The following is a 63,868-nucleotide window of genomic DNA, read 5'->3' on the forward strand; positions in this document are numbered from 1 at the left end:
TTGAAATTTGTGAGCCTCTCCATCCACACATAAGATCACCTCATAGATTACCACTTTAGAGACAGGCAGATAAAAACAAAATTTCACATTCTCTATATCTAATGTATTGCATAGCACGCACAAATAAATACATAGTTTTTAGCAGAAAAATGCATACAGATTGGGTGAAATTTATCAATCAAACACCCACAAGATATAATTATTTAACATGAGACAATGATGCTCAAAAGTTTTTAAACAAAAAGAACAATGGACCCTACGAGAATATACTTTTTCTAAAACTTTGTTTAATCCATTAAAATGATATTCAAATTTTCTCTCAAGTCCTTAAGCAATGCAAAGAAGCATAAGAAAGAGGTTTGAATCAAACTGATAATTGCTAATTGAGATCAGAAAAAATTTTGTTATTTAATTTTTTAAAAAGTCACTTTAAACTAGTTAAGTTTTCATTTGATAGGCACTCCAGATGGAAAATATTTATGATGCTAAGAATTTCTATTCACTATCCAGGAAAGGGGAGAAAGTAAAGATCAAGAGTCTTTGAAAAAGACCACAGAAAACTAATCCCAATATATCTACAAGTAGCTAGGATAGCATGATGTCAGAGAACTTATCTACGAATAAGAAGAAAGGATCTACGGCTTGAACTTGCAGGGAAAATTATCTTCCATTCTCAAACTTGCATTTTCTCTTATGGCTTCAAAAAGAAATAGATTAAGCTCAAAGCTTGGAACTTAGAGAACCGAAATATCCATGGTAGTGCTTTTCTCTCTCCTAGGGAACTAGAGGTGGAAAAAACCTTACCCGACCTAATTCACCTGCACAACCCAGCTGAAGCCCAAACCAGCCCAACCGAAATTACTAAAAAAGTCAACAAGCCAACCTTGGCCCAAGCTTGTAAAGACCTAAACCTTAAATAACCAGAACCCAAATCCAACCCTGATTCCAATGCACTTACTATTTGCTTGCAGAGCAAAATAGTACAATGTGGCAAGAATTGACCTGAACTTCCAGACTAGCCCAACCCACCAAAACACAACCCAAAGTAACTCCAAAGCTTGATGATCCAAAGCTGAAATGATCAGGAAAAATCACAAGTCAAAACCTAAAATTGACCCAATCCATAACAACCTAACCGATCCTACGCAATCTTCCCAATAGACACCTCTACGGGCAATTATATAGATCGAAGGTACCAGATTAAAGCTTATGTGTTATTGATGTTTTGCTTCACCTACCCATCAAAGTTCTTACATCTCACAATACCTTCCGATCGAAATGTCTTAAAGTATATTTAAAAATATCAGGTGCCCTATAGATATGTATGCGTCTTTTAGTTCAAGGTGAACTCAACCACACCATCAAAAGTATGTTGATGGAAAGAGATAATAGCTCAATACAAGTTCTCTGGACAACATTCTTTAATCTTTAACCTGGAACATGACTCCATACTTAACAAGATAATGAACAATATAGTTGTCAGGTATGTGCCTGCTAGTCCGGTGAGATTCAAAAAGAACATCAAAAAATATGAAGACTAATTCAGCACAATTTCCCTAGATGTACTCTTAATCTGTAACAAGGAGCATGAAAAAATTGAGTTTTAAAGAATCCTTACCTAACAAAAGAAATAACAAAGAAATATATTTTATTCTACACTAAAGTTAATGGGAGACTTTGCTTAACAAACACATGTGCATGTATTGCAGAAAAGATCTTTCGCAGCCAGGAAATTTGAATATAGCAGCCAAATACAAATACAAAAAAAAAAAAAATGCCTCTTCTCTATCTCATTTATATTAGCGTCTTAACAATAATTGATAATGAAGAAAAACCCAGTCAAAAGAAAATAACAAGAATGTGCAAATATTATTTCATATGACTTGGTGTTATATGCCTTATGTCATTTCCTTAATTTACATTAGCTCACCCAAGAATCAAAAAGAAAATGTGCAACTAATATGTCTTCCGGCCAATTTCTTAAAAAATAAATAAATAAGAGTCATCAAAACAAAACTGATACTTAATCACAAAACAAAAAAAGGCATTATTTATATTAAGGGATTGTCTATGTTTGTGGCAAAAAGAGGAGGGGGTGGGAAGATGGGGAGAGAGAGAGAGAGAGGATGTTGTCAAGTCCAACAACTTTAATCAGTTTTAAGAAACCAGATACTTGCATCGTCCTACACATGCTTCTTTTTAGGTTCAATCTCCAATTCATGAATTGAAACAAAAATTTTCAACCATTCCATTTTCAGCAGGCTATATTCTCAGGTGAATAATTTTAGGAGCACAAGTCTATACTCAAAGAAGTACCATTTTTTAAACATCACTCAGTAAATTCAAACACAACAAGACATTTCAGTTTCCCCTTTCACGCACCTGTGAATCAAGGAATGTACAGGCAGCTTCCAAAGCAACTTCAAGAGCCCTAAACTCAAAGGGCAAATAATCGGGGGATGTGCTCCCAAATGAATTGTCAAAACTCCTACTGCTTCTTCTTCGGTTCAACTCAGGACCCTCTGATTGCCAAACCTCACCTACTCCACTTGTTAGTCGCCTTTGTAGCTCCACAACATACTGCAAAACATAGCTATCAAGGGAATTCAAGAGTAGAACCTCATCAGCAGTGATAATACACCGTATCTGCTCTAAATTTACAACAATAGCCTTCTCTCTACCAAGGATTGTTGAGGGGTAAACAAACAAAGGATCAAGAAGCCGTAGATCCCGGGCTGGTAGATCACAACGACGCATCATAGTGAACTTGTCAACCTCAATAATCTGGGAATTCCCAGATGTGTCAACACGGATCCAAGATCGAAGTCCTTGACCCCGCTTCTTTAACCCCAATAAATCCATTCCTTGGAAAGGTTGACGTCCAGAAGCAGATGCCCGATAAGAAGCATCTCTAAGGTTTACAGCTGATTGAGGTTTTGGAGGAAGCAGACGCTCTTTGAGTTCCGCCATTAACATATAATTCTGAAAAACATTACAAAACCATTAAATGACAACACTACACAAACAAGTTCTCAAAAAAGACCCCATATAAAAATTGGTTTCAACAAGCCCACTTTTCCAACTAAAATCTAAAAGCAACTAATTTATATCTGTATAAAAAAAAATTCAATAACCAAGGACCATTTTACTTTACAGCTTGAATACACAATTATACAGTTAGATTAATCATGTTTGTTTATGCATTTACACGAAGTCACAAGTACAGTTAGAAATTACAATCATAATCACGCATTGCATCTGACAGAAGAAATCAATTAAATAAACCAAATAGACAAACCAGCATATAACTGGACAAATCTAATTTAAAGCTGGACTAAACCCACATGTAGAGGGACTTGACCCAGGGACCTCTTCCTCTCCACTGGGACAAGGCCTCATTGGCTTTTGTTTATGCATTTAGAAGCCTTAATAACAAAACAATGTTATTTTTACACAGCCTGAGATTAAACATCAATTAAACCATGAATAACTCAGCATAAGAATGACAAAATTACAAATCAAGAATTCAGGATATCAACCAAAATGCTACCTCGAAATAGCCTATTAACCCTCCATAAGCTTATGATTGAACTAAAAAGGAACAATTAAAACAAAAAGAAATTGAAAATAAAGAGCAAAATCCATTAAATTCCAACACAGGACTCAAGCATAACTAACTAATGAAACAGCAATGAATAATCAAATAATTTCAAGGAGAAAAAAGAAACAAACTTACCTCGAACAAGTAAACTAAGATTAGCTAGCTACCAGATGAAGGCGAAGAAGATATAATCACAGCCGTTAAATAATTAAGCTGCGAATAAACGATTAGATTAGTAAATCAAATTATAACAACACCAAAGATTACAGAAAAGAGAAAGGAAACCCTAGATTTGGAAAAGCACCTTGGCAGCAGCGGATTATCGAGGAGAGAAAGATGTGAAGAGGAAGATTGCGCAAGAAAGAGAGAATCTCCCCTTCCAATGCGAAATTTTCATTTAATACTTTTTTTTATAAATAAAATTAAAATAAAATATAAGAGGGCGGTGTAATTATTACTCAATTAGCTAAGCCGCGAATCTTACTGGAGAATCTATGATTGAAGATTTTGGTTTTAATAAATTAGAAAAAAAAAAAAAAGGGTACGATGCGAAGAGCGTTTTTGTTGGTTTGTTACTTCCGTTAGTCTGTGACTCTCTCTGTCTGTCTCTCTGTGTATGCGTCTGGGTTTTTCAGGAACAGGAAAAACGATTAAATTACGTCTCTTTCCTCTTGGCAAGTGGCAGACTGTAAATGGGTTCCCCGGATGGGTTGGGTGGGGTTGGGCGGGCTACCCGTCGATTTTTCCTTTCTTTCTTTTAAACTCAAAATATGGAAAATAATAATAATAATTAAAGTAATTTTAGTAGGAAGGTAAACAAGTAAGTTACTCACTCCCTTTATTTTTAACAAACAAGTAAATTTGAATAAAATAATAAAATATTATTTAAAAGTAAACTTTAATAATATAGCATTATTTATTAATTACTCGAATCTATTAAATATATAATTAATAACTTAAAAAATAACTTAAATAATTCAAAATTATATAAAAGATTAATTTTATATTTGTTAATTTATAAAAAAAAGTTATGATAAAAGTAAAGATATTTGAATATCACATATTATAAATTTTTGAACAAGTTCAAGTTTAGGTTATGTTAAAGATAATATCTGAAACTTACTTGAATCCAAATTGGGTATTAAAAGTCTTATCCAAACTCACCTCATCATTAAATCTAAAATACTTAAATCTTATATTTTCAAGACAAATATTCTCAAATACCCATATAATAAAAATCTATTTACATCTCAATTTTATACCCAAATATCTTTGTACAATACAATTACACTGTACTCTTATTCTTTTGTTTTATTCTTCCCTTTATTCCTTAATTTAGGAGGCTTTAAATTGAGAATACCTTTTTGAAGTAGACCTTAATATTATAATTACAATTAAATAGATACTTCAAACACACGTAAAGACAAAAATTCATCTAATACTATGTATTATTATTATATTAAATTTGTTGCTTTAATATTTGTCCAACTTCTAGGAAAAAAAATGAAATGAATCAACAACAAGACATTGGGATGTCTTATCATTTTACAATTTTGATGAAAGTTAATTGTTGGGTATTAAATTATATAAAAGATAACAATATAACATTTGGTATATATATAAAAATGTTAATTAAAATTTTAAAAAAAATAACAAAGTAAATTTAATCTACAAATATTTTGTCAGAAATGATATGTTAATTTTTATAATTACTTTTATGTATCAAAATAAATATCTAAACACTTATATACTTTTTATAATGTAACCATTTCGTCGAGCTGCAACAAGCTAATTAGATAATATTTCTTTGTCTAGATTTACAAACAAATTAAGTTTATATTAACAAATACAAGGCCAATCAAGGAGGAAAGCTAGTTTCTAGAATATACAACATAATCAACTTAGAATTTTCAAAATAGAAAAGGAAAGAAAGAAATATTGTTGTTGCATCTAATTCCATAATAACAAAGTTGAGGTCGATTGATAAATCTTTGCAGGTTTTGCTCCCTCCAAGCAGAGTCGATAGATGAGTCCTCATGCTTAATTGGCAAAGGCTGCCTCCTCCCTCCTTGAGACTTGAAAGCATTGGCCCAATAGAAAACAATTCGGCTTGTGGCCCTCTAATCAAATTAGAAGTGAAACAAAGCAGAAGGATTGCTCGTGAGGCAAGGATGGGGAGATCAGTCTTGCGCATACAAAAGCAAAATGCCAAATGCCCTATCCTAGCTAATTATAGGAGGACATGAAAATACTCCTACAAAACAAAGACTATGTGTCACGATTCATATTAACTTATGAAATATTGTTAACTTTAGTCTATTAACTTTACAGTTTTACCTCACAAAAGATATCTCATAAATTAAAACTAGTATAAACTTTAAATCGTAGTGTCACTCTAATACCACAACTGATGTAAAATTCATGGCTCTTGCTGGGATCTCAACAATACTGCCTCAACTCCACAAGCTTCTACGGTGATTGAATTAGCTCCCACGATTGATTTGAAGTCTAGTGGTACTAAGAACGGTGTTGAACCAGTTGAACCAGATGATCTGATGGTAGAGACAGATGAATGTGCGGAAGACCATACAGCATGGTGTAGAAAGGCAGTAACTTGTTTAACAGTCAGATCCCTAGACCTATTTTACAACATGGATCGAATAATCTGCAAGCAGAAGTTTGTGTACCTAACCAAACATTCAGCAATATCACCCATGGATAAAGCTGGTTCAAGCAATGTGATAATATATACAATGGATAATCACAGCACAAAGGTTACTAACGTATAAATGAATGGAGGCATCCTTTTATCGAAAGGTGAAGTCAAACAATCAAGTAAGACTGGGAATATTCGCCTACAACGATCTTCCTTGAAGAAAAAAGCCAGAGCTAAACACAATGGTTCTCAAAGCTTCTCACCCTCTCTTTCCTTATTGAAGGAGAAAACAGTTCAACCGGGTATTAAATGGATGGAAGGGAAGGGTGATTTTGCCCATGGTGTGGTAGCCATTGATGAATGTCAAATGAGTACGGCGCATGAGGTTAATAAGGAGGTTGCCTTAACCTCACTTTCTTGTTATACTATTATTTATGAATCTAAAAATATTTGTTTGGAATTGTCAGGGGGCTAGTGATAGAGGATTTCCTCATTTTGTTAATGATCTACAGAGGATGCACCACTTCTCAATCATGGTCTTGTTAGAGCCAAAGGTTAGTGACACCATCACAGATAAAATTATTCATTCCATAAAATTTGACAGATCACATAGGGTTGAAGCATCTAAATTCTCAAGAAGCATATGGATTTTATGGAAGGAACACTTGCAGATCTCAGTAATTCGTAACCACGATCAATGTATCCACCTAAACATCCGAGATGGTTGTGGCAGCTCATGGATATTAACAGCAGTGTATGGACACCCAGATTATAGGAATAGAAGAACATTGTGGACAAAATTATCTTCCTTTGCAGAACACGTCTCTTCTCTGTGGCTATTATCTGGGGACTTTAATGCTTTTCTCTATGCTTATGAAAAGGTCGGTGGTTCATTACAGGTAGTAGGCCTTGTCCATACTTTTAGCGGTTTGTTAATGCATATGGCCTAGTTGATCTCGGCTTTAATGGGCCAAAGTACACATGGAAGAGAGGGTTAGTTTCTGAAAGAATTGACAGGACACTCTGCAACATGCTGGAGACTAAAGTATCATGAAAACGACTATTCAACATCTTCCCCGAATCCAATCTGACCATAGACCATGTTTAATTTCATTAGAGGCGAGGGGAGTTATAGATCGAAGTTGAGATTCCAATTCCAAGCCTGCCATGGCTTTTCCCATGTAAAGCTACATAAGGAATATGAGTTAACTATTCAACAGGAAGAGGTATACTGGATGCAAAAATCCAAGGCGGACTGGCTGAAACTAGGTGAAAAGAATACTAAATATTTCCATCTTCGGGCAGTAAAGAGAAGAAACAAGGGAAAGATTTTACAATTAAGAAACACATATGGTACGTGGTTAGAAGGACAAGAAGAAATGAGACTACACACTGTTGATTTCTTTCAAAAGCTGTACTCTAAGGATACAAAAACCTTACCAGCCTATCCTATTAGTGGTAAATTTCTTTTTATGAATAAGTCTGATTATGATAAATTGACTGCACTGGTTTGTGACAAAGAAGTACATGATGCCTTATTTGACATGAAGCCTGTGAAAGCTCTTGGTATTGATGGGATACACGCCTTGTTTTTCCAAAGTCAATGGGATGTAGTGGGTTCGAGTGTTGTCAGGTATGTTCAGACAGTATTCACAAGTGGTAAGATTGGGAATGAGCTATGTGAATCTCTCATTGTCCTAGTTCCAAAAGCTAGGTATCTAGAATATGTCTCATAATACAGACCTATTAGTTTATCACTTGTCATTTTCAAGGTATAAATGAAGGTAATAACTAATAGATTAAAACCATATATGTCTACATTAATAGCAGAAACCCAGTCTAGCTTCATCCCGGAGCGAGCAATCATTGATAATGTAATAGTGACTCAAGAAGTTATGCACTCCTTTAGAAGGAAAAAAGGTAAGGTGGGGTGGATGATGTTGAAAATTGATTTAGAAAAGGCTTATGACAGACTCTATTAGGAATTCATACATGATACGTTACTTGACGCACGCATTCCTGGCCAACTTATTGATGTGTTGATCCAAAGGTAGAAATATTCCAGTTGTCAGATCCTTTGGAATGGTGTGCCTTCTGAATCCTTTACACCATCTAGAGGTGTGAGACAAGGTGATCCACTCTCCCCATATCTATTTGTTTTATGTATTGAAAGGTTATCACATGCTATTAATAAAGCAATGGAACAGGGGTTGTGGAAACCAATTAAATTGGGTCGACACTATCCTCCTATTTCTCATCTCTTCTTTGCCAATGATGATCTCATCTTATTTGCAGAAGCTTTAGTTGATCAAATGAGGATTATTAATGGGGTCTTAGGCGATTTTTGTGTTTGCTCAGGGGAAAAGGTAAGTGTTCAGAAATCTTCCTTTTGCTGCTCGGCAAATGTTTCTAGGGAATGTATTGAGAACCTTAGGAACTGTTCAGGTTTCTCTTATTCTAGGAACTCAGGCACCTACCTAGGTGTACCACTATTTCAAGGAAGGAAAGGTATTACATCTTTTAAGTTTCTAAAGGATAAAATGAAAAGTAAATTGAGCAGTTGGAAAGCTTCTTCATTGTCCTTTATTGGTAGACTTACACTAGTAAAATCAGTACTATCTACTATTCCATATTATGTGATGCAAACAGTTTTTGTTCCTCTAGAATGCTGTAAACGAATTGAGCGGTACTGTCGTAATTTTCTTTGGGGTGGAGAAGTTGACCACCAATGTATCCATTTAATTAGGTGGAATCAAATATGTAGACCCAAGGAGGAAGGTGGGATGGGAGTGAAAAGGTTACATTTGATGAACAATGCCTTCTTAATGAAATTGGTATGGCAACTAGTGACTCGACCCAAGGCCTTATGGGTTAGCATTCTCAGTGGGAAGTATGATTTTAATATTGATCAACGGCCCAACTCAATCTTCCGTTATGGAGCATCGCAGACTTGAAATTCACTAAGTAAGCTGTGGAGTAGTTTCAATAATAATATACATTGGGTCTTAGGCGATGGTCTCTCGACCCGTTTCTGGAAGGATGTTTGGTTTGAGGATACCACTCTTGCCGAACAGGGCCACCTTCCTAGTATTGTTTCAAGTGAGAATTGCTATGTTCGAGAGTTCTTATTAGATACTAGAGAGTGGGATCAAGAGAAGCTAACTACCTGCCTACCTGGTGAATTAGTGAGTAAAATCCTGATGGTACTTCCTCCATCGTTATCTTTGAAGCCGGATACTCCATACTGGGCTCCATCAGCTTCAGGGGTTTACACTGTAGCGTCAACATATGAGTTGTTGAGAAAGGATTATCCAGACTATCTAGGACAACCAAGTAAAAAATGAGATATTGCGTGGAAATGGGATAGCCCTCAACGGATACGTACCTTCCTAGTGCAATGTCTTCATGGTAAATTATTGACAAATTTGGAACGAAGGAAAAGAAACATGTCATCCTCGCCTTCTTGTGTTTTATGCTCATTATCGGATGAATCAGTCCTGCATCTCTTAAGAGATTGCCCACATGCAAAAGAGGTATGGTTGAAATTGGGAACACGAATGGATCACGGGAACTTCTTTGTATTATCATTATCAGATTGGCTGATAGCTAATCTAAAAGATTATAATATTTTGTGTTGACAGTATTCCCTAGGCTATTCTATTTGGATTCACATGCTGGTATATTTGGAAGTGGAGGAATGTTAAAGTTTTTGAAGGCAAATTGGTCCCTTTGGCTGGTAAGTTATCAATGCTAAAAGGTCTTGCTGTTGCATCGCATAATGTTGTCACAATTCCTTGCACACGTAGTAGTCCAAACGGCTATAAAAGAGAAATGCTAGTAGGATGGCAAAATCCTCCGCAAGGTTGGGTGGCAATAAACTCAAATGGCGCATTACGTCGCAGTACTAACTTAGCTGCTACAGGTGGTGTTCTATGTGATTATAACGGATATTGGTTAGGCAGCTTTGCTGCAAAGTTGGGAAGGTGTTCTTCTTATATAGCTGAATTATAAGGAGTCTTACACAGTCTTCATATAGTAAGGGATAAAGGATTTCGTAGGATATGGCTACAGGTGGACAATAAAATCGTGGTTCAGGCAATTACCGCCAATGCATCACATCCATGTGCGAATTATGACTTATTGGACTCTATTCGCAGATTGCTGCAACTCGACTGGGAGGTGAAGATTTCTCATATTTATCGAGAACGGAATATGGTAGCAGATGGCATGGCCAACATTGGATTTAATTGAGATAATAGTTTTAGTTTTTATGATGTACCTCATCTAGAAGTCAATTCTATGCTGTTCAATGACTTGTTAGAAGTGTGTTTTTCAAGAATGATTAGAAATTAATAAAAATTCTATTAAAAAAAAGACCCTCTTTTCTCAAGGACATATCTCTAATATTTTAAATTATGCTTCAATACCAATTGACATTATTTATTTTAATTTATGAAATATTGTTCATTTTAACTTGCTAGTCTCATGATTGTCTCAAATTGAAAATGGTGTATGTGAAATTCAGAGCTTTCAATTGGGACCATGACATTATGACAAACGAGAATAACGACCACTAGATTAAGGTTTTGATATGAGTTATGATTGCGTAGATATTAGGCAAACACAGTGTTAATGTCACACGACATCTCTGTGACGGCAATTGGCACCAGAAAATTAAGGTGCATTGTACCATGCTGCAGTAGGAAGATGCTTTTCCAGGTGCCAATGCCCAATGCTTTTGTCGCTTTGGCATATTCCTTGCCCAATCCCATCAATGGGTTTGATTTCAAACCATTTCATGCTTGGGTAATTTCGGTGTCAATCTGTGCCTATGGGCCATATCCTGCCCCCTTTTTTTCCCCTTTTTTTCAGTTAGTCCATTGCTTTTGTACACACTCAAATTCTACCAAAACTTAATAGCAAAAGATGGAAGCGAAGATAACTCAATTTTATTTATATTTCTGATGGTTTTGCTGAGCATAACAAATTGAAGCATCAAGCGTTTGTTCTCCCAGCTTTTAGGGCACTTATATATACATACACATATACAAAGACAAATGATTCATCCCACAATCATTATGTACAAAGGGACAACCACCATTTTTGGGGTGTTGCAAGGCTGTGGGGTCATTACTCCATGCATAAGATTAATTTACAATTTTTGTTCAAATGTAAGGATTTATATGGGATGAGTAGTCACGGATTCCGGCTCCTTCCCATCCCATCCATTCTTCCCACATATCCCAATCCGGATCGTCCATGCCTCTCATTGGCTCATCGATCCCTTCATCAAACGCCTCGTACATCCGTGACTCGATCGATTCCCCTCTGAAATTGCTCATCACAATCTGCAGAGCGCCACCAATATCAGATAACACTTGTATACTAGTCTGCACTACATGAACAGAGGATTGTCCCCTGACAGGTGTGGACAAAACAATACTTATCTCTACTAAATGTCAATTATTGACTCCTCAGGTAAATGGTTTGGGTCATAATGAGGGGCGGTGGCCCCATCTACATCATTAGGGTTGGCTGCATGTTACAAACCACCCGAATATACCGTGTGTTTCTTTAACAAGTTAAAAAGGGTGGAAATCATCCAAACTGAAACAGCATTTTCCAAACTAAAGGAAATTAGTCATGAACTTGACCAATAATTTAGTGCCACGTCGTTTGCTCTCAATCATTAATTCTTTCTTTTCTTTCCTTTTCTTTTTGGCTCATATTAGATACTCCTAATTTCTGATTCATAACATAAAGGGCAAGAAAATAAAACTAAATCTTAATAATACCCAAAACTGTTTATAAGAAGTATCTGATATGAGGAAAGAACACATACATCGTAAGCTTCGTTAATCGTTTGAAACTGAACCCCACAATTGCTTCCTCTGCAAACGTCCGGATGATACTGAAACGAATCAAAAACACAAACCCCATCAATCGACCAATAAATTCCCACAATCAAATCAATACAGGAAATGAAACTTTCATTAGAAATAGAAAGAAGAAAGAAGGGATTCAAAGTACCTGAAGGGCAAGTTGCCTGAAGGCCTTTTTGACCTCAGATTCAGAGGCACCACGATGGATCCTAAGGGTTTTGTACGGATCCATCACAGAAGAGGCCGAGCAACGAACTCTTACTCTGATCACAGTCTTCTTCTTTCCCTTTTCCTTAACTTGCATCCATGAAGAAGAACCGTTCCTACCAATCATCCGGACAGCACTCGCCATTGTCAGAAACAAAATGAACCCAAACTCAAATATTAAAAGCCAAAACAACCCAAAGCTCAAAAATGAAAAGAAAAAACAATAAAAAGCTGCTTTTGGAAAATGGACGGGGTTGATTGATAATCCAAAAGGAATAGTGTAATAATAGATATGGAGGGACTGTTCAAACGAGGAGAGGGTTACATTTATAGAGGGAAAAGTTGATGGGAGAGAAGGGAGGGTCCTTATCCAAAGGGACCGGCTTGGGGGGTGACGTGTAGGAAAGTCATGGCTTGTGGGGTTGGGGGAGAGAGAGAGAGTGGGGAACCAAAGACTTATCTACTCAGAAGGGGTGACTTCTGTTTTGGCTGTTGTTTACGTTGTCAAGGTTTACCAAATTTCGTAACGGGAAAGGTTTATTTTAAGTATATTCTTTATCTTTTGTTATTTCAATCATTCCCTCTATCTTTTATTTTTTTCTATTGTAATCCCTTTTAAGGAAGTTTCCATTTTATTTTTTATTTTGAAATTATAAAATATTAAATGAAATATTGATTTTGTTTTATTTTAAAAATAATATGCATTAAACAAATCATAAGCAAATGATATGTACATTGTTAGGTAAGGCCTTCATTCTTGAATCCTTCCCCAACAATTAATAAAACCATCAAATGTATGCTTGTAATTTAAGGTATTAGGTAACTACATTTGACCTTAATTTTTTATCATTGAACACCTAACTTTAAAAACATTATTTTTTGGAAGCTAAGATTAAAGAACCCATTGTATTCCATGATTTTTATATGAAAGAAAATAATGTCACACTTTGATTTTCTTCATTCATTATTAATATAGTATTTGTAATATATAGCCATGCATGATAAAATCTACCTTTTTTTTTCTTCCTTTTCCTTTTTGAGGGAGCAAAAATTAAATAATATTCCTTTAAGTTCAATTCATGGTCAAAATTTTTAAAAATAAAAATAAAAATTCATCATTAACATTTAAAATTGAAAGTCAAAATTAATTAATTCAAGTCATAATGACTTATTTTTTTTTATTTTTGGAAAAAGTGGGTAGATTATCATTATTTAATTGAACTAATATAAAAAGATTAATTAGCAAAATGGTCACAAATTAATTATCTAAAAAAAGAAAAATAAAAGAACAAATCACAAATCAACCTAGTACTGGGAGTTTTAGGTAGATTTGGTGTGTGTGACTTTTTGACACGTTGGTATTGTCGGTGGTTGGCACGTGGGTGTCCCTGGTGCAAGTAACAAGACAAGATTTGATAGGTCTATTAGATGGGTTAGATGACTTTCTGTACAGTCAAAATATTAACTAAATTTCGGTATTCGTATATTTTATTTAATTTAATTTTTTTTAAAATTAAAATAATTTAAGTTTTTAATTTTAAAAATATTTTAATTTAATTTTTTTTCTTAATTATATTTAATTTTATCATTAAAAGAGGTTATATCAACACTGATATAATATATTTTAATGATATGACATCCACACGATGACATGAGGTTTCATGTGACATTAAGGTATGAATATTACTATATATGTTTTTCAATTTAATCCTTATGATGTGATACAAAAAAAAAATTTTAAAATTTTTTTTTCATCTGTCACGTAACACTGACACGTTAGTATGTTAGTACTACATCAATATTACTACGTTATCATGTTAGTACCATGTTATCATATTAATCATGTGACACTGTTACGTCATCACATAAATACCATATTATCAAAATATGCCATGCAACGTTGATGTCATTCGTTTTAATAATAAAATTGAATGCTTTTGGAGAGAGAAACTAAATTAAAATAATTTTTAAAATTAAAAAATTAAATTATTTTAATTTTGAATATATAAATTAAATAAAATAAAATAAATAAATACAAAAACTTAGTGGATATTTTGACCCATTCTATATTATGTGCAACATCTTCATTACACTAATTCTTTTATTCATAGAGAAGAGAAAAGGGAATTTATGTCTATTTTAATTTTGATATCTCTATAATACATCATTCAAAATTTTAAATCTATTTTAATATTATTTATCATAAATAGACACTTTTAATGTAAAAAAATATAATAATAAAATATTTTTATTTATAAATACAAAACTTATCTTATATCTTCTTGCAATAAGATCCGTGACAACCGTGGTGACCCGCAAGTTTAGAAAAGGGTTTCCGGTTTTTTTTTTTAAAAGTTTTGTACATAAAACCGTAAACAGATTGCGTAATGTCTCTGCCCAAAATAAAAAAAATAAATAAATAACGCAAATAAGTGATAAAGTTTGTTGGACCACATATTTGTCGAACGAGTGGATAAGTAGATTTACGTGTTTACACGTGGTTCACATGCATATTCAGAATTTAAATATGAGTTTTCCTTCCTTTCAGCAACTTTCCTAGAATCCGACGCCCTTGACTATGCCACATCAGATTTCTGCCACATCGTGCACGTTTAATTTCTGCTATACTTGAATGTCGGCAAATTTGTTTTAGGATAAGGTACGGCTTCCATGCACGTCGCATGGCATCATTTGATTTATTTAACTATATTTTGACACACGTGATTAACAGAAAAAAAATAAAAAGTTTTTCTTTAATTCTATGTGCAAAAAATGGAATTTAAAAACAAAATCAATTTAAATCCTCTTTTATACAAGACTAAAATTAATGAGATTTATTTTTTTCATTTTATACATTTTTATGTGGCTTAATTATGTGTCAAGTAAATTCTCCAATTAATATCACTTCACCAATGCTATCAAATACAATAAGATGACAATAATATATTAGAATAAATAATAGAAGAGGAATAAATGTTTGTATTTATTATTTAAAAGGTTGAATTCAAATAATTTTTTTAAATAAAAAAGATGTAAAATTAAAATTTCTCATAGACTTATAAAAAAAATTTACTCAATAGTAGGTATACGTAACTACAAAAATATAATTTTTCACCTATGAAATGCATTTTGACCGGATCTCAATGATTCTATCCATAATATACTATGAGGACAAACAAGATGAGATGTCTAACCAAAGCACGATTGAAAAGGGTGGAACGGTACGTTGAAGGCAAGGGATATTTAAATAACATTCTAGATGAGATTGTTTTTTTTTTTTAAATGGCTTACTAATTACTATTAATTAAAACGTTATTTGTCATTTTATATTTATGTGATGTTAACATAAAAATTAAAAATACTATATGATCATTTTATCATAACACTTTAACATATCACGTTATCATTTATTATAATAAATCATATTAGCATAGCATAGAATGACAAATAGTATTTTAACTAATAGAAATTAGTTAATCTGTAAGTTGTAAAGTCTTATTTAGTTAAAAATAAAAATATAAAAATTTAATTGAATGTAATAAAAAAATAAAATTTATTTGATTTTTCTCAAATAATTCAACAATTTTTTTTAAATATTATATCTTTGTTCTTTCAAATTTGTACAATATTTATTTAAGTGGACCACCAATTGCAATATGGACAAGATGAAAACGTTGATTTGTCTTCTTCCAAGGGAAGAAAATTTTGAAGAAGCTTCAATCAATAAGAAAGAGAGGCATCACTAGTGCTTGAAGCGAGTTGCCTACTCCCTTGTGCTTATCTCTGTGGGTATTCCAAAATATCCTATTGAGTGTTTGGTAATGCCGTGCTCACTATTTTTATATATAGCCATCAACATCATAAATAGAAGAAAATAAACGTTAAATTTATTATATTAAAATTAAATTATTCTATACAAGCACAATTTTTTTTTCTTTTTAGTTCTTTCTGTTTCAGTAATGTCTTGAATTGCTTTCAAACAAACTTCACCTTTGCACTGTATTTTACTCTTCCTTACTAGATATCTTCTTCGGTTATATTATTTAAATAGGTATAATGTTTAAAAAGGTTCCTAAATTATTTAAAAAAATTTAAATAAATATTTATTCTTTTATTACTTTTAATCAATCTTTTATATTTTTATTTAAATAAAATAAACTCTTATAACTAATGATTGACTAATTACCATTAAATGAAATTTAAATAAAATTTCCCAACCCACAGTATTTCTCTTTTCTCCCATAAGTAAACAAGGTTGGGTAAGTAGTGTTTCTTCTTTGCCACGTTCAAGAGAAAAATGTTTCCTTGACTTAGTGTCACTAATTTCATCAAAAGAGACTTCAAAACTGATTGATTTTCCTGAACATGTTGCTGCCTTCAAGAATTTCTTTTTAAAAAAAAAAAAACAAAATTGCCACTTCGATTAAAGCTGATAGCAAGGTAAGTTCTTTCTTTATTTTTCTTTTTTATTATTCCTTTAATTAGAGACCCTATTTCTTTTGAAAAACGAAGCCACGATGCTGCTGCCATTCATGAAATTGTGCAAAGTACAAATAAATACAAAAAAAATCACGAAAAAGTTACATAGAATAATAGTTTTGTCAGCATTGTGAAGGAGGATTCGAGCTTCCTGTAGTAAAAAGAATGGAGAACATCCGATTAGGAAGAATGCATATAAATATATATTTCTTTTCTCCTGTTTGTTTCTGTTGATTTTTTTAGCAATTACTAATACTATGTAATAGTAATTACAGTAAGTCAAGAAAACCCTTTTATCTTGTGCGTGTTGGACAGTTGATAAGATTTTGAGGCAGGGAGAAGAAAGAGGACATGGGATCGATGGAGATATATAGGGGATTTGCATTCCTCTTTAACTTTATAAATTCCACATTAGCCATCCAAGATTTCCAGCCAAAAATCTCTGGGATGAAATTTGAAATTTTCATTGCTGAGCTGTCTTGAGAAAATTATTATTTATCTTTCATTATCATTTTCATTTAATATTAAAATTTACAAAAAGGAAAAAGGGATTTGTAGATACATTAAATCTTAATTCTATTAAACTCCCAAATATGTAAGCATAAATCAAGAGTGGGGTAGAAGTCTACGAACAGTTGAACTCCTTTGCTTTTTAACAGATAAACCGAAACCCTAACTTAGTGCCTTTTTCGATAATCGAAAAGTCCTCACTTTCAGAAGGCCTGTTCAATCAAAATTAGTGTGAAAGTTGGAAACTTAATTTGGGTTTTTACTGCTTTGGTTTTTGGTGATTGCGTGTTTGTTGAATTGCCTGTTGGAACGTTAAACTCTGCTGATCATGGCTAAGTTGGTGAAACATGAAGGCAACAGCATTGATAGACTAAGTAATTTACCAGATTCAATTATACATCACATCCTATCATTACTTCCCACAAAATTTGCAGTCCGTACTTCCGTTTTATCAACTAGATGGAGGTTTCTTTCTACTTCAGTTTCTACTCTTGATTTTTATGATTATGAGAATCCTTCCGAAAGGTTTATGAATTTTGTGGACAGAGTGTTGTTGTTCCATAATGCGGCATGTATTAAGAGATTTCGTCTCATTTGTGGTGGATTCCATGGAGATGTTGACGCTTATAGAATTTGTGGTTGGATATCTTTTGTATTGCGGCAATGTCTTCAAGAACTTTATTTAGAGATACAGATTGGAGACCCAAGGGGTATGCTACCTCTGAGTCTCTTTAGGAATAAGACACTCACGAAATTGGAGCTAGATGTTTCAAAGTTTGTTATGACCATTCCTACTAAGGTCTGCCTTCCAAGTCTTAAGAGTCTCCATCTTGACTGTTTAGAATTTGTCGATGATGATTCAGTTCGAAGGCTTTTCTCTAGTTGCCCTGTGCTTGAAGACTTGTTTATATGCTCTTGTCTTTGGCGCAATGTTAAAGAGTTAAATATTTCTAATCCTTCACTCAAGAGATTGACTTTGAACTTTTTCGGTGATTGTGGCCAACTTTTTCATGTTGTCATTGATGCCCCAAATCTTGTCTACTTCAAATTCTATGGGACTTTAGTAGAGAGATATTCATTTGTAAACCTACATTCTCTTGCAAAGGTTGATATGAGAAATCTAGTTAATCTTGAAGAAACATTGGTCAACCAAGATGCTGCAACTAATTTTTTTAATGGAATTAGTAATATTCGATCACTTTATTGCAATGATGATTTATTGTGGGTAAGTTCATTTACTTTTTTTGTTGACACTACATTTTGAAATATAGTTGGTACAAGCATTCCGTAATTGATAGTTGCAAATGAAACCCAGAAAGATACTTGTAAATTCTTAACTGATGTGTTTATGCTTTTAAGTAGTGTAATATCTTGAATTTACAATTTCATTGTAATTTAAAATCTAACACAACCTTTTTATTATTATTATTGTAATTTTAGCCTCTAAGTTTGTGCAACAAGCTCGTGCCCGTGTTTCGTAACCTGGTTCATGTAGAGATTAGAAGAAAATGTTTGAGGCAAAGATCTGGATTGGATGAGTTACTTGAAAGTTCAATTAGCTTGAAGACTCTTGTTATTCATAATGTATGAATTAAAATATATCTAATAGTTATTTGACAGTTGTAAAATTGCAAACACTTATTATCTTCTTTTTTTTTTGGGTGTTTAGGGAGCTTTTGGAGATCTATTTTGGTATCGACCTGAAAAGGTACCTTCTTGTCTCTTGTCTCACTTTAAGGTGATTGAAATCTATTCATTTAGTGGTCATATGGAAATGGTTGAGTATTTTCTAAAAAATGCAAGAGTTTTGGAGAAGCTCAAAATACAAATGGCCCTGAAAGTTAGAAAACAATTTGAGATTACCAAGAAACTGTTGATGTTACCAAGGGAATCAAAGATATGCCAAGTGGAAGTGGTCTAATATCCTTCATCTTCATCATTTTGAAAGTTGCAGCTTCTTTTGTGCACAGATTTACTTTTGGTGACAGAAGAATTTATTCTTCTGGTTTGGGATTCTCTGTTTCAGCTTGGATTCTGTTTTATGAGGCATGAGCTGTATGTATTATGGCTCATGTTAGTGACATATAGCAGTTGAATTCATTTAGTGGTATACATATATATATATATATGTAGCTTGTTTTGACTGTAAATAATCCTTATCATAGGTACATCCTACAAAACACTACCTATATTCACATTGAGTTGGTGATTTGTTCATTATCTTGATTAGTTTAAGTCATGGATGCAATTGGGTTCGATGAATGTTGCCTAAAACAAACGCAATGAAAATGCAATTTCTTGTTTTGGTGAGAGTTGAACACATTATCTTGACAATTTTTTAATGCTGTGGGGGCATTAAGTATGGAATTTATATCTTTCCACCTTAAGCTTTTATACCCTATCTTGGTGTGGGTCAAGGGAGTGAATGGAGGCCATGCAAGGCCCATGCCGTTAGAAAAATTACAGAAAACAAAGGAACAAAATAGAATAATAAAGAGGCACGTATCCCCCCTGACTGTTGAAACAGATCATGACGAAGGCTGAAACGGTCCCCCAAGTAAATGTCCATAGAAAAGAGAGAAATGGGTAGAAAATTTGGCATTCCCATCCCATTTCGCCTCTATAAAAGCTAATGCAGATGGCAGAACATTTCCACACTGTTTGGGACTTGGGGAGGTAAAGCAGATGGCGGCAACATTTACTAGAGGAGCTCATACAATTAATTCCATATTTTCCAAGTAAGCTTTTCCAATTTTTCCTAAAAACAAAGCTTTCATCTTTACATTATATTTTGGTATTATTTATGACTTAAAACATTACATACCCTATTAATTATAGTATCAATTACACATACTACAAAGTATTCGTTATAGTATCAAAACATGAGAAGTTGACTCCATTGATAATTTACTCTATCAACGATATTAAGCACTAGGTCTTGAATTTAAAACTTATCAATGGTTTGTCTTAGTGCTATCCTAATATGGAAGTAATTACATCCAAATAAGGAACCCTAAAAAAAGATTTGGTAATTATATACATTGACTATATTAGATAAGTTAATTTGTTCATTTAAGCATGTTTCTTTGTCTTACTGCATTAGTGCTTGTGTTTACATTTGTGAAAGCAGGCCAACAATAAGAAAGAACTGCAGCAAGGGCAGCAGTTGCGGTGATACACGACGTGAGCCCATGAAACTGGAAGCTGAGGAAGTGAAGAAGAATAGCATGGGAGGTCAACATGATGGGAGTTGGTGGGTTCCCCATGACCGGACTGGAATATATTATCCCAAGGGCCAAGAGAAAGTGATGGCTGATGTCCCTGCTGCAGCTGGGAAGGATGCTCAGATCAATTGGTTCTCACACCACTAGAGCTATGCCAGAAGCCGGCGTCTCTTATGTATTTTTATTTAAAATATAATTTATAATAACTATTGGATCAACTCATGTAATTGGTCTTTGCACTCTATCAAAGGGTTAGATTTAACTTCTATATAATAATTTGTAATAATTGAATCTTATACTTTTCAAAATTGATAATGATAATTTAATCATTAACTGTGTTAAAATTTTTCATGATATTTGCCTACGTTGATGTGGCATTTTGTTGTTGATTGAATTTTATGACATGGCTTCCAAGAATAATGCAATGATTGTGCTGAGATTGTGTTGATCAAATACAAATATGAATTTAAAGTGATGATGTGATGTTGATGAAGTGTTACTATGTTGCTAATGTGGAATTTTGGTAATTTACACATAATAAATGCTAGTTTTTGGAAATGAATGTTATTATGTTTTGTGCAAGATTTTTGCGATTTACTTACGTATCAATGTCTATATTTATCAACCCTACATCAATATAATCATTACATCATTTTTAAATGTCATATCATCAGATGCAATGTTATATCAACAAGAATATAACATGTTGTTATATTCGAATACCATGTCAATATAGACAAGGAGAAAGTTTTAACGTTGTCGATGATTGGGTTCACATTATCAATTTCGAAATATATAGGGACTTAAGTTTTATAAATTGTTATATATATGAATTAAATATACTATTTTGACAGAGTATAATAATTAATTACATAATTTAATTTAAATGTTAAGTTATAATATTGTTGAATTATATAATTTGTTAATTTAATATTTAAAATTTGATCTTATATACTAATCCAAGTGAACTTATTAAGATTAAGGCCTAACAAATCAACTTTGAGTGTCTCAAACTCAAAAGTTCGACTCAGTCAGCTTCCAACGTGACTGATAAATTAAGGCAGATAAAAGTGACCCACCACTTATTGTGATTAAGCCTCACCCTCACATGTCACCTATAAACCCATTCAACAATAATTTGCTACGTCTAATTAAACAAAAGAAAAATATTTTGGTTTTTTTAAAAAAGAAATATTAATATTTTTGAGATAACATAAACTTAAATTGCTTTTTTTTTTGGAAAAAAAATGGTCATAGATAAAAATGCCTTTCATTAATTTTAAAAATTATAATTCTATACAAGATCCATTTTATTCAATGTTTATAATTTCTTTCTCTCTGTAACCATCTTCCTCACTCATTCTCACACTAAATTTCCTCCACCACTGATTGCTAACAGGAGTGTTAGATCGATGCTGATAGATGAGAAGAAAGAAAAGAAAAAGAAAAACCTTAAATGAATTTAAAATAAAAAAGTTTAAATTTTAATTATAAATTATAAAAATTAAAATAAAATTTTAATACAAATTATAAAAACTAATATTTTAAATTTAAAAATTAAATTAAAATTATAAATTATAAAAATTAAAATTTTAATTATAAATTATAAAAGTTTAATATTTTAAAATTAAAGAATAAACTAAAATAATGATATTAATGTATTAATTATTAATATTTTAAATGATATTTAAATTATTAATGTTCTAATTTAAAATAAATAATCATAAAAATATATATTAATATAATAATATTTAAATTAAAATAAATTATTATTTATTCAAATAACAGTATCCCAAGTCAAAAGCCTAAAAATATATCCAAGGCTCGACTTATATCACGCTAAACTCGATTTTGTTAAATCCAATTGTTCGGGTTGTATTAAGTGACACTGAAACAAATCAAAAACTAGTTCAGTTGGTTTCCTCTTAAAACCAAAATTTTAACTTCATTTTATCAGTTGTAAAATTGAAAGATTTAAATTAGATATAAATAATATCTAACGTCTAAATAAAAATATTCTAAAAAAGAGAGTAATATGTGTGATTGATTAGGAAGTTTAAATAATTATTATTAAAATAATATATATAAATTTAAAAAATATAATATTTAAATTCAATTGATTCGATTATTTCAATTAAAAAATTTAGACATCTAAATTAACCAAACACGATTAATTAATTAATTGAATCGAATGGACTAAACTCGAATCCGTTCAGTCAATTTATTTCGGCCCAACGTCAATATTTTGAAGAAGTTGGGCCAGAAGATGCACAAGTTGGGCTTGGTTGGCATTTTTGCCCTAAAACCATTTAACCCATGTGGCAAAATCCTATAGGTCCGCTAGTATAAGAAACACCTACACCAGCAGCACAGAAGATAAAAAAGAAACGAAGACTGGCCGGTAGTTTCTCTCGTGCAAACGTTTTTTTCCACTCAACCAACTTTCTTTTTTTCTTTTTATTTCTTTTAATTATTTCTTTTGAAGCTAACAAAATACTTCAAAACAAACAAGTATCTAATTAAAACCCTCCCAGAAAAAGAAAAAATAAAAAACCGAAAAGAAGGTTTGTAATGTTGTGTTGCTGTAGGAATTTTGAGGAAGAAGAGATCTGAGAAGAAAAAGAAATCAATATATATATTTATATATTTATATCTATATCTGCGGAGGAGGAGGGTAGTGTGATAGTGGGTCATGGAGATGAATAACAACGGAGCCGCCACGAGCTCCGCTGCTGCTGGTGGAGGTGGCGTTTCAACTTCAACCTCTGATTCATCTTCAGCGGCCAAAAGGAATTCCAAAAAACCAAAATGTCTGTTCCCTTCGTGCCCCCCTTCTTGTTAATCTTTTCCCACTAATATCTGCATTGCTGAATTGGGTTTTTATATATTATTCTTTTTCCTTTGATGAATCTGTTACAACGGGTGCAATGTGGCTATAATACCCAACAACAAGTAACAAGGAAAAATGAATTCTGGGTTTTGCTTACAGTTATTGATTGTAATTTTATGTTTAATGAGACTTGTTAGGATACGTATAATTTTCCTGGTAAATGGTTGCTGATTTTATATTATCTGTTTTTCTTTCTTTTTCATATACAGTTTTGCAAATTAAAAATGGGCTTATGGTTATTTTCGTCCCTTTGTTGGGTTGCAGATTCTAGGTTCACACAGCAAGAGCTTCCTGCTTGCAAGCCCATTCTCACACCAGGATTGGTATGTTTAAAACTCTCTTTGTCGAATTTTTCTTTCTGGGTACATGTGACAAACTCCAAGGGAGAGCCTAGACCTTAACCTTCTTAAGGAGCGATAACAACTGCTAGAAATCTTGTGTTCAATTACTAGGATTGTGGAAGTTGTGGTTTCTGTTTCACATTTGTATTAATGCAAGCTTACATTTTCCCTTGTTGTTATATATATATATATATTTGTGGTGGATTGCAGGTCATTACAACATTTACCATCATTGGAATCATCTTTATCCCAATTGGACTTGTTTCATTGTCTGCATCAGAGCATGTAGTGTATTCTTCCTCTTTTAACATCTCTACTTCAACGAGTTTGTTCCTTACCATTTATTTATGCTGAACTTCTTTGCTGTCTTTGACGTATAGGTGGTGGAAATTGTGGACCGCTATGATGAAGGCTGTGTTCCTCCTAATTATTCCAAAGATAAACTTGCATACATCCAAAGCAGTCTAACTAACAAGTCTTGCACCAGGACGTTGAATGTTCGTCCAAATCCTTCTCTATTTTTTATTTTGTTCAAGGACTCCTGTCTTATATCTCTTTTACAGATGCTGCTTTTCCAGCATTGATTTATCCTCTTTTTGCCTCTCTTTTTCAGGTTCCTAAGCTGATGAAAAGTCCTGTTTTCATCTATTATCAGCTTGATAACTTCTACCAGAACCATCGGCGGTGTGTAGTTCTTCTTTGTAGAAATGTTCTATACTTATATTAATTCATTCATATCATGTTTAAGTTTAGTGTCTGTTTCTATTTTATTGTATTTAAAATACCTGATTTAGGTTCATAACTCTTTCATGAAAGGTTTTGGAGTATTTATTATGCTGCTAAATGCTAAGTAATGCATCTTATTTGTATCGTGCTTGACTTGAAAATCCTTTCCAGTATTGTTACTTTTCATCTTGAAATTTTTTTTACATTTTTGTGGGAAATTGCTTGCAGTTATGTTAAAAGTCGAAGTGATAAACAGTTGCGGAGCAAGGCATATGAGCGTGATACAAAAAGTTGTGACCCTGAAGGTTTTGTATTAGATGGTCCGATTGTTCCTTGTGGCCTCATTGCATGGAGTTTGTTCAATGACACATATGGATTTTCTGTGAAAAGTAAGATGTTAGAAGTCAACAAAAAGAACATAGCATGGGACAGTGACAAAGAACATAAATTTGGATCTGATGTTTACCCAAAAAATTTCCAGAGTGGAGGTTTGATTGGAGGTGCAAAACTGAATTCGAGCATACCTGTAAGGCTTGCTTGTTATGTTTCTATTGTATTACATAATACAATCCTTTTTTTCTTCCTTGTCTTCTTTCCTTTGGGCCACGATTTTCATTACTCTTCTGCATGCAACAGTTAAGTGAACAAGAGGATCTTATCGTTTGGATGCGTACAGCAGCACTACCAACTTTCAGAAAACTCTATGGGAGGATAGAGGAGGACCTCCAAGCCAATGAGCAAATTACTGTTGTAATACAGAACAATTATAACACCTACAGTTTTGGGGGCAAGAAGAAGTTGGTACTTTCAACCACAAGTTGGATTGGTGGAAAAAATGATTTCCTTGGCATAGCATATATTAGTGTAGGGGGGCTGTGCTTGTTTTTGGCAGTAAGCTTCATACTTCTTTATGTTATCAAGCCAAGGTGAGTTAATACTTTAATTTTTACCAACTACCATACATATTAGTAAATTTAAACATTCTTTATAATGTAGTTGTGAACATTCTTTTGGAAAGTAATCAAAGTTAGGCATAAGAGTGGTATTTTTTAAAAGTCATCATAAGCATGAAAAATTTAACTTAGACTATGTTAAATATAAGTGAAACTTCAGGCAAGAACATTTTTATATTCAGAACAATATTTCCTGTCAGAATGTTTTCCTTGCTAACTGCTTGACTGATGTTTAATGAATTGTAAAAAAGAATTTTGCTATTTGTTTTATGTTTGATTTGAGATTTAAAGTAGCCATTTCTCAAAATATCAAACTCAAATGTCATAATTTAATTGTTACGGTTATCTGTAAACTGTGAGTTTTCTGATTGTGGAGATCATACATTGAACCTTGAAATGAAGGAGAGAAAATGTTTTCAAAAACTAAACTGGGGTTTTTTGGTTATGTAAGATCCTGTACTCTTCTATCATAGTTACAAGGATCATATGAATAGAAATTCAACCTTAGTATTCATACGATGATCAATGCTTATGATTGAAACTTTCTTGTCAATTTCATTTTATATTATTATTACTTTTGTTCTAAGTATGTACTGTGTATGAGAAGGATCTTGCATTTTGTGCAGGCCTCTTGGTGATCCGTCCTACTTGTCTTGGAACAGAAGTCCATCGGGCCATCCAAATTAGGATTGCTATAAATTGAACTTCACTTATTCAGCTTCTTATAAATCCATCTTCCGCTCTGAGTGTACTTGTTTTTGCCAAAGTTAGTATTTAGATTTCTGAAAAATATCATCAATTTGCATTGACTATGCAATACCGTTTACATCAAAAAACCTTATGGTAGACATAGTTTTTATGCTTTTGTCCAGTTTTTATGATAATTCTGTCATGAAATTGCTCATTCATTCCTTCTGAAGGATGTGATTTTTGGTTTGATTTACAGTTAATACAAAGATAAAAATTCCTGGATAACCTTGTTCATAATGTTGCAATTTATTTTGGGAAAGCTAGCATTTCAAGCTCAGGATTCTTCAGCTAGCACGTATTCCTTCTTCATTCGGACCCCATAGATTCATTTATACTGCCTACAACTGGATTGTACCAAATTTTAACATACTTTTCTGTTGCTCTGCATATCTAGTAAGTAGGATCTATTATGAACTTATATTTTTTCCTATTCCTGGATGAAAGGATATCTGAACATTCATTTCCTATTTGCTTGTTCTATATGGGGACAATCCAACCCCAATATTTATTTTGAACCTGTTAAAATAACTAACATTTTTTTATACCTGTCATTTGTATTTTAAGGGGATTAGCCACTCTACAACGCAAAAGAAATATTCTTTTTAATTGTTAGAATTATTTTAACACCAAATATATACCAACCAACCCAAAGTAAGGGCCCAAGTAGTTATAATGTGTGAAATTTACTAGGTTAATAGAAATCGACTAGGTTGGTTATGAGCTGATGCGTAAAATTGGTTAGCTTTAATTAGGAATCAAAGAGAGTGAAAAGTGGAAGACTTGGTATAAGTGGTGATAAGATGGTTAAGAGCTCTCACAACTTAGCAACTGTCCATGAAAGCTAAGCTGGTTGCGCTGCTTTTCCGGAAGGATTCTCTGCTTCGTCAGGTGGTCTTGGCTTTTTCTTCCCTTGCTTAGGCGTGCAGCGGTGCTATGTTGGGTCTGCTGGCGTTCTTCAAGATTTGGCTTTCCAGCGGTATTTTTTCTTTTTCTCCTTCCGAGGCCACAGTTTGAGGGCTTTCTCTTCTTGATTGGTGCTGCTTTGTGATGATATGTTTTGACTCCTTTTCTGCAAAGCTAGTTGTTTTATGCCAATATGAGTCTCCTACCTTCACGGTTCAAGACTCATGGTGGCAACCTGGCTGCGGAATGATTAATAACAATCAGTCAATTACCTTTCCAAAAATCTCCGGAAAGAATACGACCAAGTCTGTACGACCAGTCCCATCGTAACGAGACTGACACAAACACAACTTTTACTACGATTAGGTGGAGAAGAAATTCCATTTCTCCCATCATACCTTGTAGACGCTTACCAAGAAAATACCCCATTTCCCCAAGTTCTTAACATGAATTAAACTTCTAGACGCTAGTCGTTTCGGACGAGCAAATTAGTCGTTCGTGTTCTGTTGTCCAGCCCACACGGACCATTAGGAAACCCCCGTTGTCCAAGTCTTTTGCTCTGTTCCAAAGTTAGTGCTCCTTACAGGCCCTGTTAATTTAACCTCATCGACGTTTTAGACATCTAAATATACGCTTCATAGAATTTACCAAGTGCCTCTTGGGCCAAAAGTGAAGGGTGGAAAAAGCCCATGATCCAAGTCCATTCTTATTTCTTTAGTTGGCGGCTCTTCTTGTGCGAATTTGTTCTACTGATGAAATTTTGCAGAATTCTTGACATTGGATTCCAACTACAAAGAGTATATAATCCCGTAAGCTTAAGAGGCAATCAGTTGGAAAGAATATGTAGACTTATTATGTTGTAACTACTCTATTTGTATTTTCTTGATTTTAATCTCCATTAAAAATTCTTTCCATGTCGAAGTCTGAAATTTTTGGATTCATCTCATGATCAAATAAAACATTACTTGCTTTAAAGTCTTCGTGAATAATTCTGAGACGAGAGTCCTCGTGCAAATACATGATACCTCGAGCAATTTTTTTAATAATGCTGAATCATTTTAGCCAAGACAGTTGTGCAACTATGCTCGAATTTGACAAAGGGCCTAAAATGGAAAAAAAGAAAAGTGGCAAAAACCAATGACTAGTTAACTTTTTCATTTCAAGGTAGTGTTGTTTGTTAAAACTTCAAAGGTTGAAGGATCAAAGCAAATAGGAAAACATCAAGGCTTCTGTTGGGCATGAATTCATATACCAGCAACTTTTCATTTTTCTTTAAGCAACATCTTAAGAGCCTCACCAGATTTCTATGTTGTAATCGGGTAATTAACATGACTTCATTGTTGAACTCAAGCAGCCCTTGACTAGAAGTTCTTGAGAGTCTTTTAACTGCAATTTCTTTACCATTTGATGGTGTACTTTGGAAGAATTTATTAATTTATGTAAGATACCATAATTCAACTAAAAATGTCTCAAGATGCTTCATTCACTCACATGAAGCTCTAAATATTGCGCAATTAACTTATGAATCAAACTTTAATCGTAATTAATTACCTCATACACAGGGTCAAATCCACCTTTTTGGAACTTATTTTTATCACAAAAGTGATTTGTCGCGACATGTAAAATATTCAATTGAATTGAAGGAAACTCTTGAGATCTTGACACCTTTGAAAATAAAATGTTTCAAATAATGGAATCAGGAAAAGTCCTGTTCAATTTTGTAATGAAATATAAATAGATTATTTATAGAGATAATCTATCCTAAACTTATAACGTAAGTAAATTAAATAAAAAAGTATTTTAATCTTTGACTTTCTTTGAGTGCAAGTAAAGTAAATAATATAAAAATAAATATTTTAAAAATTAGGCTTACTTGTTGTGCAAGCAAAATAATCAACTATTTTAATTGTCTCAGAATACGTTACTTGGCTATTAATTTTTTTTTGCCACTATTGGACCCTTGTCATGTAGGCTATCTTGTGCATGTCTATTTGTGCAGGCTGTTTGCGTACAACTCTCTTGCGTGTGTGACCCATATATTAAGTTAATTCTTCTTTTTCTTTTCTTTAGTAAAATTTTCTCTTGAGTGCTCATTGCGAATACTTCCTCCAACAAAGTCAGGTAATTGAACTTTTTGACTATTTTCTTTATCCTCTGTAGTAAAATGGAAATATGATTGACATAATAATATAACACTAATTTTTCATGCCAAGTCGAGATTAATCTAGTGTACCTTGAATATTTCTCCTCCTCTAGATGAAGGCACCATAAATAGAAAATAGAGCTAGCCCAAGAATAGCTGACAAACTTGCACCAAGCGAAATCCACTGTGATTATTTTCATTTTTTTTCTTCTGATTAAGGCACATATTCTTGATTAAGCTCATTGTAATTCTCATGAATATAGGGATAGGGTATATTTGAGACAAGTCATTGTATTGATAATAAGGGAACACGAGAATTATTTTGCTTTGACTTTTCAAATGAGACATTAATTTGAAATGATTAAAAATATAAGAGGAATTAAATGAAATAATAGTATAATTTAGGAGCATTTGAAAAAGTAGCAAATATTTTATTATGAAAGCAAGAGAGAGGGCATGCATGAATAACAAATTACAGAGAAAACTTCAGCTATCTTGAAAAATCAAGCATGAAAAACAAAATCAAGCTGCGATTGTAAAATGGAAAATCCTAGGAATTTTAAATATGAAATTTCCTTGAATTGCATGTCTTGATGCCGATGGTTGAACATTCTATCTAATAATAAAAAATAATTCAAATGAAAATACATATATATCTTCATGTTTTAAAATATTAATGATTTTGATAATGAGTAATTTAAAAGTAATTATTATTATGATTGTTAATTATAAAATATTTTGTTCAATACATTAAAAATGATCAAATTAATTATATTACCTGTTATATATGTTTAATAAATATGAGATTTTTTCTTAAATAACACCTTAATAAGTGTACTTAATTTTAACAAAAAAGATATAGATAAGACCAAGGGTTATGAATATGCACTCGATTTTTTTTTAAAAAAAGTATATTTATTAGTGTCGAGAATCAGTTTGTTATTTTAAATCTCTTGCTCAAATGGCAAGAGAATTTTCATAGCATAAAAACTTAGATTGGACAAAGATAACCTGTACAATTACAAAAGATAATTTCTGCTAAAAAACTATTGACGATTTAACTTGAAATCCTATTTAGTTACCTTAAAACTTAAAAATGTGCCAGATTAGCACTATTAAATATGTGCTGACCACATAAAGTAGATAGATGATGAAGAAAAGTCCCCTGCTTGTTTTTCGATGGCAGAGAAAGTCTCCTCATAAGGGTTATTACCTTTTCTCTCCCTTTCAATGATTTATAGTATTAATCATATTTAATTCAACTACTTTACCTTTGGATTGTGGGGCTTGAAGGAAGGGAAGAATTGGTGTTTGTCATAACATAAATTATAGAGATGAATTATTTTTAGCCCTCAAAGATATAATATTTTCAAAAATAATTTTTTTAATTTTAGCTGTTTTTAGCCAAGAGAAAAAAATTTTGGATAAAATTGCTCTTAATGAACCTTTTCATATTCAAGTACTCTCAAATTTTTTCTCCCGTCATTCGTTTGCTTTGCTCCTTATTCTGTTGTGCTTTTCATTTTTCTCTTTTGTCATCAAACTTTTTCTAATTTTACCACTATCACTATCTTTCTATCTATTTTGTGTCATCTCATTATATAATCAAAGAGCATGACATGGAAGGTAATAACATATTCATGGGTTTATTAGTTTATATTCACAAAACCCTTTCTTTGTCTATCTCTCGTCATCTCATTATCAATTTACAAACCAAAACGCATGGCATGGTGAGTAACAATAAGATCTTGGGTTTATGAGTGTTAAGTTTTTTTAGTGATTTAAGTCTGGAAGAACATGTCTTAGCGTGTAATAAAGTGATTCATAATTTGGGCATGTAACAATAGAAAGAGGAAGGAAGCTTTGGTGTGTAATATATGATGCTAAAGCTTTGATCTTGACATGTAACATTTGGTGGTGAAGCTTTGATCTTGCAATGTAACATCTAGTGTTGAGTCTTTTTTATGATTATAAGAAATGTAACAAATAAAATAACCTCAAAGCTAATTATCTAAATTTGAGGATTTTAGATAATACCCTTTTGTCCAAATCTATTTCATTCTAGCCATTTCACCCTAGCAGTAATGTTGAAGTTGCATAATTTTTCAATATATCTCCTTTCCATTTAAACTCCTTTTTGATTTTAAACTTTATCTTTATCGTGAAGGTGTTTAATTTCAAGAGTTTATGTCCTAAACTACAAAAATAGAGATCAAAATACATTTAAAAAGTGTTGTTATTACATGTCAGGTTTAAAAAAATATTGTTACAATTAAAAAAAAATTGTTACATGCTTTAACTCTAAGAGTTTATGTTGTAGTGAAATACAAAGAAATTAAATGTTTAAAAAATGTTATTGTTACATATGTTGTTCAAAAAAATTAAGCAACACCAAAACTTTAGCACTAGATGTTACACTCCAAGGCCACAGTTTTTGTACCAAACATTACATATTAAGGTTAAAGTTTCAGCACTAGATATTACATGTCAAGGTCAAAGCTTCAACACCATATATTACATGCCAAACCTTCCTTCTTCCTACTAATGTTATATACCAAGACATAAATCACTTTGTTACATGGTAAGACATGTTTTACCAGACTTGAATCATTGAAAAAACTTAACACCCATAAACCCAAAAACCCCGTTGTTATTTACTATGTCATGCTTTGTGGTTTGTAGATCGACAATGAATTAATGCAGAAGATTTTAAATTTTATAAAAATAAACGAATAAAATAGCAATTAGGTTATGTATAGTGGCATTAGTTAGGCTTAATTATAAAAAAAAGGCAGGTTAATGCCATTGAATTAATGTAGAAGACTTTGAATTTATTGAAAATCGAGTAAAAAAGTCAAAGATGCATAATGCTTGTACAAAATAAGGAGAGGGAGAGAGAATGTGGTCAATTTTTAACTTAAGTCAGAGTAGCTCATGACTAACAATATTTCTTTTTAGTTTTCGAGTTGACTATACTGGTGAAGCTAAATATATAAAGAAACATAAGTAAAAGGTAGATTTTGATGGAAGGCATTGGTCACTATGAGTTTTTGTTTCCTTATTTTGTTGAAAAAGTGTAGTAATTTTATGGATGCACCCACTAATCAATCACTGAGGCCATAAATTTGAAATTGTAACATCATTGATAGAACAATTTCTATCATTTGAAGTGGGTTGAGCTGGTTTTGCAATAACATGTCCCATAGAAAATGGAGGTACTGCTGATCGAGGAAGTGTTATGGTCTCGCTTTCCAACATGATAATCACAGATGTCATTCTAGGTCTGTCTGCCAAGTCTTCTTGCACACATAATAACCCAATATGGATGCATTTAAGCACCTCAGCGGCCACACATGATTGCATCAGGACTTGATCTATTAGCTCCATTCCTTGACCTTTAAACCATAGTTTCCATGCCTGCAATTGTTACTTAAAATTAGCATGGCGGATTTATCTATTCTTTGAAGAGAAAGAGAGTGTAAAAATGTATAAAAGTCAGGAGGCTTTCACAATGCTCTAAAACATGAAAACCATTATTCCTTTTTCCACTTATGATTTCTAGCAAAAGCACTCCAAAACTAAAAACATCAGATTTGATTGAAAAAGTCCTTCCTTTGTATATTCGGGTGCCATGTATCCACTATTTCAATTCATAAGAAGCAATGAAAAAAAGATAAAAGATAGAATTAGATGATCCATAGAAAATTTTAGAAATAGAGAATCAATATTAAATATGAACATTCAACATTAATTGTACTATTATGAATCAATATTAATTAAATGCCTATGCGTCAGTGTTGAATTGTTTGTGGCTTGGTTGTAATTAAGAGAGATGATATGTCAAAAATGAATAATAAAAAAAAATATCAAACTACAAAAGGTATATAACCCCATAAGCTTAGGAGGTAATTAGTTGGGAAAAAAAAATGTAGACTTACTATGTTTTAACTACTCTATTTGTGTTTGCCTAATTTTGATCTCCCTAAAAAATTCTTGCCATACCAAAGTTTGATATTTTGGGATTCATCTCATGATCAACTAAAATATTACTTACTTTAAGATCTCTGTGGATAATTCTAAGACGAGAGTCTTTATGCAGATACATGATACCTTGAGCAATTCCTTTTATAATGTTGAATTGTTTTTGCCAAGACAATTGTGCAGCTACGTTTGAATTTGATGAACACAAAAAAAAAAAAACAGCAAAAACCAATAACTAGTTAACTTTTTCACCCCTATTTCATTTACAAGGTAGTGTTGTTAGTTGAAAGTACGAGGTTTAAGGATCAAACCAAACAAGAAAACGTCAAGGCTTCTGTTAAGCATGAATTCATATACCAGCAACTTTTTATTTTTCTCTAAGTGACATCCTAAGAGCCTCACTAGATTTCTATGTTGTAATTTGGCAATTAGCATGACTTCATTCTTGAACTCAAGCAGCCCTTGACTGGAAGTTCTTTAGAACCTTTTAAATGCAATTTCTTTACCATCTTGTAATATACCCTAGAAGAATTTCTTAATTTATGGAACATTCCACATTTCAATGAAAAATGCTTCAAGATTTTCAAATATTAACATACTTTGTTGACTCATATCGGGCTTTAATCATGCTACGTTATTAATTTATGCATCAAGTTTTAATTTGTATAAAAATTCCTAATCATGATTACATTGTATACAAGGCCAAATCCACCATCTTCGAGTTTATTTTTATTACAAAAGTGATTTGTCGTGGCTTGTAAAATATCCAATTGAATTGAAGAAAACTCCTGAGATCTTGATACTTTTTCTCCATTAAAATTTTGCTTGAGTGCTCATAGTGAATACTTCTCCTAACCAAATCAAGTAATTGAACTTCTTAACCATTTTCTTTAGCGTTTGTATTAAAACAAAAATATGATTGGCATAACAATATAACCTAAATAATTAATGCCAATCCAAGATTAATCCAGTGCATACCTTGATTGTTTCTTCTCTTCTAAATGAAGAAACCATAGGCAGAAAATAGTACCAGTCCAAGAATCATTGATAAACTTGCACCAAGAGGAATCCAGTTTGAATTTTTTTTTTGTTTTTATTCTTTTGATTAATGGAACCTATTCTCAAATCAACTCATTGTTATCCTCATGAATATAGCCACCATGGGCTTTTTAATTAAATCGTTGATAGGAGAAAATGCACCTTGCACAAACAAACGTATGCATCCACCCAGCCATCACTCAATTGCATCCCATGAGAGTCTCGATTACAAGACGATAGCGATGAGTATGCAACTTTGGTATGCGAATTGCATAGTGCTTGTGGATTATATATAACGTTTTTCTTTTCATTAATTATAAGAGAAACACAAGTAACCATGCTACATTATATATATGTTGCATCTTAATTTCAATCATGCCAAGTTTATATTTAGGATCATGTTTCCATTATAGGGAAAAAAATTCAACACCTTAATAAAGATTAAAAAGAGCAAGTGCCTATGGTATATCGTAGTGAGATTAAGAAACTCTCCTTTTAAAGAAAATCTTTGAAGGATATTGCCAAAATTCAATTAAATTGAATAGGGCTAATTAAATGCATTTTGCACATATTGATGAAAATAACAACAATGATGATATTAATAAATAAAAACCAATACTTATAAACTATGAAAAGTCAATGTGATGCTCAATCATAACATTAATGATAAAAAGGAGGACATTATTCAAGAGTTTATGAGGGAGGAGCAAATAGATATTTGGTAAATAAGGTAAACGGTGTGATTTAGGAGAGAAAGCTTTTTGAAAAATAGATTTTATTAACCATACGATCGATATGTCATTGTTAATCTCAAGCTAAAACTACCTAAACTCTCATTGACATAAAAATTGACTTAACCAAAAGGAACTATACATTATAAACAAGCACAATGGTTGCATGTAATTAGCGTTGTTGAAATATTTTGTTATGATCTGCTGCATGTAAACTAATTGTGGGAGGATTTTAAGTGAAATATTTGACTTATCAAAAAAACAGGCATACTGAAGCCTATAAGGGTTATGGTTGAACTCGGTTGTAGGCAGTGACTAAAATGAAGAATATGAGGAGAACCAAAAAGGGGCAGTGTGGTGCAGCTTTATTAAAACATCAATCTTAACTTTTACATAATCTCAAAAAGTTAAATTTTTAAAATAAAAAACAAAATAAATTATTTTATCTTTAATATTTTGTGTCATTTAAAAAGTAAATATAAAATTAGAATGAAAGAAAGAAGTATTAACTATAATTAAATTTTTCATATTCTGTAATATGTATTTATTAACAAATTGTAAAGTATACAACACCCTTCTTTGCTCTCTTAATGCTAGTGGATTCAACAAGGTGGCCATGTGTGTAACTGCAAAACAAATTTGGGATACCTTAAAAATCACCTATGAAGGAACAAACCAAGTTAAAGAATCCAAAATAGGTTTGCTTACACATGATTATGAGTTGTTTAGAAGAAGAAGGTTGAGACTATAAATCAAATGTTTGAGAGATTCACAAATATAGTTGGTGGATTAAAAGAGTTAAGAAAAGACTTCTTAAATTCTCAAATAGTTAAGAAGATACTCTATAGCTTATCAAAATCATAGAGACCATAAGTGACAGCCATTAAGGAAGCAAGAAACTTAAACAACTTCAAATTAGAAGAGCTCATAGGATCTTTACTCACCTATAAAATGACCTTAAAACATGAAAGTGAAAGAGATGATGAAAGGAAGGAAGATACTAAGAAATAGAAGATTGCATTAAAATCTATAATTGAGCAAGATGAAAAAAGCATGAGAGATGATGGTGAGGAAGATAAGGACATAACCATGCTAGCTAAAAGGTTTAGCAAATTTATGGGGAAGAACTATAGAGGTAAGACACCCCTTAAAAGAGATATGCCAAATGGATAATATAACAAGGCTCACTTGATTTGCTATGAGTGTAGAAAATCGGGACACAACAAGTATGAGTGTCCAAACAAGAAGAGTGCTCTAAAGAACTTCAACAAGAAAGGCATGGTTGCCATTTGGACTGATAGTGATGACTTTTAAGATGAAAAAGAAGACATTGCCAACCTTTGCCTTATGGCACTTGAGAACACCAAGGTATGCCTTACCTTTCATAATTCCAGTTCATGTACTTTAGTTCAAGACTCATATTCATTTAATGAACTATAAGATGCATATGATGACTTAGTATTTGAATTTGAAGAAAAGACGTTGAAATATAAGAACATCATATCTAAGCTTAAAGTAGAAAATGAATTCTTAATAAAGACAAAATTGAATTAGAAAGCATAGTCAAGGACTTAGAGAGTAAGAGAAATGAGTTGAAATGAAAAATGAGAATTTGCATATTATATTTTCAAAATTCAACACAAGTCAACAAAAATTGAATGACATGCTAGAATCATAAAGAACATTCTTTGACAAAGAAAGAATAAGCTATGATGGTACTCAAAAGGAAACACATTTTAAAAATTTCTTTGTTAAAGAAAATGAAAAACATGACTCACTCACTAGATGCATTTATTGTCATAAAGTAGGACATTCTACTTATTCTTGTTCCGTGAGAACTACCACTTACAGATGAAACAAAATCAAAAGTGTATGGGTTCCAAAAAGAGCTAAACCTCCATATGGTAAGCTGGTAAGATTGGAGTGGGTTCCAAAAGTAACCAAAGACACTAACTTATATGAACTTAAGAAAATTTGGGTACCAAAATCAAATGTTTGAATTTTGTCTTTGTAAGAAGAACTCACTTGCTTAAAGTTAAGAGCACAAAAAGAGGGAAAGTGGTATCTTGATAGTGGATGCTCTAGACACATGATTGGGATCAAGGAGTCTTTCAAGGAATTAAGACCAAAGAAGAGAGGAAATGTAACCTTTGGTGACTACTTAAAAGGTCACATTGAAGCTATTGGTATTATTGGTAAAAACTCCTACTCTTAAACTGAAAATGTTTTATTTGTAAATGCTCTTAAACATAATTTGTTGAGTGTTAGTCAACTTTGTGACAAAGGTCTTAGAGTTATATTTGAATCATTAACTTGTCATGTTGTTGATATTAAAACTAAAAAGACTCTTTTTGTTAGTCATAGACAAGGTAATACATATGCTGTTTTCTTAGATGATTTATCTTTAAACATTGTATGTTTCATGGCTAAAAAGAATGAGGATAGTTGGTTATGGCATAGGAAACTAGGACATGTTAGCATGAATACAATTTCAAATTTATTAAATCTAGATCATGTAATAGAACTTCTTAAGCTAAACTTTGAAAATGACAAACTTGGTGATGCTTGTGCTAAAGGCAAACATAGGAGAAACTCATTCAAATCCAAAAAGAATATAACCACTATTAGAGCCGCACAAGAAGATAATGATTCAAAAGATATAGAAGATGAAAGCTTAGCTGTTAAAGGCACAATAACATTGTAGGATATATATAACAGGTGTAATGCAACAATTATTGAACCTGCAACTTACGTTAAGGCTTTCTTATATGAAAATTGGAGATTGGCAATAGATGCAAAGATGAGTATGATCGAGAAGAATGACACTTGGATCCTTTTTGATGGGCCTACTGATCAAAATTTGATTGTGGTGAACTGGATTTTCAACACAAAGTTAATTCAAATGGGTCAATTAATAAATTTAAAGCCAAATTAGTGGTGAAGGGCTATGCATAGGTATATAGTGTTGATTGAATGGAAACATTTGCTCCAGTTGCAAGACACGATATAATTAGACTACTAGTTGCTCTATCAACTAAAAAAAGGTGGAGAATTTGGCATTTAAATGTTCAGTCTGCATTCCTAAATGGAACCTTGTATGGAGCTATATATGTTGAGCAACTAGAAGGTTATTAAAAGCATGGATCAGCTGGAAAAGTCTGCATACTTATAAAGACCCTATATGGACTTAAATAGGCTTATTGAGCTTGGTATGAAAGAATTGATAATTATCTAATCAGTGATGGATTTTGTCATAGTGCAAATGAACCAACACTTTATGTGAAGAGTTCAAATACTTTTGTCGTGCATATAGTTTTACTATATGTGGACAATTTACTCATCACAGGGCTACACAATGAGTTCTTAAATAAATTTAAAAATCAAATGATGAAAGAGTTCGAAATGATAGATTTGGGGGGAATTTCCTACTTCTTAGTAATAGAATTCCTACAAGGCACTGCTGAAATCTATGTTCATTAGACTAAGTATGCAAAGGAACTATTAAAAAGGTTCAATATGAACTTCTACAAAGCTGTAACTACTTATCTCACTATAAGAATCAAATTATGTAAGGATGATGGCTCATCAGTAGCAAATGGTATAGTGTACAGCAGAATAATTGGTTGCCTGTTATACTTAACTGCCACACAACTTGATATCATGTTTGCTAGTAGTACTTTATCTCAATACATGCAATCTCCATCAATATTGCATTTCTCAGCTATCAAGTGGATCCTAAGATATATTAAAGGTGCGGTAAACTTTGGTTTAAAATATCGTAAACATGAAAGAAGTGAACTTTTGGGGTTCTGTGATTGTGATTCTGTTGGTTGTATTGATGATTCAAAAAGCACAAGCGAGTGCTGTTTCTCGTTTGGTAAAGCTGTGTTCTATTGGAACTAAAAAAAGTAGGAAGTGGTAGCATAATCATCAGTAAAAGCAAAATATATTGCCACTACTTGTGTTGCTAATTATGGTAAATGGTTGAGGAAAATTCTCACTGATTTGAACTTAAAGCAAGACAAAAGCGCTCAATTGAGAGTTGACAATCAATCAGTTATAGCCATAGCTAAAAACCCTGTGCAACATTGATGCACCAAACATATTCGTGTCAAATTTCATGCCTTATGAGAGGCTGCAAAGGAAGGTGAAATAGAGCTTTAATATTGTCATACTGATCAACAACTTGCTAATATCCTCACTAAAGGATTAAGCAAGGAAAAATTCAAGTCTCTGAGGTCCAAGTTGGGGGTTTGCCAAGTAGAAACCAAGAAGGTGTGTTGAAGTTTGCTCTCTGTCTAACAGCCAGTCTCAAATTTGCTAAACAATAGAGTATTGGGTTTAAATAAAAAAGAAGAAAACGTCACATGAAAACTATCACATGACTTTCTTGTTATGACTCCGCTAGTCATCGGGGATTGGGAGACAGACCATGAAAGGGTGCACAAATCGTTGCCTTTCAATTCCTTTGCCTTTTTGCATTTTCAATATTACTTTCTCTCTTGTGCTCGAATGTTTAAGTGAAATGAAAAAAAATTTTGCATGTAGAGCTTATTATTCTTCTTCTCCAATCTATCATCTCTCCCGTTAAGCTTTTTCTTTCTACTTGGTTCAATAACAAAATTTATTTCTCTAAAATTACTTGTTTAAAGTTACAACCTATTTTACAATAAACCCTTATCCTTCTTAGTCCCTATGACACTATATTGTCAAGTACATTTGCCCCTCTTAAGTTGCTTGGAGGATCCCAGACCCCTTAGTTTTGAATGTAGCACACCCAGCCACTATATTGGCCCCTTTCGACTTGATAATTAGTGTCTACCTGTACCTCAAGACTCTGTGCACCTATCCTTCCTAAGTTACTAAAGGGATCCCACATACTTGGCTTGGGTGTGGGTTGCCACTTTTGTCCCATGACCTCCACCATAGCCACCACTCTCTATTTTGATTTTGTTGTTTTAATAATACTTATCATATGTAGGCAACTTAAGTGCACTATCGTGCAATCTTAGATGCCTTTTAACATTTCTAATAAGCCTAAGTCAAACTAGAAACCCCCTTTCCACCCTAAGGAAAAGAATTCTAACAAGAATGTATGCAACACACATACACACACGTGCAAGAACAATAGTGGGGCAAAGAAAAATTTATTGTACACAGGTTTTGCTATCTAAATGTACAAAAAAGACCTTTTACGATGTATATAAAGGATGCGGAACCCCTTTTATAGACATAAGGGTCCCTTTACATCATATAAGAGTTGTGGATCAATTCTTGGCGACTTGGGAAGCTCCATTAACTTTTAGAATAATGTTTTGACCAATTTGCCCCTCATTAGCCTTTGCATAATCTTTGAGTTGTGTACTTGGGCTATTAGCCTGGGTTGTTGGCCATCTCTCTACTTAGGCTACTAGTTGCTCGTCTACATGGCATGTTGGTTGGCTTGCCCTTGGGACTAATCCTAGCGATCTTCTCTATTAAGTAATCTCCTTATTGCAATGCCAAAACACCCTTCAATTTAGCAAACTTTTATGTCGTGACATATATGGATCGATAGCTTGTCAATTACAAGAAAAAAGGATTAGTTTCTTTTAAGGTGTTCATGTGAGAGTACTTCACTCAAAATATTTTTCTCGTAATATTCTAGTATGTTTTTTCTCCAGGGACTTGTTAGACAATGACTTGAGTGGGCCTATACCAAAAGCTTTAGGGCGACTGTCAAACTTGAAAGTCTCGTGAGTTATGATACAAACGCTGGAACACTATTTTACTGTACTTATATTTCACTCTCTGTGTAGAAATTTATCAGGGAACAAGCTGACAGGTTCGATTCTGCAATCTCTCAAGGACAAGTCTGATAAAAGGTTACTATTGTTGAGGTTCGCTAGATTTTTTTCTATAAATATCTAAAGTAGATTGTCAAGTCATCATTTCCTTTGAGAATGTTTTTCCTCCAAAAAGAGGTCGTTTTGAAATCTTCATGAAGGAAAAATTAAAATTAGTTATCTCAAGGTTAATAAATGGAACGCCAAATCAGTAATCGATTATTTTTCTTGGTAATAATATTTCATATTTGATATTGATTCTGCATTCTAAATTCTGATCGCATGATTGCATCTCGTTGGTCATACATATTTTAATTCATGCATGTCAGTTTTTCTGCAATGCTGAATTCTAGTTTAAGGGAAAACCATGTGAGAAAAGGACGAAGAAGTTTGCTATTCCCATTATTGCATCCTTTATATTACTTTTGGCCCTTTTGATCCTCTTGAGCCTTTTGATTATACTTTGCAAAGTGAAAAAGGGAAGATAAAAGAGGCGATTTCTTTCTCATCTCGTTCATGAATTTTTTTAAGAAAAATATACATAGTCTGTTGGACATTTTCAAATAAAAATATGATTTCATATCAAAATAAAAGGAAAGTTGTGACTGTTGGAAATTAAAAAAAAGGTTGTGTCTGGTGGAAATTAAATCAATAGACATTATAAAATAAGAAAAGAGTCACGTCTGTTGAAAAAGATCAACAGGAACAACTCTTTGAAACAGACACAAATAGTGTCTGTTGAGAACAGGCATCTATGCCTATAAAAGATGACCCTCCTTATCCAATGAAAATAAAAAAAAAACAGTAATATCTCTCCTTCTTCTTCCTCAAACATCTTCCAAGTTTTCTTCTATACTATTTTCCTGCAGAAAAGATATTATAGAAGTTTGATAATCTTGTTATGCTCTGGTGAGTGCTCAGTGGATTGATTTCGTCAGTGCAAAACGCCATCAATCACTGAGCTTCATTGTATCTTCGAGGTTTATACGCTGGTAACTTTTTTGCACACTACAAGTGGGGGCGAATAAAACCTTAAGGACAGTGGCATTGATACACGCCTTGAAGCCAATTTCTAAGTTTTTTAGTTTGGTGTTCTAACAATCTTAAGGTTTTAATCTTGTTCCAACAATGGCTGCTGCAAGCAGAACACTAAGAGAATTGGCTTCTGACTTTGTAAAATTAGATCGGTTTGATGGCAGTAACTTTCCAAGATGGCAGAAGAAAATGCATTTCCTATTATCAACTTTGAAAGTTGTCTATGTTTTGACGACACCTAGACCAAAAGAAAGAGAAAATGAATCTGTTGCTGCAACGAGAGAGAGGCAAAAATGGGACAATGCCGATTATATGTGCAAAGGTCACATCTTGAATGGTTTGGCTGATGGCTTATTTGACACATACCAGAACGAGGCTACTGCAAAAGAATTCTGGGACAAACTGGAAGTGAGGTACATGACAGAAGATGCAACAAGTAAGAAATTTCATGTTAGGCGCTTTATTAATTATCAAATGGTAGATGGGAGTTCTATTATAGAACAATTACGGGAAATTGAAAGAATGCTTAATTAGTTTAAACAATATAAAATGAACATGGATGAAACTATAGTTGTATCCTCTATTATAGATAAACTTCCTTCATCATGGAAAGACTTTAAAAGAAGTCTGAAACACAAAAAGGAAGAAATAACGTCTTTGAAGGCTTTGGCAAATCATCTTCGAATTGAAGAGGAATACAGGAAACAAGAGCAAGTCGTTGTTTCTGGTGAAGCCAAAGTACATGTAGTGGAGGAAAGACAGACCACTAAACCTGCCAAAAAGAAGTTCAAACAGATTTCTAATAGTCTGAAATTCAAAAGAAAGAACAAAAGCACATGCTTCCATTATGGAAACCAGGACATTCAAAAGGGAATGTCGATTATTGAAGAAGAAAATTACTTCTTCAAATAGTGTTGTTCTGAAAACTTTGTAGCCATGATTTCAGAAATCAATATGGTGAAGAAAATGATGATGGTGGATTGATTCGAGAGAACAAACATATGTGCAATGACAAGAATTTGTTCAAGAATTTCACTCCAAGTGACTATGGGAATTTCCTATATATGGGAAATTCTTCCACAGCAACCATTAAAGGGAAAGGGACTGTTGAACTTGAGTTTACTTCTGGGAAAATTCTAACTTTGAAATATGTTTACTATGTTCCAGAAGTTAGAAAATATTTAGTGTTTGGAAGTCTGTTAAATAAGTTTGGGTTCAAACTTGTATTTGAGGTAGATAAATTCATTCTATCCAAGGGGTATATTTGTTGGAAAAGGTTACATGTGTGATGGAATGTTCAAATTAAATATTGTTAATAAAAAAAAAAAATAGTTGTTTCTACTATATAATGTGTCTTCTTATTTGTGGCATTATAGATTAAGACATTATAAATTATAGAAGATTGGATGATATGTATAAAATGGACTTGATTCCAAAATTTAATCTAAATATTGATAAATGCAATACATGCATGCTAACAAAAATAACTAGAAATCCTTTTTCTAAAGTTAAAAGAAATACTAAATTACTTGAAGTAATACATAGTGATGTGTGCGATATGCATAGTACACCTACATTAGTTGGAAAGAAATATTTTGTCACATTCATTGATGATTTTTCTAGATATTGCTATGTATATTTATTACATTCTAAAGTGAAGTGCTTGATAATTTAAGGTTTATAAATTAAAGTTGAATTACAATGTGAATCTTTATCAAATGTTTAAGTCAGATAGAGGTGGAGAATATTATAGTCAAGTTATTTTCGGATCTATTGGAATAATCCATCATATTTCAGCACCTTACACACCACAGTATAATGGTGTAGTAGAAAGGAAGAATAGGGTCTTGACTGAAATGGTAAATGCTATGTTATCATATTCAAGTCTTGGAAAAGGTTTTTGGGAGAAGTTTGTTAACAGCTTGTCACATATTAAATAGAGTTCCTATAAGGAAACTAAAAAAGACCCATATGAACAATGGAAGAAAAGGAAACTAAACCTTAGTTATATGAAGGTTTGGGGATGTAGAGTTGTAGTTAAAGTTCCGGAACCCAAAAGAAAGAAATTGGGTGAAAGAGGAATAGAATGCATATTCATAGGATATGCACAACATAGTAAAGCATATAGGTTCATGGTAATTGAACCAAATGATTCAATTCCAATCAATACTGTTATTGAATCAAGAGATGCAATATTTGATGAGAATAGATTCAAATCTGTTTTAAGGCAACTATAGCCACTACAATCAATTCAATCACATGTCATTCCATTAGAACAAAATAAAAATAATGATGAATCTAGCCCAAAAATAAGGAAAAGCAAAAAGGCTAGAAAGATAAAAGATTTTGGTCCAGACTTTTATATGTTCCTTATAGGAGGAACGGGAGAAAATATTAACAATAAGATTCCTTATTGTTTTAATTTAGAATCGGACCCTGTTACATATGGCGAGGCAATGAAGTCTCAAGATTCTGCATTTGAAGGAAGCAATCCATGATGAGATGGACTCAATAATGGGAAATAATACTTGGATTTTGGTTGATCTTCCACCAGGTTCCAAATCAATAGGTTGTAAATGGATTTAAAAAGAAAATGAAAGTAGATGGAACCATAGACAAGTTCAAAGCAAGATTAGTAGCCAAAGGCTTTACGCAAAAGCAAAGGATTGACTACTTTGATACTATGCTCCAGTAGCAAGAATTACTACAATTAGACTTCTAATACCTTGCATCAATATATAAGTTGATAATTCACCAAATGGATGTCAAAACAGCATTTTTAAATGGTGAATTAGAAGAAGAAGTCTACATGGAACAACCAGAAGGGTTTGTTGTTTCAAGACAAGAGCATAAAGTTTGTAAACTTGTCAAGTCATTGTATAGGGCTTAAACAAGCACCAAACAATGGCACAAAAAATTGATGAAATTGTTTTAGCCAATGGCTACAACATAAATGAATCTGACAAATGCATATATAGCAAATTCCAAAATAGTAAAGGTGTTATAATTTGCTTATATGTGGATGATATGCTAATATTTGGTACTGATTTAGAACAAGTTGAGGAGATAAAGAAGTTTTTATTAGAAAACTTTGCAATGAAAGATATGGGTGTGGCAGATGTCATTTTAGGAATTAAAATATTTTGAGATGAAAATAACATAACTTTATCTCAATCACACTACATTGAAAAGGTGCTTGAAAAGTGTGACATTACTAATCGTATACCAGCATCTACACCCATGGATCTTTAAATTAAATTAGTACCTAATTCTGGTAGGACTGTTGATCAATTACAATATGCAAGAGTAATTGGTTTTTTGATGTATGCAATGACATGTACAAGGCCAGATATAGCATTTGCTGTTGGAAAATTGAGTAGATATACAAGTAATCCAGGCACTTTGCATTGGCAAGTCATAAATCGAGTACTAAGATATTTAAAGAAAACAATTAATTATGGACTTTGCTATAATGGATATCCATCAGTACTAGAAGGATATTCGGATGGTAGTTGATTACAATTTAGAAGATCATGCTTCCACAAGTGGATGGATCTTCATGCTTGGTGGGTGCCATTTCTTGGGGTCCAAGAAATAAACATGTATAACTGATTCTACCATGGCACCGAATTTATTGCATTGGCTGCTGCCACCAAGGAAGCTGAATGGCTAAGAAATTTACTCTATGGTGTGCCTTTATGGCCTAAACCAATTTCTCAAATTTCTATCCGTTGTGATAATAAGCAACTCTAGCAAAAGACATATACCAAGTGTATAATGGGAAGTCTAGACATATTGGATTAAGACATAGCTATGTTAGACAGTTAATTTCTGATGGAATGATCACTATAACTTTTGTGAGGTCTAGTGAAAATTTGACGGATCCTTTAACAAAAAAATCTTGCTAGAGATCTTGTAAATAAGACCTCAAAAGGGATGGGACTTAAGCTCATAAATTGAAAGTCACCCATGGTGGAAACTCAACTCAACGTTGTATAACGTCAAGTCTTGAGTCAATGAGACAAAGTACATCATTTGTATGTGGCTGCTAGCACTATAATATAATATGTTATATTCCATCTTAAGTGAAGTGCTAAGGACCCGTAATGATAAGAAAGGATGAGTTATATATCTTAATAGACCATAACATAATTTGTTAGAATGCTTAGTTATGGGGGCATTCATGGGATCTACCTATGTGAGTGTGAAGTGTGGCCGCTTCTAGGAGTTCAAGAGCTTGGCTCTAACAACACTCATGAAAAGAGGATATATACGCATGGCCATAAAAGCGTCGCCGGATACTGTGCATTCATTAGTGTTGAAATCATGTGTGAAATGTGTTCGATTAACCAAATGGAATAGCTGGTCAAAGCAAAGTCTACCATGCAATTTCGGTTAACTTTAATATGTTTTCACTAAGTGAAGGTTCAATCGGAAGACACCTTCATTTATGTAATTGATTTTCAAGATTATCGAAAAATTTGGATTAATTTGAAAATGGTGGGGGATTGTTGGACATTTTCAAATAAAAATATGATTTCATATCAAAATAGAAGGAAAGTTGTGACTGTTGGAAATTAAAAGAAGGGTTGTGTCTGTTGGAAATTAAATCAATAGACACTATAAAATAAGAAAAGAGTCACGTCTGTTGAAAAAGACCAACAGGAACAACTCTTTGAAACAGACACAAATAGTGTCTGTTGAGAACAGGCATCTATGCCTATAAAAGATGACCCTCCTTATCTAATGAAAATCAGAAAAAACAGTAATATCTTTCCTTCTTCTTCCTCAAACATCTTCCAAGTTTTCTTCTATACTATTTTCCTGCAGAAAAAATATTATAGAAGTTTGATAATCTTGTTATGCTCCGGTGAGTGCTCAGTGGATTGATTTCGTCAGTGCAAAACGCCATCAATCACTGAGCTTCATTGTATCTTCGAGGTTTATACGCCGGTAACTCTTTTGCACACTACAAGTGGGGGCGAATAAAACCTTAAGGACAGTGGCATTGATACACGCCTTGAAGCCAATTTCTAAGTTTTTTAGTTTGGTGTCTAACATATTCTCAAGTTTTAATTATAATTTACATGGGTTCATTAGTTTTTAAAATAAACACTTGTCTTAAAAGAATATTTTTCGCTAGACACATAAGTTCTACCGTTAATCAATTATTAATATTTCTTTTGTTTAATGAGATGATAATATTGAAATGATAATTTTATGTTTAATTAATTTTTAAAATTATCAAATTATAATTTTTCTAAAAAAAATCTATCCTACCACTCCTAGTCGGCGACCTTGCGGTTGGCCACTTCACAGTAAGGTTGCATTTGGTATCAGGGAAGTTAGAGCACATTTTTTGCAATGTGTCCAATTAAATTACATTGCAGTATTTGTTTTGTAACAGACCACTGCAATGTAAGATTGCAATGCAATCACATTACATTGCACTCTGTAATGTTCTTAAAGATAATTTTACCCTTCAACTTTATTACCTTATTCAAAATATTTTATACTATTATAATTAAAATAAAGAATATTAAAATAAAATATATAATATAAGAATCAAAAATTAAAATAAAATATAAAAAATTAAAATTTATATAATATAAGTAAAACAAATTAAAATAAAATATATAATATAAAAAATATATTAAAGAAATAAAAATAAAATATATAAGATTATAATAATAAATGAAAATAAAATATATGACATTAAAAATATATTTAAGAGATGATATTAATTAAAAATATAAAATATAAAATATAAATATATTAAAAATAAAATATATAAGATTATAATAATAAATGAAAATAAAATATATGACATTAAAAATATATTTAAGAGATGATATTATATAAAAATTAATAATAAAAAATATAAATATATTAAATTTGTATTTTAATAACTAGGGGTAATTTTAAAAATTAATATTATATTCTCAGCAAAGTACTGTAAACCAAACCCTATAATGTTATTTTTTGTCCATTTTAATCATTATTTTGCTTGCATACCAAACACTGTAATATTATTTTTCCTGCAATCACATTACTTGTAATCACATTGCATTGTAAAGTACCAAATGCCACCTAAGATCTAGCTTGGGAGTGCGTATCTCAGCACTCTTTTGAGGATCATGATCTAGTGCTCCCTAGATTGAGGGAGCATCAGGGAGCTTGGTGGTGCTCCCTAGATCGGGGGAGCACCAAATGGGGGGAGCACGATTAGGTGTGGTCCCTCGATCTGGGAGCACTAGATTAGTGCTTGGAAGCACAATCTGGTGCTCTCTTGGAAAGATTCAGTCGAATCTGACATTCCACAAGTAGATCCAGTTGCGGGGTGGCCAATTGGTGTAAGGAGTGCTGTCGGTCGGTTAGAGAGAAAAGAAAAGTGTCGACAAAGAAAAAAAATATTTTAGATATTTCACATGCAGGTATTAATGTTGTTTACACGTTTAAAATAGAATGTTTATTTTGAAACTTAATAGACACATGATTAAAACTTAAAAATATTAGTTGTATTTTATCTTTTTTTTTTTAAATTTTTGTCACAGTTAGTCGAGTTTAATTGTGGTTTGTAGGATCAATCCAGTTCAACACTGTCAGCATTGCTCCAGTTTTACTCATCACTAATTAATACCCCTTAATTTCTATTTAAAATTTGTATTCATAAATCAAAATCGAAAATACCGTGCTAATTTAGCAATGATATACCTTATTACAACCTGCTGTCTTGAGTGCACTTGTTTGCTTGAAACCCTTTAGTTGATAAGATTGTCAAAGCCTAAGGGGCCGAAAAAAGGAGGTGGGATGGAAAAAAGGGGAGGGGATATTTGGGGTTGGAATAAAAGACTTTGAGCTGTAAGATGATTGAGATCAATAAAGGACAAGAACAAGTTGGTAGTACTGTAATCACCACTCCTAAAGTGGCAAAAACTAATTCAATTTAACCCACCCTAGTTAGGTCCAGTATCTGTATCTACTAAACTTACTTGAAACCTGACTCTGAAATGATATTGAATTACTCTTATTGTAAAAAAAAATCATGGACCCAAGAGATGTAATTCATGAAATCCAAAACCTGACCAATCTTTGGCTAAAAAGTTGAACAACCTAAATGAAAGCAACTTAACCCAATCAATCTGAGATTTCATTGTCGTTGCAGAGTCAAAACAAAGAATCGACCCTTTGCTTACTGTGAGATTGCCAGTATCACGGCCAACTTCAAAACCGCCATTGGAAAGGAAAGATTTGGAAAAGTATACTTTTGTAATCTGAATGATAACACTGAAGTAGCAGTTAAGTTGCTCTCTGAATCATCAAAGCAATTTCAAGCAGGGGTTAGATAAAATGCACCCAAAGTTGTAAATTATATTTGAAAGTTTGAGATTTTCTTAGCATGAGACATGCCGCTAACAAATTCATTTAAGAAATGATGAGCAACCATTTTGAATTAATGTGGGCACAGCTCTTAATGATTGTTCATCATAGAAACCTTGTTTCCCTAGTTGGTTACTGTTGGCGCTGATTTATGAGTACATGGCCAACGCAAACTTAAGAAAGCAATTATCAGGTGTGCGTGAACCTGACACAAACTGCAGACAACCTTTTCTTGATTATTATTATTATTATTATTTGTTCTTCATTTTTCTTTATCAAGTGACATTACTTCAAATCCCTTAGTTTTAAACACCATGTCCCCACTAAAGTTATCATTACTCGAATATTGAGCCAAAAGTTTCAAGAATTATGCTAGAAAAGGTAGAAAGTAAGTTTCTGCGCAAAACAATTTCTAGTATTATGCATGTTTTCATCCTGAGATGTGTTTAGTCAGCTCTATATTTCAATTTGTCCATTCATCCTCTTCTTCCTTTCTTCCATTGATTCGATACTTCACATGACTCAAAGAATACCTTGGAATATTTTTAGCTAGAATAATAACAATAGCACGAAAGATACATATTGAAAATGTTTTGTTGAAAAATATTTTTTTTTTAAAAAAAAAAGAGAAAGCGGATTATAGAGTTACTTGGGTCGAGTATAGGTGGGGAACACTCCAATGATTGTGAGACGAAAAAGGGGTAATGCTTTTTAATCCTCAAAGATAAGTATTTTTAAAATAATTATTTTTTTTAATTTTAAATCTTTTAGATAAATTTATTATTAATTTATTGAAGTGTTTTAGGTGCAAAACTAGTGTTTCCCACATAATGTCAGACCAACCGTGCTTTCTCTTTCACAAAGCCATCTGAAAGACGTTATGTGGATATGTTTTGCCAGTGAAGGACGCAATTGTCTTAAATTGGGAAGAAAAGGCTTCAAATTGCAATAAACGCTGCACAAGGTCCACATCTCTTAACAATAATTTGTTTTCTTCAGTTTCTGCTGTCTCTTGAAATAAGTTTGTTAGAATGATGAGTTTACTACAGTTGCATTGCTGGGTTGGAATATCTGCATGATGGTATCAAGCCGCCCATAGTCCACAGGGATTTGAAAAATGCCAACATCTTATTAACGGAAAAGATGCAAGCCAGGATAGCTGATTTTGAGTTGTCTAAAGTTTTCATGACAGAAAGTGGAGCTGCCTCTGATCTCCAATCATCGACCCAGGCTGGCACACCTGGATACCTTGATCCCGAGTAAGAGATTATTACCTATAAACATGTTTGTCTTTCAGTAAATGGCTTATTGACTTGGACCATCACTGTTTTTCATGTAGAACAACTGTGTCGGGAATTCTAAACAACAAAGGAGTTGTGTACAGCTTCGGAATAATTCTACCCGAGCTAATCACCGGGCAGCCTGTGTTTGTGAGAAGCCTCGGGTGCAGCACTCACGTACTTCAACCGGTGAGGCCCATAATAGAAAAGGGTGATATTGGAAGCATTGTTGATTCTAGGTTGCAAGGTGAATTCGATGTCAATGCGCCCTGGAAAGTGGTGGAGATTGCCATGTTATTTGCATTGCCAGCTGCAATCCAAAGGCCGGACATGAGTCGTGTGCTAACGGAACTGAGGGAATGTATGGGCTATTGAGATGTCTCTTGGAAGGACCCGGAGAACGCAGAGCCAAGCGATAAGATCAGACGACAAAGCTGAAATTTCCCTTCTAGATATGGTTCCCATTGCCAGTTACCAGCAGACTTTGACTGAAGTTAATTAACATGTGGTACCTAATTTATCCTTATGTATAAATTGGTACTTGGAAAAATGTGCAATTTGCATCATGAATTTTTAAATGGTGTAAGTACCATGCTGATGCAAAACTTAATTCCTCTATTTGACATCCAGCAATTGATCAATTTTGACCACCCACGACCATATTGGCGTGGTTAAACCTAAAATGCTATGTTCAATCATTGGCAAACCGCGTAAATTTCAAATTAAGCATAAAAACTAACACATGGACAGAAACCCTTAATAGCTGAGCTATTCAATCAAAACCTTCAACATATACAATAACATCACCAGAAATCACTTGCTACATGTGAAATTTTAGCATACCATAATGCTTTTGCTTACAGCTTTCAAGAAAATGGTTGGTAATTTGATCAACGAAAGCAGCTAATGCTTCTTAGGATCCAGACTCTAATGTGCTTTTATCTGTCTCGGGCGTTTGATCAGTCAATGTTGGTGGCTGCTGCTGTGAAGAAGCACCAGAACCAGCAGGTTTTTTGAACTGAACAAGTATCATTGTCATGTTATCACATCCCTCACCACCGGCTGTTGGAGCCAAACACCTGTCAAATACTCTCTCACAGATAGCTGACAGTTTAGTTTCCTGCACAGAGAAAGAGATCGCTGTTAGCTCATTGCACATCTAACGATACTTCGCCAGTGTATTGACAGCTTATAATGCTCCCAGAGGCTCTGGAGGACTTACATTGTTTAACTGCTCTCCTACAAAATCCACTAGTTGTTGACTTGACATACAATCCCTAGTGAACAACATAGGAAAATGCTATCAAATTATTAATAATAACAAAAATAAATACATAATACCATCTAAGCCACAACTATTTGCTAAATGATTCAGATGATTATTTGGATGAGGAACATTCTGTTACATTATCACCATCTGCCACCGTTGTGCATGGTGCAGAGAGGAGTATGTTTTCTAATATAATAACGGATAGAGAGAAGATAGACACCAAGCAGAAGAGTGCGAAATCTAAATTTCTTGCCAATACTGCACAAACTCAAGATGTTATCCTAAAAGGGTAGAAGAGTGGCCACAACTTATTTGGAGAAATTGGAAAGACTTGGTATGAAATTTTAAATTCAATGCTGGCACTCGTTACAAGTCTAACAAACAATCCATACCTTAGCATAAAATCAAAAACTTCTAATTACATCAATGTGCATATAATAACCTTACTTACCAACAAAAAAGAATCATTCCACTCCTCTAGATAAGCCCTTCCAATAAAAAATTTAAGTTTTATATATCTGTATTCTTCTGAAGAACACTCATATGTCTATCCACAATCAAGATGATGTGACCAATAAGCAGATGATGCAGAGTGAGAAATGAAGGAACCAAAGGGAGTATGTTAGTCAATGACACCATTAACCCTCTTTGCCGACTAAGAGAAGATTGCTACATGGCATTGATGACATGGGATATATTTGAGCATGTGGCATTAATATACATGTTTCAAATAAATAAAAACATTTATTTTTTCCTTTTTTCTTTCCTTTTCTTTTTCATTAATGCCATATTCAAGGGCTTAATTGATTGCAATAAGACACTAGGGGCTTAGATGAGAAAATGAATTGAGTAAGGGCTTATTTTATATTTTACCCAAGTATTAACAAGGTTACTGATACATGCTCTATGTTGCCTCGAGACATTCTATTCACTCCCCAGCATAAATAGCCCATCTCTTCCCATTCTCAAGTATTAAGCAGCATTCTTTACATCTCCATCCCAAATTTTTGTATCTTATTCCTAACTATGTATCCTCACAATACCCCTCCTAGAAGCTCCCAAGGAAATCTATACACATTCTCTTTATTTTAGCCCTTCCCATATATAGACATATCAAATGCCTACATACACACGTACATGCATACATAGGCAAATATGCTTAGTTCCATCATCCATATATATAAGTATGCTTGGTTCCATCAAGTTGGGATTGGCTACATAAGTCCCCCCTCATCCACCAATACAGTTTAAAGTCAAACTATGACAGATTGCTTGACATCAAATCTTTCAGAACGATTGGCAAGTAGGCAGGCAGCATTCCTGCATGCACCTACCACATATTACATTGAGGGTTCTCAATATTGCCCAAATAATATTCTAGTAGCATATATGGTTGATTTCAGAATGCAGGGTAGAAGAGATACTATTTCTTGTAACAAAAACGATGTTATAAAGTAACTTACCAAATCCCATCGCAAGCTAAAACAAGAAACTCATCATCATCGCAAAGCTCAACCTATTTCAAACAGGATAAAGCAGAGTTTAAAGAAAGGAATAAACAAAAACATTAATTGCCAGTGATATATCTCGAAAAGGTTTCTATATGCATAAGACATAATACGACTACAGAATATTGATAGATATTCTTTCAATTCTAATAAAAGAATATTTAAAAGTTAATTTCTTTATCAAATCAATTGGCCAATATCAACATTTAGAGAATGAGGTAAGAAATTAAACAAATACTAAAGCAAACAGCAATTCACTTACAGTGTTAATGTCTGGATTAGCTGTTACAATTTGCTTTTCCGCTGGCAGAGTTTTGTTCTGTTTGAACTCCGCATCTCCTGCAACCGAAAGACAATTTTAGAACAATAAGCAACTGGATGTTAGATCCACTTCCCCCTTCCAAACACCAAAATTTCCTCTCAAATGTAGAAATAATTAAACTGGGATCTAGAAGTACCAATAGCCCTGGCCAAGTTTAAACTTCCGTTGACACGTCCCACTTGAATAAAACCACCAGCTTTCAGAATCCTATCTTTCTCCACCTCAAGGTCAGGCTTGTGATCTTTAGACAAATTATACGCCTGCAAAAAGAGACGATCCTATTGCATATCCACAGGGGAGAGGTAAAGGAAACTTAAAAAACATCTCTGAACATGGAGCATTGGATAAATGCTTTGGGGACTAGTTAAGCAGTTACTCTAGAGACTAGTATACTTCAAGCAAATTGAAAATTGATGTAACAGGAATTATGTTACATTAACACTGCTTTCCTCTCTCCTACAAGCAATCAAATGGAGAAAGGTAAGAACATCTTCTACAACCATTTCCGATTCAAATCTGACTCAAAATACTCACACATTTAAAAGGGCAAGGCCCTGTAGATTACATCTTACTCCAATATTAATGAGAAGAATATAGCCTGAACAACAGCCACTTAAAAGTGCTAGAATTAACTTACGACAAAATCACTCACTTACAGCAGACTTTCCTTCAGTTGACAATTTTAAAACGCCTTCATTCCGTCAGCATAATTTTGAAATCATGTTTTCATGGTTCTGCAGAAGGAAAGAAAATTGTACCTGGCCCTTTCTGGATATTACACAACGAGAATCACCAGCATTAGCAACAACAAGTTGGTTGTTTCGAATGATTGCAACACAGGCTGTGCTTCCAGAAGTAGGTCCATGAAAATCAGAGTGAGGGCCCTACTTGCAACCAACACAAGAAACTGATATTAGGATTTCACAGGTAAAAAAGACATATTTTACTAATCAAACAATAGCTTCTTATAGATAGTATAGCATTCAAAGAATTAAAAAATCCTATGAAAATTTGGAGCAAATATGATACTTCAATTAAGCTGCATCAGAGAACCCTCTTTCCTCCGCTATAAGTTAAAAGTCAAGCTAACATATGGTTTAATAATGCTTGTTTGCTATCTACCGATCTATAGAGTACCAACCATTCAAACTTATCCTTTTCCAAAATAAAGTCATTATACATTCTATCTTTCATATCCAAGATAGAGGGCAAAACAAGGAAAAGGTACAGCAGTAAAGCTCTCTTAGTTCTAACTAAATTAAATGAACAATCACTTACACCTAATAGTATTCACAAGATGCATACAAGAAAAGTAACTGCAAGAACTCCTAATGCCTGGGCAACCAGCTGCATACGCTCAAGCAAAGCAAATATCTGATGCAGGTAAAGAAAAAGTCTTTAGTACACAAACTCAAAATTGTACCATGGACTAACGGCCAATTTCCAACATATTTTTCAGTTTTCTTTTGAAAAGTCAATGGGAAAAAGGTACGAATTTGACCCCTTCTGAAGAGAAGTGTCTACATGCTCCTTTTATTGCTTTCCAATCTAGTTCATACTTAAGCTCCTTTTAATCACATATAATCCTCAAGCAAAAGCCTTCCTTCTCATTCATTTTATCCATCTTCTGTTGTTAAGACTTTTGAAAGCCTAACAGAACAATTCAAAATGATTCAGATAACTATTCTTTCCCTTCGTTAAAATCTCCTGATATAGCCCCAAAAGTGATATAGGAAACTTACTAATTATGTTCGACTCCTGATGTATCTTACCTCAATCAAAATTAGCATGCTTCACAGAGTTGGTGCATCTAAAATCTATTTCCCAAAAGATATTTAAAATTAAATACATCTTAGTAAGTTTGTTAATTTACACCAATAAACAAAAAGGTACTAAACATATCTCTATAAATGGCCTTTCTTTATCAGTATTGTCATAAATTTTCTCCAATTTGCCAAATAAGAAACAGAAAAATTTATTTGTAAGCAGATTTATTATGCAAGGATACAAAGAATCTAATCCCAAAAAGTAGAATTTATAAGTACTCCTATTGATAGCAAAGGAAATGGACTCAAGAAATTATTTTACTCTTTGGCATGAGCATTCACAGCAACCACAGAAACATATAAAACCTTGTAACTTAGATCTCATTAAAACATTTTTAATCAAAATGCTTTTAGTGATCAGAAAGGCAAATACAAAATGTAAGTGCTTCATACAATTTAAAAAAAAACAGTTGTGTACCATAAAAATACCTCCTCAGAACGCCAATCATCAAAATGGTTATTAGCTTCACCACCCCTAGGAGACCATATGAGCCCTTCAATGAGGCCCGAAACCTTGTCTATTTTATCTCCCAGGACTGCTAATTCTCTCCATCCCCTTTGTCCACGCATCATCTCATCCATTCTGAATGATGCAATAAAACAGAAGATGGAAGCATGTATAGCAGAACAAATAAGCACCTTCATTTTTATCATATTTTATCTAGTAAAAAGAATTTCATCATACTTTTAAATTTAAAAGCTATAGCTCCAGCAAATTCATGGGGAAAAAGAAGCAGAACGGCTAGACAACCACGAGTCAAAAAAGCAATGGCAATAGCATATGCTGGAATGGAGCTATTAATAACTCATCTGCTCAAAAACCAGTACCATTATAGCAATATGGAAAAACAATCGCATCAGTGACAGAAGGAATTCATTGGATAAAAGGTGGAAACACTTAGCATGATCATTTATAGTCATCAACAAAATTTGAGTGGCACTGATCATGAGCTCCAAGCACACATTCCATATGCAGATTCCCAGAAAACTTAGAACATCTAGAGCTACGGCACATCTGCCAAGTATTGCCAACTAAAAAAATAATAAAGCAAAAAAATAAAGTAAAAGAACCTGAGAAAAGATTTCTGTACTGAAGTCCCTATATCTCCAGCTAAATATGCCTCATGCTTGAGCACCTGTTGATGAAGATACTTGGCGCAAAACCTAGCCACTGCTTTACCTGCAGATAAATGGACCCACATAGAAAATACTTAAAAGAGTTAGCACAAAGAATTTAATAAGCTAAACAGCTAAATCAATCGTACAAAGGCTTTAAAAATCATAAAATCCAATTTTAAAAAATGAACCAGAGAAAAAGTAACAACTTTATTGTTACTTTAAGAGTAGTAAAATGTTTCTGATCAAGCAAGGTCGCATGTTTTGTTCACTCATTAAACACAGATATAATATAAAACTTTTGCCCAAGAAAAAAAGGAAAACACACACAAACAGCAAAACATAATTCCTCCAATGATGTATATTAAACACACTAAGATGTCAACAGATCTGTCTACAGTAATATCACAGATAGACCTCAATAGTAAAAGGCATATTTCTACTATAGTGGCTTCATCAGTGCCATGATCAAACGCACATGCCAATGTCATTTAAAACTTGGAAAAGGAATAACTATAATTATATTCGGTAAAATGCAAACAGTATGCAGCAAAAGAAAAGAAAACTTGAATGAAAGCTGAACTTCAAACGCCTTTTAAAGAAAAAAATTAAATGAACGAAGAAAATTAAAGAGCTCAAATGCTTACCTCCATGACCATCATAAACACCAAAAAAGGACGTCGAGTGATCCAGATCTGGATAAGCTGCATGCTGCAAAAACCACAAAAGTAAATTCATGGCATCACTTAAGGTAAATTTGTTATCATGAGTTAGATAAATGGTCTGTTAGAGAAAAACGAAAACAAACACCGATTGACATTGAACACATGCTTCTAGAGAGGAGTTATATCCCTCAATCTTCTTAGACATAACAGGCCACCAACACATTCTAGACATGCATCAGGCATTAACTTCCAAAAGGATGGGTGTTCATGCACAGTTGCACATACAAAGAGCAAAAGTAATCTATTGAGAGAGTCATTTCTGCTTTGCCTTAAAATGTTAGGTTTTGATGAAAATTTCATTCCAAAGAACAAATCTAGAGTCTAAACGGACACACTTCGATGTGTTAAATCCCAACCCAACCTAAAAAAAAAAAAGGGAAAAACAGAAAACTTACTTTCTCCCCCTCATGGCACAGGAATCAGACTATATTAACTTCCAAGTTTTATAACCATAATATGTAAAAAGTCTTCAGTCATTTTAAAATGAAGGCATCTATCTTTAGCTTGTAAGATTATGTGAATTGATTCCTTAGTAACCATGTTTTACTCCTGTTTTACGAAAAGGCATGCCTAAGTATTTTGACCAGACTTAACACCCTGTCTAATGTCAACAGCAGAAGTGTTTTTGGAAGATGTCTAGTAACGTTATTTTACTACTATAACATCAGTCTTCCTTATTTTAATCACATTTATTAAGAACAGAGAGCTGTGAAATATCTTTGAATAAGAAAATACATGTCAGTTCATTGTCACGCCATTCTAATCAACTGAAAAAAATAACAAATACACCATGGCTATCCTTATACTTTGATTTGATATTTTGACAAAAAACACCAAGGCAATTTCTAACCCTAACAAGATTCCACTGCCTTCTAATTGTGCAATCTTAGCAGCCAGCTTAAACGCTACATGATCTTTAATACCTAGGTAAGTCCCCTGACTTCAGTTAACAATTTCTACAGGAAGCACATGCAAAGACGTAGTAAATTAAGTCAAGCAATGAGATTACAGAGAGCACTTACAGCATCCTCCATAGTTGCACGCCATCCCTGCATGGAGGACAATCCAAATCGAAGCCTGTCATTTTCACCATCATCTGAGAACTTTTCAGTTTTCGGGGTGCTGAGGTATACGCCCATTGCCTGAGTAAACCACAACAGAACTATCAATCACATATTCTTTCCTAAATGTTTACTTTCATATGTAGACAGAGAGACACGCACATGCATATACTTGTACACAAAAATCAATTGTTTTTTCCAGAATCTATTCACACATGAAAACACAAAAAAGCACAAATGCTCACCACACACACACACAAAACACGTATACAAACATATATAATGATCTTGTCAGGCATGCATTTGTCTATATACAAACAAATGCCATAAGAAATACAAGCACAGATGGCACACTTAATTCTTATACCATTTACACACGAACCTGATTCCATCAATGAACAAATGGCAACACATTCCGATAGATTAATACAAAACCACATGTGAAAACAATAGCCAATATAAGGAACAACTATTAATAGAGATCAAATCAGAATTCAACATACCATATAACTTTTTTCCTTTTTTTGCTTTTACAAAACGTGTATCAGTAAACAAAATCCTTCCAAAAACATGTCCAAATTAAGAAACCGAGATCAAGGAAACTAGAATGACCTAATTTCTACGTTTTGATCATCGAGACAATGAATCCTAGAGGGAACAACGTGTTGCCGTGATTTTAAGTCTTTTTGAGTGGTTTCTCTCAATCAACATTCATTTCTTTTCAATTTCTTTGGTTTTCCCGGGAACCAAACGAATGATCAAATAGTAATAACAAGACAAAAAAGGAACAAACAAGCACAAAAAGATAATAATAAACAAATGAATAACAAGAATCGAAATTGAGCAAAGCGAGTATAGGAAGATCGAATTGGAATCTCATAATAATCGAAAATGGAGAAGAAGACAGGAATTGATTAGGGTTTGAGATGTAAGGAGAAGGAAATGAAACTAACTTGCCAGTTTGAGAGTCAGTTTTAGAGTCCGTACAGTTTTTGACACAGAGAGAGAAATGGATCTGTTGGAGAGACTGTTACTGTTTTGTTATCTGTTTTTGAGAGGCTAAATAATATGATTCTGTTTTTCGATAATCATTTTTCGAGCCAAACCAGCCGGTGCTATGCCACGTGACGCCCGACTTGCGGAGGTTCATCCTTTTCAAGTTTTCAAAATTATGTATTCTTAATTAATTCTAGAGATAGAAAGCTTAAATCATGCCCATGTTGTGCACTTCAATCCGTTCTCCCTTGTTGCACAAAAATTATTAAATAATTTGTAAAGTAATAATATGATAATATTAAAATGATAACATTATTTTTTATTAATTTTAAAAATTATTATTATATTTTTTAATTTTTTAATAAAATAAAAAAAAATTATCTCCTTAAGATCGGTCGGTGCTCCCCAACTCTATATCAGAAGGCAGCACCAATCGATGCTTTTTTTCTTAAGGAGTTGGAAAGCATCGATCAATGCTTTATTTTTTTTATTTTAAAAAATATATAATAATTAATTTTTAAATTAATAAAAATAATATTTTAATTTTTTCATAATCTTTATTAATATTGTTTATATCTTTGGGATTAAGTGTTCATTTTAAATTTGTTTAAAATTTTGATTAAAACTTAAGAATGTGAGAGTATCTTACTCTAAATTTAATCAAGTTTATGTTCAAAAATGTATTTAAATTAATTTTTATTTTTTAATGATCGATTATTTATCATTAATTAAAATATTACTTATTATTTCATATTTATGTGACATTAACATGATATTAACGTAAATGATGAATATTATCACAAAATCATATCATCATATATACATTTTTTTAAATATGTTATCATATATTATAATTTATTAATATAACATGTCAATGTGACAAACAATATTGAGCCAACCATTAATCATAATGTTTTGTTTGATTTAAAATAAAAATATAAGAATTTAATTAAATGCAATAAAAAATTAAAAAAATTAATTTTTTTTAAATAATTGAACAACTTTTTTAATTTTATAAAGATTTTACCTATATAATATTTTTACATTTACTTTAACAATATATGTCTAAAGAATAGGTTTTTCAATTTTTTTATCCGGCGAAACGATGAAAGATTTAAAACATTTATATGTTTTGTTTTAATTTATAGTATCTTGATCACCCACGAACCCTACATTGATGGATTTGGATTGATTTTGTGTTGATCTTGTAACTTGATACTTTATTCTTGGCTCAAATAGAAATGCTGGAATGAGTCTTTGAAGTTCCATGACTCACTATGGCATATCTACCTCTTGAGAATCAATGAAACAAATATATCTTTTTTAAAAAAAAAAAAATCATGGTTCAAATATTTTAGATCAACATTTCTAGGTTGATCCAAAATTCTAAATTTCTAATCATTAATCCACTCATTTGAGATAGAAAGACCACCCATAGAACTGAGTTTCGACTCGATATAAATTAATGATCACTATGTACGAAATAATTTAAATATTTACAAATTGTAAAACTTGAGTTTATCAAAATTATATATCTATATATATATCTATTTAAGATTTTGATTTGTTATTAAAGAGTTATTTAAAATGTTTATATCCAAATTAGACAATAAATAAAGCTATCAACAACAATATGCCAAAATGTTAAGATTTTCTTTTAAAAGTGATAATGTTAAGATTTTGAAAGTAATAAAGCCTACCATCAATGTATAAATAAATTCTAATGTATGAAATTTCTTATAATATTCATAAATTTGATACTCAATTTGATTGTAATTTAGATATATAATAATGAACTATAGTTGTTTTAATTTTTTAAAAAAATATATAAGATAATTTATTATGATATTAAAGCGTAAAGTTAATCTTAGAGCAGTTCTACAAAAGCATAAATCCATCTGCATCCAAAAATTTTAGTATCATCCGCTTACCCAAACTTCACTCACCCTAAACATAAAAGAAGTGAAAGAATTCAAATTTTTAATTTAAAAAAAAACAACTAAAACATTTATTTTGTATGGTTCAAGTCTTTATGAGTAAGATTTAGATAACTTTGCAAAACCTCAGATGTATATAACGATTTATTCTCATAAAGTACAAGACGAAGTTAGACATTGACTGCATTATATCTTTAATGCTATTCACATAATTTCTCTTTAGATACCGAGTGGTGAAAGTAAAATAAGTTTTAAAGAAAACATCTATTAAAAGGTACTTCTTGAAGTCAATTTAGTTATTTGCTTTAAATTCCAACTAAACCTTATTTACATCAACAAAATTCTCAACTAAAAATTAATTAAATAAAAATTGCATCTAAAAAGTCAAAGTTGATAACTTTATAGCATTAGTTGGACAATCACATATACAAAAATCAAAAGAATTTTAATATTATTTTATTTAATGAGCACTCAAACTAATTAAAATCTTCATTGTTAATAAACTTTTGATAGATTTGATTTTAGATTTTTTTTTTGAACTTGTGATATTAGATATTTTTAAATTATTTTTTTATATTTTCTTAAATATTAAATTGTATCAACCTTTTTTATCACTCCTCATCAATTCTAGCAATTAATTTAAATTAATTATATTTAATTTATTAATTTCATGCTAACTTCGCTAATGAAATACTAATAAAATGGATTCATTTGCAAAGACATGCCCTAAGGGATTATTTGGAAAAGCCCAAACCTCTTTGGATTTTTTGTTGGAATTCCGCATTGTGTTTACTTGACCCATTTCACTTCCTTTCTCAATTGTTTTTCCCAATACGACACTGTTTCAAGTGCTTTTTCAACTGCCCTCCCTGCCCTTTTTTCTTTGCTAACTTCTTCTTCCCTAAACAACATCATTTAAGTTGTATTTCCTACACTTAACCTGGGTATTTTAAACTTTGTTTAAAAGCATCAATCATATCATATTTCCCACTTTCTGTTTCTATTTCTAAAGTTGTTGTTGCTACAATTCTCTCGCTCAGAAAACCAAAAATCACCCTCTTTTAATTGTCCATTTTCCCGCCGTGAATCCTAAACAACTATTCGTTTCTCTTCCTCGTTTCCCTTAACCGAGCAAAGCACTCAAAATGGACCCTAAGAAACCTAACGAATCTCTCAAGGAAAAAACCTAAAAACTTTAATCGAATTATTTTTTGTTCTCAAATTATGTTATTTCATTAAGATTTTGGTATATTGTGGTTATAATTGCCTAGATCTCTCTACAGGCTCCTTCTTAGAGTTTCTTGCAGCTATTCTCGATTTGCAAGCACAAAGCTCTGTATAGTTACTCTAAAGTAAGCTTTTTCTGTCCACTTTTCCCCTTTTTTATTTATTAATATTTTTTAACAAATATCTTTGATTTATTCATTTTGTTAATAAAAATTTTCGATTTATTCATTTTTTTCTTTCATTTTTATTTTGTTTTCTTTTCTACATTCTCAATTAGGTGTCTATATGTGTAATTTCATAAAATCTGATCTGCTGGTAATTGACCATTTAATTGTAATTTTTTGGCATAATATTTTTACTTTTGTATTGAATTGAAAGGTTTTACTTTAACCTCCAAAAAGTATTGTTGTTTGATTATACTTTAGTCATAGAAAATGTAGGAAGGTTGAGTCTTAATCTTTGAAAAGACTATTGTAAAGGTTGTGCTTGATCCTTAAAAGGGGCATTTGATATAGTGGATTAAAAACTCGAGAGAGGACATAGATAAAGAAGTCAAATCTTTATGAAACAATTGTATATAGCTTTTCTTTCTTCTAATTGTACTTGTTATTTTCAAAAACCAATTTCTTTAAAAGAATTTGTTTACTTTGATGATTCTTAAAGAAAAGGATTTTCAAAAAGCAAAGCTTCTTGAGTTTTAAGCTTAGAAAATTTTTTAATATTCATTCACCCTTTTCTTGAATACCTATTTATTGAGCTTACAAATTAAACAATTGATATCAAATTTTTGGTCTCAAGTTTGCAGATCTAATCACTTATGAGAAGATCCTTTGAAGCTCAAAATCATGGTTTTGCAACCCACGACAACTTAATTAGGTGGTCAATTTATAATAAGACCCCTCTTTTTTTGGGGGAAAACTATCAATATTGGAAGAAGAGTATGGAGATATTTATTTAAGCAAATAAATTTGATGTATGAAATATTATCTTAAAAGGTCCATATGTCCTCATTAAGAATGTAGAAGAAAAGATAGTGATAAAGTCTAGGAAATAGTGGGATGAGAAAGTGATGTAGTTAAAGGGTTTAGGGCAATTAAAACTCAACAATTAGGGCTAGAATAGGGTTGATTATGTTGGAATAATAGAAAGATATTGAGTTTTTAAAAGAAACCTCTTTAATAAATATTAAAAAATAACAAAAGATGATAATAATAATCTTATATCTAGGATCACTTATTTATAATAGCTAAGATAAATCTTAATGAAATAGTAATGCTAAGATAAATCCTAATCTTAAATAAAGACTTAAAGTACTAAAATTCTAATAAAGATAAAAAAAATCTCA

At 32.5% G+C, this 63,868-nt stretch overlaps 7 protein-coding genes and 1 pseudogene across 10 annotated transcripts in view; 4 read left to right on the top strand and 4 right to left on the bottom strand.

The window, feature by feature from the left end:
* LOC110427111 (magnesium transporter MRS2-1) overlaps positions 1 to 4,210 on the bottom strand; it is a 6,722-nt gene extending 2,512 nt beyond the window's left edge. The window contains exons 1-3 of the mRNA XM_021442524.1: positions 3,906 to 4,210; positions 3,737 to 3,814; positions 2,383 to 2,982 (exon numbers count right to left, since the gene is read on the bottom strand). Of these exons, the coding sequence (XP_021298199.1) occupies positions 2,383 to 2,976 (594 nt within the window). The 5' untranslated portion in view covers positions 2,977 to 2,982; positions 3,737 to 3,814; positions 3,906 to 4,210. The remainder of the gene's footprint in view (positions 1 to 2,382; positions 2,983 to 3,736; positions 3,815 to 3,905) is intronic.
* A 6,976-nt stretch (positions 4,211 to 11,186) lies between these two features.
* Positions 11,187 to 12,652, bottom strand: J8 (Chaperone DnaJ-domain superfamily protein). Its single transcript, XM_021442594.2, has 3 exons — positions 12,288 to 12,652; positions 12,100 to 12,168; positions 11,187 to 11,605 (listed from the first exon to the last, which is right to left on the bottom strand). The coding sequence occupies exons 1-3, from the start codon at positions 12,489 to 12,491 to the stop codon at positions 11,423 to 11,425; spliced, it is 456 nt and encodes a 151-aa protein (XP_021298269.1). The 5' UTR covers positions 12,492 to 12,652; the 3' UTR covers positions 11,187 to 11,422.
* A 5,011-nt stretch (positions 12,653 to 17,663) lies between these two features.
* LOC110427343 (F-box protein At4g09920-like) lies at positions 17,664 to 19,256 on the top strand. The gene is made up of 2 exons (XM_089785466.1): positions 17,664 to 18,560; positions 19,005 to 19,256. Exons 1-2 carry the CDS (start codon positions 17,664 to 17,666, stop codon positions 19,254 to 19,256), a joined length of 1,149 nt encoding a protein of 382 aa, XP_089641592.1.
* A 535-nt stretch (positions 19,257 to 19,791) lies between these two features.
* Positions 19,792 to 20,706, top strand: LOC149526420 (F-box/RNI superfamily protein). Its single transcript, XM_089785444.1, has 2 exons — positions 19,792 to 20,073; positions 20,466 to 20,706. The coding sequence occupies exons 1-2, from the start codon at positions 20,021 to 20,023 to the stop codon at positions 20,704 to 20,706; spliced, it is 294 nt and encodes a 97-aa protein (XP_089641570.1). The 5' UTR covers positions 19,792 to 20,020.
* Positions 20,707 to 23,012: 2,306 nt separating this feature from the next.
* LOC110427225 (ALA-interacting subunit 1-like) lies at positions 23,013 to 26,444 on the top strand. 2 transcript variants are annotated; one of them, XR_002446246.2, is made up of 9 exons: positions 23,013 to 23,369; positions 23,714 to 23,772; positions 24,001 to 24,075; positions 24,171 to 24,287; positions 24,404 to 24,474; positions 24,745 to 25,042; positions 25,153 to 25,442; positions 26,096 to 26,235; positions 26,416 to 26,444. XR_002446246.2 is itself a non-coding variant. In XM_021442698.2 (8 exons), the coding sequence occupies exons 1-8, from the start codon at positions 23,252 to 23,254 to the stop codon at positions 26,154 to 26,156; spliced, it is 1,089 nt and encodes a 362-aa protein (XP_021298373.1). In that variant the 5' UTR covers positions 23,014 to 23,251; the 3' UTR covers positions 26,157 to 26,444. The 2 variants fall into 2 exon arrangements, 1 of the variants encoding a protein (XP_021298373.1); XM_021442698.2 differs by having other exon boundaries at positions 23,014 to 23,369; positions 26,096 to 26,444.
* Positions 26,445 to 32,373: 5,929 nt separating this feature from the next.
* On the bottom strand, positions 32,374 to 34,260 carry LOC110427345 (receptor-like serine/threonine-protein kinase SD1-7; annotated as a pseudogene).
* Positions 34,261 to 48,085: 13,825 nt separating this feature from the next.
* LOC110427346 (receptor-like protein kinase At3g21340) lies at positions 48,086 to 51,104 on the top strand. The gene is given in 9 exon segments (XM_089785468.1): positions 48,086 to 48,198; positions 49,041 to 49,213; positions 49,336 to 49,392; positions 49,395 to 49,448; positions 50,156 to 50,187; positions 50,189 to 50,219; positions 50,295 to 50,514; positions 50,595 to 50,901; positions 50,903 to 51,104. Coding segments are annotated over 9 exon segments (1,122 nt in total). The 3' UTR covers positions 51,038 to 51,104.
* A 129-nt stretch (positions 51,105 to 51,233) lies between these two features.
* On the bottom strand, positions 51,234 to 59,516 carry LOC110427160 (putative protein phosphatase 2C 60). Of its 3 annotated transcripts, none has more exons than XM_021442600.2 (11): positions 59,351 to 59,516; positions 58,325 to 58,444; positions 57,225 to 57,288; positions 56,533 to 56,641; positions 55,891 to 56,044; positions 54,394 to 54,519; positions 53,772 to 53,895; positions 53,576 to 53,652; positions 53,269 to 53,321; positions 51,758 to 51,812; positions 51,234 to 51,655 (listed from the first exon to the last, which is right to left on the bottom strand). In XM_021442600.2, exons 2-11 carry the CDS (start codon positions 58,439 to 58,441, stop codon positions 51,449 to 51,451), a joined length of 1,086 nt encoding a protein of 361 aa, XP_021298275.1. In that variant the 5' UTR covers positions 58,442 to 58,444; positions 59,351 to 59,516; the 3' UTR covers positions 51,234 to 51,448. The 3 variants fall into 3 exon arrangements, with proteins under 3 accessions (XP_021298275.1, XP_021298273.1, XP_021298274.1); XM_021442598.2 differs by having other exon boundaries at positions 59,321 to 59,516; XM_021442599.1 differs by having other exon boundaries at positions 59,317 to 59,515.
* Positions 59,517 to 63,868: the final 4,352 nt, after the last annotated feature.

The sequence above is a fragment of the Theobroma umbraticum genome, unplaced genomic scaffold, assembly GCF_002168275.2.
Source record: "Theobroma umbraticum cultivar Fairchild unplaced genomic scaffold, ASM216827v3 scaffold_228.0, whole genome shotgun sequence".
In the NCBI taxonomy this organism is placed as follows: Eukaryota; Viridiplantae; Streptophyta; class Magnoliopsida; order Malvales; family Malvaceae; genus Theobroma; species Theobroma umbraticum.

Bases quoted from the DNA above. Each gene is read 5' to 3' on its own strand.
- J8 (XM_021442594.2), bottom strand. From the start codon at position 12,491: ATGGCGAGTGCTGTCCGGATGATTGGTAGGAACGGTTCTTCTTCATGG. The intron at 12,169-12,287 runs GTACTTTGAATC...GATTCGTTTCAG, and splicing joins TCAGGCAACTTGCCCTTCAG to TATCATCCGGACGTTTGCAG. The intron at 11,606-12,099 runs GTATGTGTTCTT...GGCGCTCTGCAG, and splicing joins CGATTAACGAAGCTTACGAT to ATTGTGATGAGCAATTTCAG.
- LOC110427343 (XM_089785466.1), top strand. From the start codon at position 17,664: ATGGCTAAGTTGGTGAAACATGAAGGCAACAGCATTGATAGACTAAGT. The intron at 18,561-19,004 runs GTAAGTTCATTT...TTGGGTGTTTAG, and splicing joins GCAATGATGATTTATTGTGG to GGAGCTTTTGGAGATCTATT.
- LOC149526420 (XM_089785444.1), top strand. From the start codon at position 20,021: ATGGCGGCAACATTTACTAGAGGAGCTCATACAATTAATTCCATATTT. The intron at 20,074-20,465 runs GTAAGCTTTTCC...TTGTGAAAGCAG, and splicing joins ATTAATTCCATATTTTCCAA to GCCAACAATAAGAAAGAACT.
- LOC110427225 (XM_021442698.2), top strand. From the start codon at position 23,252: ATGGAGATGAATAACAACGGAGCCGCCACGAGCTCCGCTGCTGCTGGT. The intron at 23,370-23,713 runs GTCTGTTCCCTT...GTTGGGTTGCAG, and splicing joins GAATTCCAAAAAACCAAAAT to ATTCTAGGTTCACACAGCAA. The intron at 24,076-24,170 runs GTAGTGTATTCT...TTTGACGTATAG, and splicing joins CATTGTCTGCATCAGAGCAT to GTGGTGGAAATTGTGGACCG.
- LOC110427160 (XM_021442600.2), bottom strand. From the start codon at position 58,441: ATGGGCGTATACCTCAGCACCCCGAAAACTGAAAAGTTCTCAGATGAT. The intron at 54,520-55,890 runs GTATTTTTATGG...GGTTGCAAGTAG, and splicing joins ATGATTGGCGTTCTGAGGAG to GGCCCTCACTCTGATTTTCA. The intron at 53,896-54,393 runs GTACAATTTTCT...CTCTTTTTGCAG, and splicing joins TAATATCCAGAAAGGGCCAG to GCGTATAATTTGTCTAAAGA.